Source organism: Bombina bombina, chromosome 5 (assembly GCF_027579735.1).
Source record: "Bombina bombina isolate aBomBom1 chromosome 5, aBomBom1.pri, whole genome shotgun sequence".
Lineage (NCBI taxonomy): Eukaryota > Metazoa > Chordata > Amphibia > Anura > Bombinatoridae > Bombina > Bombina bombina.
Window position 1 is genome coordinate 792,832,250 of NC_069503.1, and position 72,089 is coordinate 792,904,338.

The following is a 72,089-nucleotide window of genomic DNA, read 5'->3' on the forward strand; positions in this document are numbered from 1 at the left end:
TAATGGATGCTGAAAAACTCCTAATTACACAAGATTTCCTCTGAATGCGCAAACAGTTAAAAAACTGTCAGAAGTTGTCAATAAAGGGTTCAACTTTCAACTAGGTGTAAAAGAGGCCTAGTTCCCTAGAGATATTACAGTTTGCAAACAATGCAAGTGTTTCACTTTATACATTTTTGTAATATTTATTGCTGGCTCAGGTATAGGACTAGTTGGAGTTATGTTCCTAATAAAATATCAGTATGTATGTATTCTAAAAAATATATTCAAGCATATAGATCTCTACTTCCAACTAGTCCTATGTCTAGGATAGCAATACAGATTACATATATCAATACATTTAAATTGACTAAAACAAAAAAATGCTTTTCATTAAATAAAACATTTTTTCATATCTTGTATCTTTTTTTCCTTCTCTCTGTACCAGGTTTTCGCAAAGGGGGTGCTAAGATTTTTCTCTCTTAGGCCCTGATATTCAAAGGGACAGTGATGAGAATGGAAGAGGTAATAGGAGTAAATTAGAAATTAGCTTAAAATTGCATGCTCTATCTGAATCATTAACCCCTTAATGACCGAGGACGTGCAGGGTACGTCCTCAGAAAAAAGGCAGTTAATGCCTGAGAACGTACCCTGCACGTCCTCGGTGTGGAAATCAGCTGGAAGCGATCCTGCTCGCTTCCAGCTGCTTTCCGGTTATTGCAGTGATGCCTCGATATGGAGGCATCCTGCAATAACCTTAGATGGCCATCCGATGCAGAGAGAGCCACTCTGTGGCCCTCTCTGCACCGGACATCGATGGCCGGTATCGTTGGTGGGTGGGAGCCGGTGTGGGAGGTGGGTGGCGGCCATTGATGGCCCTTGTCATGTGGAGGGGGGCGGGATCGTGGGCGTGCAAGTCCGGGCGCGCGCGGGGGCGCGCGCACGTGCACGAGGGGGCGCGCGCGGGGGCGCGCCGGGGCAGGGACCGGGTGGGGACCGCTGCACTACAGAAAAAAATGTGTCCCAAAATAAAAGTGGGACAAGTAATTTAAAAAAAAAACACCTTATTCGGTATTTAGGTGGTGGGGGTTGGTCGGGGGGGGGGGGGGGGGGTGGGGGGAAATAACAAAAAATAAAAATTAAATAAATATTTGATTGTGCAAAATGGGTACTGGCAGACAGCTGCCAGTACCCAAGATGGCCCCCAATAAGGCAGAGGGGGAGGCTTAGAGAGCTGTTTTGGGGGGGATCAGGGAGGTTGGGGGCTAAGGGGGATCCTAAACACAGCATATGTAAATATGCTTTTTTTTTTTTTTTTTTTTTTTATAAAAAAAAAAATCTTTTATTTTAGTACTGGCAGACTTTCTGCCAGTACTTAAGATGGCGGGGACAATAGTGGGGTGGGGGAGGGAAGGGAGCTGTTTGGGAGGGATCAGGGGGTGGGATGTGTCAGGTGGGAGGCTGAACTCTACACTAAAGCTAAAATTAACCCTGCAAGCTCCCTACACACTACCTAATTAACCCCTTCACTGCTAGCCATAATACACGTGTGATGCGCAGCAGCATTTAGCGTCTTTCTAATTACCAAAAAGCAACGCCAAAGTCATATATGTCTGCTATTTCTGAACAAAGGGCATCCCAGAGAAGCATTTACAACCATTTGTGCCATAATTGCACAAGCTGTTTGTAAATAATTTCAGTGAGAAACCTAAAATTGTGAAAAAATTAACGTTTTTTTTAATTTGATCGCATTTGGCGGTGAAATGGTGGCATGAAATATACCAAAATGGGCCTATATCAATACTTGGGGTTGTCTACTACACTACACTAAAGCTAAAATTAACCCTAGAAGCTCCCTACATGCTCCCTAATTAACCCCTTCACTGCTGGGCATAATACGCGTATTTTGCGCAGGGGCATTTAGCAGCCTTCTAATTACCAAAAAGCAAAGCCAAAGCCATATATGTCTGCTATTTCTGAACAAAGGGGATCCCAGAGAAGCATTTACAACCATTTATGCTATAATTGCATAAGTTGTTTGTAAATAATTTCAGTGAGAAACCTAAAGTTTGTGAAAATATTTGTGAAAAAGTGAAAAAAAATTTTTATTTGATCGCATTTGGCGGTGAAATGGTGGCATGAAATATACCAAAATGGGCCTAGATCAATACTTTGGGATGTCTTCTAAAAAAAAATATATACATGTCAATGGATATTCAGGGATTCCTGAAAGATATCAGGGTTCCAATGTAACTAGCGCTAATTTTGAAAAAAAGTGGTTTGGAAATAGCAAAGTGCTACTTGTATTTATGGCCCTATAACTTGCAAAAAAAGCAAAGAACATGTAAACATTGGATATTTCTAAACTCAGGACAAAATTTAGAAACTATTTAGCATGGGTGTTTTTTGGTGGTTGTAGATGTGTAACAGATTTTGGGGGTCAAAGTTAGAAAAAATGTGTTTTTTTCCATTTTTTCCTCATATTTTATAATGTTTTTTATAGTAAATTATAAGATATGATGAAAATTATGGTATCTTTTGAAAGTCAATTTAATGGCGAGAAAAACGGTATATAATATGTGTGGGTACAGTAAATGAGTAAGAGGAAAATTACAGCTAAACACAAACACCGCAAAAATGTAAAAATAGCCTTGGTCCCAAACGGACAGAAAATGGAAAAGTGCTGCGGTCATTAAGGGGTTAAAGATAAAAATTCGGTTTAGTGTGCCTCTAATTACTATATCTTGAAAAACTACTGATTGAATCCACATGTTGCAAAGGAACCTAATCTAAATGGAAAAGAGGGAATGGAGAGTATACATTAAAAACTAACTTGAGAAAGTAATCCATTATTATTAATTTAATTTATTTTCAGTTCCATGCATTTGTTTTATCTTTCTCTTGAATGATGTTTTAACAGATAGTTACAGGCATTAAATACCAAACAAGGGAGGACACATTCAGAGTGACATGGCACTGCATGGACATTATAAACATTCTTGGAAAAATATATGTATTGTCCACTGTCATTTAACTGATTGAAAGTGACCGGAGGAAGTTTTTCACAAAAAGCTAATACTGGACTATATTTTGAGTCACTAGAAACATTGTAAATGTGATTATAAAAGTAAGAACCTTAAAAACAAATTAACAAAAAAAAAAAAAAAAAAACAACTCACAAATTGGTTGGAGGGCACTGGACTTCGAGCAAAATCTTGAAAGAAAAACAAGGGCACCACATTTGTTCAAGAACTGGCAGGGGACAGTGATGAGAATTGAAGAGGTAACCAAGTAGGAAATAAAGAGACTTCAGAAATGGCAGAGTACAGTACAGGGTGAAATGATTACATATAAATAAGTTTATATAATAAGTGTGTACTACATTTACGTGTCTGTAAATAATGTGCTTAAATTTGACAGGAAATATGCTTTGTGACATTAAAGTAAGCATGAAAGACTTGACCACTTAAATATATGTCATGGATTAACACATTTATTTAAATCTTCGAACCCTCTAAAATACTGAATAACCAGTAAATAAATGCCTTTTATATAGATATTATGTAGGGGAGCTATTTTACTGTTTTTATATGGTTAAAACTACAAATGGATAATAATTACAGTTTTAACAAATGCATTTAAACAACCAATGTCGAACACATTTTTTTATATCTAAACAAAGGATGAAAGTTTTAACCATTTGATATACATTTTTGCAAATAATTGTTTCCTTTCCTTTACTAAGTGTAAAAGTATTAGAACGTCAGCTTTTAAATACTGTTTCTTACAGACATCAATGGACGTCTATGGTAATTAATATTTTAATGTGATATTCAAAAGTTACATTTGAATATTTAAAAGTTGTATTTGATGTTCAAATATGAACATTCCCCATTCAAAATATAATCCTTTTAAGCATTTGTTTTTTACTAGAAAACATAAAGCAGTGCAGCATCACATCATGAAATAGACTAAAATCAAATAGGATCAAATCCCAAAGCAACAAGATACAGAACAGGATGGTTTATTTATTTATTATGTGTATTCCGAAACAAACAAAAAAAATATGTCCATAATGATGAACCAATAAAGTCATCACAAAAAAAAGTGTGTCCTTTCTCAGATTTAAAGACCTCCTAAACCAATGTAAGGAATTCATTATGGTCTGTTACTCTTTTAACCCTTTTGCTACCGGGAATTTCAGGCAAAAAATATATATTTTTGTAGACAACCCAATGTATTAAAGGGACAGTACACTGTAAAATTGTTTTTCCATAAATGTATTTTAAATGACTTGTTATACCAACTGCAGAGTATAAAATATTTGAGAAATTGCATTTTCAGGTTTATTTGTGTATCTGAAGTAACTGGTTTTGTTCTTTGAAACCACAGCCTATTACAATGGGTTGAGCTTCAGGTAATATCAGATCTCATTATGTTATCACTTTATGTACACAGACTTGCTTCCTTATCTTATATTTGTCTGGAACACCAAAGCTCAATACATAGAGAGAACAATGGCAAATTATCATTTTATTACTTAACTATCCTGCTCCCCACTGAGGGTGTAATCTCTTCTGCTGGCTGTGTTTACTTATGCTTGTTAATAGCATATATACGCCAGTATCAAAACTTTCAGTATAGGTTGGGAAACCACAAGCTAAATCAGCTATTTCAAATGCTGAAATAGGAGTAAAGGAGCTACTTGCAACCAATTTAATACACTCTAGCAGGTAAAAGGGATCATTGGGAATAATTTAAAGGGGAGAACGTTTTTGGGTGAACTGTCCCTTTAATCTATACTCATTATGGTATATTTCATGCCACTTCTTTGCCATCAAATGTTATTATATTAAACAAATCTTTAAAGGGACAGTCTACACTAAAATTGTTATTGCTTAAAAAGATAGATAACACCTTTACTTCCATTCCCCAGCTATGCACAGCCAACATTGTTATATTAATATACTTTCTAACATTTAAATCTCTAACTTTCTGCCTGTTTGTAAGCCACTACATACAGCCTATTATCACATGTTTTTTATTAGCTTTTCATAACAGGAGACTGCTAGTTCATGTGAGCCCTATAGATAACATTGTGTTCACGACCGAGGAGTTATTTAAGATTTAGCACAACACAGCACTAATTGGCTAAAATGCAAGTCAATAGATAATAAATAAAAAGTAATGTGATCAGGGGCTGTCGGAAAATTCTTAGATACAAGGTAATCACAGAGATAAAAAGTATATTAATATTACTGTGTTGGTTATGCAAAACTGGGAAATGGTTAATAAAGGGATTATCTATCTTTTAAAACAATAAACATTATATCGTAGACTGTCCCTTTAAATTTTTTACAAACTTTGGGGTTCTCACTGAAATTATTTACATACGGCTTGTGCTATCATAACACAAATGGTTGTAAAATATTCTCTGGGATCCCCTTTGTTCAGAAATAGTAGAGATTCATCTTTCGTTCAAGTTGCCACTTAAGGCCCAGATTACAAGTGAAGTACAGTTAATACTAGGGTTGCACAGATACCGATACTAGTATCGGTATCGGTACCGATACCAAGTATTTGCATGAGTACTTAAACCGATACGTCCACTACCTACCCATATGCTACCTTGTGGCGTTTTTTCAAACTGCATGTTCCCATTTCATTTTAAACTGGAGTGGAGACTAAACTAAAACTGTTTACTACTGTTCTGCCAATACAAATTGCTGTTATTTGTATTATTGTAGTAGAGATCACTGTACCTCGTTCAGACAAACCCCTGAAGTACTGGGCAGTTAATAAACAGATTTCCAGCTCTGGCTAAAATGGCCCAAAAATATCTTTCTGCCCCATGCAGTATGGTGGAAAGTGAAAGACTGTTCAACTTAGAGTCGAACCTCCATACAAATGTCAGATTGATGTTATATAACAGCCCTACAACCCAATTGCATCACCCCTTTAAATTTAATATTTTATTGTAATATTTTTTATTTATAAACATGTTCAGTAAACTTTTGACAAATAAAACTGTTTTATTATTTCATAATGTCTTTTAAATTACAGTCCTTTATAATCATAAAGAAGGAATCTTAAATAATTAGTCTGTATTGTGCTTGGTAAACTGTCACATGACATTAAAAAAAAAGTATCGGTAATTGGTATCGGCGAGTATTTGAAAACAAGTATCGGTACTTGTACTCAGTCATAAAAAAATGGTATCGGTGCAACCCTAGTTAATACCATGAAAGCACTAACACAGTTGAGAAGCTGTAATAGTTTCACCACATAAAACAATAATACAAGTCATGTGTTAAAAAAATATTGCAAACTTGTTTGCTGTAAATAGCACTCCCTATACTTTCATTTACAGGGTTCTTGATATAAAGGATAGACACCTACATTATATTAAAGGGATAAAAAAAAAAGCCTATAAAGATTAGTACTAGTTAGGTGCAACCTCACTCTGGACTTGCTCTAATGCCTAGTAAGTAAGCAGGGCCACCACTAGAAATGTTGGGGCCACTGACTTAACCATTGATCAGGGCCCTCCCCCCTCCTTTGACATGTGCAATTTTTGACCAAGTGACTAAAACGTATATGCACTTTATTCTTAAGTGTCTATTTAAACTTGGAAATGTTGTAAAGGTAGTAACATACAAACACACAAATTCCTACACTGAAACACACTCATACATAAGGATTCACATATAGACACTCTAGAAGACACGCAAAGAAACACACTCAGACACAGACACTCAAACAGACACTCAGCACTTGTTTACATTGACCTGATGAGGTAAACTACAGTTTTGTAAAAAAAAAGGAGATTTACAAAACAAAATATGGAGTTCTGATGATCTTTTTGTAAAGGAAGATGCCAACTAAATGATGACAACATCATGCAGTGGCTGAAAGGAAGGGCCCTGAACTGCCTAAACAATCATTTAAAGGTTAAATGGTGGATTGGTGACTTCCTGAAAGGTCTCGTTAGTCTCAAAGTCTGTAGAAAGATGTGAATAATCAGTAGTAAGGTCAAAATGTCCTAGAAAGGAACAGACAATGGACACACACACAAACTCAAACTTGCACATACACCCAAGGAAACACTGACAGAGACAGCCTCAGAAAACACAAAGACATACACACACAGAGACACCCACAGAAAACACACAAAGACATACACACACAGAGACACCCACAGAAAACACACAAAGACATACACACACAGAGAGACAGCCACATAAAACACAGAAAGACATACATACACACACCCTCACTGAGACAGCCACAGAAAACACACAAAGACATACACACACCCTCACAGAGACACCCACAAAAAACACACACCCTCACAGAGACATCCACAGAAAACACAGACATACATACATACATACATACACACACACCCTCACAGAGGCATCCAGAGAAAATACACAAAGACAAACATACACACACCTTCACAGAGACACCCATAGAAAAAGCTCAAAGACATATGCACACACCTTCACAGACATCCACAGAAAATGCACAAATACATACACACCCACCCTCACAGAGAGACCCACAGAAGAAAAATACATACACACTCAGAGACACAAACCAAAGCACAAAGACATAAACACAGACACCCACAGAAATACTCACAGGAGGAAACATGTATGCACCTTGCATCCCCTAAATCAACAGTGTGTGACATGCATGATAAAAAATTGCAGAAATTAAGAGATCACTTTTTAAAGAATCATATTTGTAAATGTGCAAACAAAAATAATCTGTGAATTCAAAATTGTACATTAATGATCTGGGTAGATGGCTAGATGAAGAAAAGTACTTTTAAAAGGTTGACATACGTTTGTTTTTTCCCCATTTTCCCTAACCAAGAGCACCACTTCAAATATAGTGTACAAATGATCCCATCTGTCAGCTGTACCTATGGATTTTGAAAATGCTGTACTCTATATCTCTATATGCTCTTGGTGGAACCATAAGCCGTGGTACTCATACCATTAGATCTGATTAAATGCATGATTCAAATTTAAGTCAGCTGTAGTGTAAACTGAACAGTTTTAAGTAAACCTGTCTCATTTCAAACACTGAGCAATCTTAGTCTGAGAGTATAACATGTTATGAAGAGGTAAAAATCTTAAATAAAATGCCTTCTTGCATCTGGAAAGTCCTTGCATAAAGGGGCAGTAAACTGGAATGTAATATATATATATATATATATATATATTTATATATATATATATATACATATAATTAAAAAAATGCATATCTGCCCAAAGGGCTCCTACCATTTGTTTATTGAGGAGGAAACATTTCGGCATGGTTTTAAATATAGAATTTCTACAGCATTGTTAAATAATCATAAATACACTGTTGCTAAAAAAAATGTGTTTTATGGACCCCTGGCCCCACCATACAACTACTACCACACTGAAGTTACAATCTGAAATTGCACAAAGACATTAAAAAACCTTTGCTAAGTAAGTCCTACCTCCTTTGCAAATAAAAGTGATCAGGCGTCTGACTCAGGCACACACTGTACAAAGTGCCAAGTCTGCATAGTGGTTTAGTGCACACTCAGAAATCCTCTCAACTGTTAATAGTAATAACATTTCCCATTTCTGCAATTAGCACTCTGCTGTAGTACCCACTGGTGGCTGCCAAAATTAAGTTCTTGTCTCATTGGGCCCCTGAAAGGAGTCACCCCTGTCACCCCCTGATGGCGGTCCTGTAAGTAAGCAATATGTTTTTCTGCAAGTCTCCGGTCAGCCAAAAGCTCTCTCTGCTCCTTTGCATGCATTTTTGCAAGCTCCAGCGTACATTTCTGCAGACTCAAAACCAGAATGACACCAAAGCCAAGCTCAGATCTACACAATGCCCTCACAACCAAGCCATTTTCCCCTTCTAAGCCTGATCCTTAGTAGGTAGTCAACGGATAAATACTCTTGGGTAAATCGCTCCGCAGGTGTACTTCACTTGTAGGCTATTTTAAGTTTGAAGGATATTATACATTCTTGTACATATTTTGCCCTCAAACTCTTCCTGCAAAGCTTTTACAGTATATATATATATATATATATATATATATATATATATATATATATATATATATACTGTATATATATATATATATATATATATATATATTCCATGTTTGTTGGTGAGAGATCTTCAATCCTTCTCTCTGTACCAGGTTTCGCAAAGGGGGTACTGAGATTTTTCTCTCTTAGGCCCTGATATTCAAAGGATTCTCCAGCTTGGAGAGAAATTAACTTCACAAGGCTGAACTCACCAAAAGCTCAAAAGAAAAAAGGTGGAACTCTCCAACACTGCAAGATCTCTCTCATTTATGTATGTGAAGGAGAGACAAACCCAGTGCAATATTTCACTGCATGATATGAGAGTTTTGGTATACTTACACTTTGTGCTTTGTATTTAAAATTACTATACATTTCAAGTTGGATCTTTTCAGTATTATTGCATTTAAACTTTGTACTTTCTGTTTTATATTTTAATTAATTTAGATTTAGAATTCTGTTTTATTGTGTTACACCCTCTCAAAAATTAACATTTTATTACCTCTCTATCCCCCACGCCCAATGGAAGCTTGATTTCTCATACACTTTCTTGTATAAACAGCTTTTCTATGTAAAAGGCAAAGTCAGATATTTCAAATTATAAAATAAAAGAAAACAATCTATAACTCTCCAATAGAGAGAGAGTGCTTGGGAAAAAACCCCAGTATTGTTTAATCCATATGAGCTTGGGCATTATTGGTGTACATGTGTCTAAGAGGTGTAATTTGTGTGCATTATACAATTTGTCTAATTGCATTTATTTATTTATTTATTTTGGGTGTGTTTTGAATAAAGAAACAATCGCCTAGATTTGGAGTTTTGCGTTAGAAGGGGTGTGTTAGCTACGCATGCTTTTTTTCTGGCCGCACCTTTTAAATACCGCTGGTATTTAGAGTTCACAGAATGGCTGGGTTTTCAGTGCGTTAGGCTCCAAAAAGGGAGCGTAGAGCATAATTTACCGCCACTGCAACTCTCGATACCAGCGGTGCTTACGGACGCGGCCAGCTTCAAAAAGTGCTTGTGCACGATTCCCCCATAGGAAGCAATGGGAGAGTTTGAGCTGAAAAAAAACCTAACACCTGCAAAAAAGCAGAGTTCAGCTCCTAACGCAGCCCCATTGTTTCCTATGGGAAAACACTTCCTAAGTCTGCACCTAACACCCTAACATGTACCCCGAGTCTAAACACCCCTTACCTTACACTTATTAACCCCTAATCTGCCGCTCCCGCTATCGCTGACACCTGCATATTTTTTTTAACCCCTAATCTGCCGCTCCGTACACCGCCGCAACCAACATTATACCTATGTACCCCTAATCTGCTGCCCCTAACACCGCCGACCCCTATATTATATTTATTAACCCCTAATATGCCGCCCCCAATGTCACCTCCACCTACCTACACTAATTAACCCCTAATCTGCCGACCGGAACTCACCGCTACTATAATAAATGTATTAACCCCCAAAGCTAACTCTAACCCGAACCCTAACACCCCCCTAAGTTAAATATAATTTAAATCTAACAAAATAAATTAACTCTTATTAAATAAATTATTCCTATTTAAAGCTAAATACTTACCTGTAAAATAAACCCTAATATAGCTACAATATAAATAATAATTATATTGTAGCTATTTTAGGATTAATATTTATTTTAAAGGTAACTTTGTATTTATTTTAACCAGGTACAATAGCTATTAAATAGTTAATAACTATTTAATAGTTATCTAGTTAAAATAATTTACAAAATTACCTTTAAAATAAATCCTAACCTAAGTTACAATTAAACCTAACACTACACTATTAATAAATTAATTAAATAAAATACCTACAATTAAATACAATTAAACCTAACACTACACTATCAATAAATTAATTAAATACAATACCTACAAATAAATGCAATGAAATAAACTAACTAAAGTACAAAAAATAAAAAAGAACTAAGTTACAAAAAATAAAAAATATTTACAAACATTAGAAAAATATTACAACAATTTTAAACTAATTACACCTACTCTAAGCCCCCTAATAAAATAACAAAGCCCCCCGAAATAAAAAAATGCCCTACCCTATTCTAAATTAAAAAAGTTCAAAGCTCTTTTACCTTACCAGCCCTGAAAAGGGCCATTTGCGGGGCATGCCCCAAAGAATTCAGCTCTTTTGCCTGTAAAAAAACCCCCATACAATACCCCCCCAACATTACAACCCACCACCCACATACCCCTAATCTAACCCAACCCCCCCTTAAATAAACCTAACACTAAGCCCCTGAAGATCTTCCTACCTTATCTTCACCGATCCGTCTACAGAAGTCTTGATCCAAGCCTCCGAAGTCTTGATCCAAGCCCAAGCGGGGGCTGAAGAGTGACGTCCATCCTCCGGCTGAAGTTTTGATCCAAGCGGCAAATGAAGAAGTCCATCTTCGGGAAGAAATCTTCATCCTATCCGGGCAGAAGAGTAGATCCGGACCGGCAAACATCTTCATCCAAGTGTCAGAATACTTTTTGTGGTTAACCTTTGAACTTGGAATTTAGCAGAAAGATAAGGATTATATAAAAATGGTTTGTGACACAAAGTTAGACACTGGATCGCCTAAGTGACTAACTGTGTGTGTTAATGTTGCCCAAGTAACTAGTGTCACATATATATAGATATATTGTATGTGAAGTGAGTTTGGAGGGCGTATGATAGAAGTTGCAGCTCTTATGGTTATAGTTTGTAGCGTGGAGAGCGGTACAGCAAACAGACAAATCAAATATAACATGTAAGAGCAAAGTCTCTTTATATCACAGTAAGCGTTTTAGGCAAGAGGGATTAAACTTGTAACACTTCGGTACCATACAACCTGATCCCTGAGCGTGGTGTGGAGCAGTTACTGCGGTCGGCAACAGCTGATGACGTCAGCCCGACAAGCAGTGTGAAGCGAGAGTCAAGGTAGAAGCTGCGTCGCACTGGAACTGGATGTGACTGGCAGCAGATTCAGCAGCACTTGGATTGTTCCTGGTGAAAGATGAACTCAGGATCCGGTAAATGCTTGCTGAGGTGTTGCCAGATGGCAAGGGTATTACTGAGCTAGTGCAGGTTACACTAGCAGTCAGATAAATTAACCTAGCAATGATGAATGGAAGAGGAGGTGCTTAAATACCACTGAGTAAGAGTGGAAGATGAATCCTTAAAGGGAGAGAGGAGGTTTGAACCCTGACAGAGCCCCCCCCCCCAAGGAATCCACTGCAAGGTTTTATGGCACCGGTCTATCCGGGTTACGACGATGAAACAGCAAGACCAGACGCGGAGCCGTGACATTAGTAGCAGGCTCCCAAGAATCCTCAGAAGTATCATAACCCAGCCAGTGAACCAAATATTCAAGACATCCATTTCTCATACGAGAGTCCACAATACTATGCACCTCATATTCAGTGTCATCAGAAAGGTCATAAGAGGCAAGATCATCAGACGTAGAGCTGGACGAAGAATCACAGGGCTTGATGAGAGACACATGAAAAGTTGGATGGATTCTGTAGGAGTCTGGTAGTTTCAAAGTGACTGTGACAGGATTAGGCAAAGCCAATATCCGAAACGGACCAACAAAAAGTCTAGCAAGTTTCTTTGATGGAAGACGAAGCTTGAGATTCTTTGTAGACAACCAAACCAATTGACCAATGTGATAGGCGGGTTGTTGTCGATGGCGAAGATCATACTGCCTTTTGTGAGATGCCTGGGCATGCTTGATGTTGTCTTTTATGATCGTAAAAGCTTTTGAAATGTCGTTAATAGTGTCATTCACTAAAGGGCATGCAGACTCGACCCTAGGTAGCATATGACTTCTGGGGTGCAGTCCATAATTGATGTAGAATGGACTATACTTGGTGGAAGCATTGGGAGTGTTGTTGTACATGAATTATGCGAGAGGTAGAAAAGTGTACCACATCTCCTGTTGTTGTGAACAATAGCACCTAAGATACTGTTCCAACCACTGGTTGGTTCTCTCCGTTTGCCCATTACATTGAGGGTGATATGAGGTAGTTAATTTTTGGTCAATTCGTAAAGCAGTGCAGAGTTCTTTCCAAAATCTTGACGTAAACTGAGTACCCCTGTCAGAGAGAATACTGGTAGGTATGCCATGTAGCCGGATGATCTCTCTGATGAATAACTGGGCCGTAGTAACTGCAGTGGGTACAACGGGGGTTGGAATGAAATGTGCCATTTTGGAGAACATATCAACAACGACCATGACACATGTATGTGAAGACGAATTGGGGAGATCGACTATGAAATCGAGAGAAACATCAGTCCAAGGGATATTTGGAACTGGATAAGGTTGAAGCAAACCAACGGGTTTCAAATGCGAAGGTTTGGAACTAGAGCAAATGTCACATTTGGAGATGTAGTCTTTCACGTAAGAACCCATGGAGGGCCACCAGTAAGATCGTTTGAGAATTGAAATCGTCTTATGGAAACCAAGATGTCCAGCTAGCGGAGAGTCATGAGCTGTTTCTAGGATAAGTGTCCTGAGGTCTGCAGGGATATATAGTAATTGATTGTGATAATATAATCCATCAGGAGCCAGATGCAGCAATGTGGTTGGTTTAAAAGAATCATTATCTTGTGAAGTTCTGATATCTATGGGTCTTGTTGTGAGAGAAGCCAATACATTCTCCTTTGGGATGATGGTGGATGGTGGGTCAACATTGTCTGGTCTTTGGTACATTCGGGAAAGGGCATCTGCTTTGCCGTTCTTGGAACCCGGCCTGTATGTTATGATGTATTGAAAGCGGGAGAAATAAAGGCTCCACCTGAGTTGCCTTGCAGAAAGGGTCCTGTTGGTTTGGAGATATTGTAAGTTCTTGTGATCTGTCAAGATGACGATGGGATAAACTGAACCCTCAAGGAGATGACGCCAGTGGTCAAAAGAAGCTTTTATAGTGAGCAACTCTTTCTCTCCTACTGGATAATTGAGTTCTGCTGTAGTCAATACCCTTGAGAAAAATGCTACAGGGTGTATGGGTTCTTTGAATGACTTCCTCTGTGAGTGGATTGCCCCCAGGGCAAAATCAGAAGCATCGACCTCCAAAATAAATTGTGAATTAGTATCAGGGAACTGAATAATAGGAGCAGTGGTAAAGCGTTCTTTTAAGGTTTCAAATGCCTGTTGAGTAAGTGGGGACCAATGAAATTTATTTTGTAACTTTGTTAGGTCAGATAAAGGTTTCGACAACGTGGCAAATTTATGGATACATTTGCGGTAAAAATTGGCGAAACCAAGAAATCTTTGTATGTCCCTCTTATTTTTAGGGGTAGGCCAATGCTTAATGCATGAAACTTTGGTTTCTTCCATCTTAATACCGGTGGAGGTAATGTGGTAACCCAAGAATGATACTTGTTTAACATGGAATAAACACTTTTCAAGTTTGGCATACAAACTATGTGTACGTAAGCGGGTGAGGACAGTTGTAACATGTTGTATATGTTCTTCGAGATTTTGTGAGAATATAAGAATGTCGTCTAGGTACACTACAATGTATACGTCCAATATGTCACGGAAAATATCGTTAATGAAATTTTGAAATGTAGCCGGTGCGTTACACAGACCGAATGGCATAACAGTATACTCGAACAACCCGTAACGGGTTCTAAATGCTGTTAGCCATTCGTCGCCGGCACGGATTCTGATGAGGTTATAGGCCCCTCTTAGGTCCAATTTGGTGAAGACCTGGGCTCCACGTAACCTCTCAATTAATTCTGGTATTAAAGGTAGTGGGTACCTATTTTTAATTGTTTTCTTGTTGAGTTCCCTATAGTCTATGATAGGCCTGAGTGAACCATCTTTATTCTTTACAAAGAAAATACCAGCACCTGCTGGCGATGTGGAGGGTCTAATAAATCCCTTCTCCAGATTTTCCTGCAAATAATTCTTTAAATGATCTAACTCTGGTTTTGATAACGGGTATATGTGACCATATGGTACACTAGAGCCTGGGAGTAAATCTATAGGGCAGTCGTATGCTCTGTGTGGAGGTAAAGATAAAGCGTCTTTCTTGATGAACACATCTCTAAAATTATCATAACAAAGAGGGAGTTTAGGATCAGTAAGCACTGCGATGTGTTGTGGTGAAAAACTATTACTAGTGCACTAAGTGGAATTAAGAGAAAGAGAAAAATCTTTCCAATGAAGTGTAGGCTGGTGTGTCTTTAGCCAAGATATACCTAGAATGATAGGAAAAATAGGTGAGGTAATCACGTTAAATGTTATGAATTCAGTATGACCTGTATCAGTAACCATAAGTAGAGGTGTTGTCTGTTGCCTCACAGGACCTGAGGAGAGAGGTGAACCATCAACAACGTTAAATGAAAGTGGAACAGGTTTTGTTTCAACAGGAATTTTATTGGCCCTCACATACTCCAAATCAACAAAATTACCACATGCCCCTGTATCGATTAAGGCTTCAGATTTGACCCTGTGTCGATGCCACTGTAAGGAGAGAGGTAAAAAAAAATAAGTGCTGTTTTTTTCTTTTACATTATGGTTAAATATATTTCTTCTGGACCTACCAGTCTTTTGTTTTAGCAATACTGGGCATGCCTTGACATCATGATCTCTGGCTGCGCAATACATACAAAGACCTAGAAGGCGTCTTCTGTTTTTTTCTTGCTGTGTCAAAGGTCCCTTGATCGCTCCGATCTCCATTGGAACCTCGTGATCCTGTTCTTTATGTGTGACAGTAGGTGGCGGTCTTCGTGAGGAACCAGAGTAACCAGTCCTCTCGTGACGGCGTTCCCTGATTCGTCTATAAATTGTAATGGTTAAGGTGTATAGTTCCTCCAGAGTAGGAGGTATGCCAATCCTGGACAGCTCATCCTTTATGTCATCAGACAACCCAATTCGAAAATGGTTCTTGAGGGATGGCTCATTCCATTGGGAATCCCTAGCATGTATTTTGAACTGAGCGATATAGTCCTCTACAGGTTGCCTATTTTGTTTTAAAGCTCTAATTGATGCTTCAGCTGAGCTTTGCTTGAAAGGATCATCATATAGGGATGACATTTCCTTCAGAAAGTCATCTAAAGAGTTAAGAATAGGATCTTGTGTTTCATAATATGTGTCAGCCCATGCACGGGGCTCAGCCCTGAGAAAGGATATGATAGTCAAAACCTTTAATCTATCAGTTCTGTAAGTGGCTGGTTTAAGTTCAAAGAGCAATAGACATGAATTTTTGAACTCTCTGAACTGGGTTCTGTTTCCTGAGAATTTGTCAGGGAGGCTGATTTGTGGTTCAGGCAGCTGTGTAGTGGGATTAGGCTTAGTGTTGTATAGATCTCTGAGATATGTTTTTACTGTCTCATTATCACTCTGCAAGTCTCTGATGTTTTGAGTGAGACTGTCAATGCGCTGTGATATATTAGTGAACTGATCTGCTATTTCCTCAGAGGACATCTTTTCAGGCTAGATTAATATGTCAGAATATTTTTTGTGGTTAACCTCTGAACTTGGAATTTAGCAGAAAGATAAGGATTATATAAAAATGGTTTGTGACACAAAGTTAGACACTGGATCGCCTAAGTGACTAACTGTGTGTGTTAATGTTGCCCAAGTAACTAGTGTCACATATATATAGATATATTGTATGTGAAGTGAGTTTGGAGGGCGTATGATAGAAGTTACAGCTCTTATGGTTATAGTTTGTAGCGTGGAGAGCGGTACAGCAAACAGACAAATCAAATATAACATGTAAGAGCAAAGTCTCTTTATATCACAGTAAGCGTTTTAGGCAAGAGGGATTAAACTTGTAACACTTCGGTACCATACAACCTGATCCTTGAGCGTGGCGTGGAGCGGTTACTGCGGTCGGCAACAGCTGATGACGTCAGCCCGACAAGCAGTGTGAAGCGAGAGTCAAGGTAGAAGCTGCGTCGCACTGGAACTGGATGTGACTGGCAGCAGATTCAGCAGCACTTGGATTGTTCCTGGTGAAAGATGAACTCAGGATCCGGTAAATGCTTGCTGAGGTGTTGCCAGATGGCAAGGGTATTACTGAGCTAGTGCAGGTTACACTAGCAGTCAGATAAATTAACCTAGCAATGATGAATGGAAGAGGAGGTGCTTAAATACCACTAAGAGTGGAAGATGAATCCTTAAAGGGACAGAGGAGGTTTGAACCCTGACACCAAGCCGCATCTTCTATGTTGTTCCATCCGATGACGAGCGGCTGATCTTGAAGACCTCTGGCGCGGATCCATCCTCTTCGTTCGATGTCCAACTGAAGAATGAAGGTTCCTTTAAGGGACGTCATCCAAGATGGCGTCCCTCGAATTCCGATTAGCTGATAGGATTCTATCAGCCAATCGGAATTAAGGTAGGAAAATTCTGATTGGCTGATGGAATCAGCCAATCAGATTCAAGTTCAATCCGATTGGCTGATCCAATCAGCCAATCAGATTGAGCTCGCATTCTATTGGCTGTTTCGATCAGCCAATAGAATGCGAGCTCAATCTGATTGGCTGATCCAATCAGCCAATCGGATTGAACTTGAATCTGATTGGCTGATTCTATCAGCCAATCAGAATTTTCCTACCTTAATTCCGATTGGCTGATAGAATCCTATCAGCCAATCGGAATTCAAGGACGCCATCTTGGATGACGTCCTTTAAAGGAACCTTCATTCTTCAGTTGGACGTCGAACGAAGAGGATGGATCCGTGCCGGAGGTCTTCAAGATCAGCCGCTCGTCATCGGATGGAACAACATAGAAGATGCAGCTTGGATGAAGATGTTTGCCGGTCCGGATCTACTCTTCTGCCCGGATAGGATGAAGATTTCTTCCCGAAGATGGACTTCTTCATTTGCCGCTTGGATCAAGACTTCAGCCGGAGGATGGATGTCACTCTTCAGCCCCCGCTTGGGCTTGGATCAAGACTTAGGAGGCTTGGATCAAGACTTCTGTGGACGGATCGGTGAAGATAAGGTAGGAAGATCTTCAGGGGCTTAGTGTTAGGTTTATTTAAGGGGGGTTTGGGTTAGATTAGGGGTATGTGGGTGGTGGGTTGTAATGTTGGGGGGGTATCGTATGGGTTTTTTTTACAGGGAAAAGAGCTGAATTCTTTGGGGAATCCCCGCAAATGGCCCTTTTCAGGGCTGGTAAGGTAAAAGAGCTTTGAACTTTTTTAATTTAGAATAGGGTAGGGCATTTTTTTATTTTGGGGGGGGGGCTTTGTTATTTTATTAGGGGGCTTAGAGTAGGTGTAATTAGTTTAAAATTGTTGTAATATTTTTCTAATGTTTGTAAATATTTTTTTATTTTTTGTAACTTAGTTCTTTTTTATTTTTTGTACTTTAGTTAGTTTATTTCATTATATTTATTTGTAGGTATTGTATTTAATTAATTTATTGATAGTGTAATGTTAGGTTTAATTGTAGATAATTGTAGGTATTTTATGTAATTAATTTATTGATAGTGTAGTGTTAGGTTTAATTGTAACTTAGGTTAGGATTTATTTTACAGGTAATTTTGTAATTATTTTAAATAGGTAGCTATTAAATAGTTATTAACTATTTAATAGCTATTGTACCTGGTTAAAATAATTACAAAGTTGCCTGTAAAATAAATATTAATCCTAAAATAGATACAATATAATTATTCGTTATATTGTAGCTATATTAGGGTTTATTTTACAGGTAAGTATTTATCTTTAAATAGGAATAATTTATTTAATAAGAGTTAATTTTTTTCGTTAGATTTAAATTATATTTAACATAGGGGGGTGTTAGTGTTAGGGTTAGACTTAGCTTTAGGGGTTAGCGGTGAGGTCCGGTCGGCAGATTAGGGGTTAATAATTGAAGTTAGGCGTCTGCGATGTTAGGGAGGGCAGATTAGGGGTTAATACTATTATTATAGGGTTATTGAGGCGGGAGTGAGGCGGATTAGGGGTTAATAACTTTATTATAGTAGCGGTGAGGTCTGGTCGGCAGATTAGGGGTAAATTATTGTAGGTAGCTGGCGGCGACGTTGTGGGGGGCAGATTAGGGATTAATAAATATAATATAGGGGTCAGCGGTGTTAGGGGCAGCAGATTAGGGGTACATAAGTATAATGTAGGTGGCGGCGGTGTGCGGTCGGCAGATTAGGGGTTAAAAAAATTTAATAGAGTGGCGGCGATGTGGGGGGACCTCGGTTTAGGGGTACATAGGTAGTTTATAGGTGTTAGTGTACTTTAGATCACAGTAGTTAAGAGCTTTATGAACCAGCGTTAGTCCAGAAAGCTCTTAACTACTGACTTTTTTCTGCGGCTGGAGTCTTGTCATTAGATTTCTAACGCTCACTTCAGCCAAGACTCTAAATACCGGCGTTAGAAAGATCCCATTGAAAAGATAGGATACGCAAATGGCGTAGGGGGATCTGCGGTATGGAAAAGTCGCGGCTGCAAAGTGAGCGTTAGACCCTTTCCTGACTGACTACAAATACCAGCGGGCGGTAAAAACCAGCGTTAGGAGCCTCTAACGCTGGTTTTGACGGCTACAGCCAAACTCTAAATCTAGGCGCAAGTTAACAGTATGGGATTACAGTATGTGCATAAACACAGTCGGTATAGTGTAATACAGTTTACACAAATGCAGTAGGTACAATGAAAAACAAGCGGCTCATTAGTTTAAATAGTAGAAATGGCACATTTTTACACAGTTTACAGTGTGATAAATGTTAAAATTGACTATTGTGAAAAGAAAAATCTGCTCACCTTTGTTTATGAGAGATATTAAAATCCTGTGCTGTTAATTTTGCTTCTAAACCAAAAACACACAAAATAAAAAACACATTTTTCACAATAAACAGATTTAGAAAAAATGTATAATAAACATTATTCCAATATAATGCATACAATTTACACCTCATTACTGCATGTAATGTATACCCATAATCCACCAGTGCAAATGTATGACTAATTAATTTACAAGTTGTGCTATTTTTTTTTTTAAGTGAAAATGTTCATTTCCCACATGTACATTTATTTTGTCCTTTCACTCTGTACAACTGTATCGATGTAAACACTTGTATTGTAAGGGATATTTATTCTGAATGGCCATTGTATTAGTGATTTGTAATTGTGGTAGGTTTCTGGTAAATTCACAATTGGAATCACAGTTTAATTTCAGTTCTGGTAAGTTACGGTCAAATGCTACTAAGACTCAATCGGAAAAACTTTACTTAACTTAATACAATAAATTTATGCTAGAAATTTTGCACAAAATACCCATCCACTTGTGATCTAGACCTAAATGGGTTTTAATGAATCCTTGTCATAGAATCATATCGTGAAACTATTGACTCCTATCCGACATAGCCAATGCAAGAATATTTTTTTTTCACTACATTCATATTTTAACATATTTAAAAGCTGTTTTAAACATTCCTGAAGAAACATGATTTCTAAGTTGATTATAACTGTTTTTTAAAGTGACAGTAAACATTAAAATTTTAACATAAAAGCCTCCATGTATTATTGTGCGGACAGACAGGTTGCCAATTAGGGAATCTGTCCACCAGTGATCTCACTGCCCACTGCCGCCTCCTGTTCTCATGTGGCCAATTGCATGAGAGCAGGGGTCAGACTAGTCCACTGTAATTTTAAACTGCCAGCTCAGAGCTGGTGCAGAGGTTAAGAAACAGCAATTTCATGAAGGTGCTCCAAAGTTGTAGTAGCTTGATAAATGAAACCCAAGTGTTTAATAATGAACAGTAACAAACTTTGATTTATGCTTTGCTTCTTTATTTTGCCACCTTTTATGTAAGTTAGCTCTGAAAATTGTGGCTATTCTAATTCTAATTAAAATGAAAACGCACATTGCAGACTTTTCAATGCTAACCCTGCTACATATATTTCCCTAACTGGCTTTAACAGATAACAATTGCAAAACAATGAACATTCTGACAAGGCTAGATTTATCAGTTGCAGAATCAAGCCCAGATTGGCTATACCAAATAAGGCAAGAAGTGATTGAAGTTTGTCATCTGAAACGGCAACTGCACCAAGCATGTGGTTAATTTGTATTAAAAATGTTCAGACTTGGCTGATATATTATTCTATAGCAAGACAACAGAAGTGTCTTGTAATAACAAAGGGCACCATTTATCAAGCTGCATATGCAGCTTTTGAGGCCCTTCACTGCAGGCAAGTATGAGCAAGCCTGCAGCCAATAGTTAAGAAGCTTTACGCCAGCTCCTAGCTGGTGGATTAAAATCACCCTGGACATGTTTGCTCCAGGGTGATTGACAGCCCTTACTCGCATGTCATTGGGCTAGAGTGAGCAGGAAGCAGCATTGCACAGAAGTGAACCCTGTCCATCTGGGCTTTGTTAAATTGGCCCTAAAGTGTTTACCGACCCATTAATATGTCTCTTCTATAACCACAGCCAGTGTTCTTGAACATACATGTTTCATAGTCACGTTGATTGGAGTAGCCATGTAAGTCCAGAGATTTAGATACTGTATTACTGAAGTATTGCTTTAGACTTGATAAAGGAAGGAACTCTTCCCGAAAGCTTGTCAACTTATAAATGTATAGTTAGTTCACTAAAAAAGTATCATTGCTCAATGCAATACTCTTGTTATTTTGAACATATATGCAAACGGCTGCTATAGTTTTATGGATAAGTGTCCAAAAATCACTTGTGAAAAAAAACCGAATAAAGATTTTTCAGTTGATGAATAAACAATTCATTTACATTTTAACCTTCCTCAGCTAAGTAATAATTACATATTGTACTGCTGGATACAACACTACACATGCATTCATTGACATAATGATTAGCATACTGCTTATTAAAAAAAAGAAAACTGCTTGCATTCATTGTTTTAGTTTTTGATTGCTTCTCCAATAATTTACTTCTGCTATATTCAGTTATAATTGGAAAACAACATATCCTGCAGTTTTGTGTCAAGAATAACTTTACCCCATATCAGCAGTCATAGACTTGAATATGGAAAACACATTTTTTACTGTAATGGAATTAGTGTCTATCGATCCCATTGTACAGTGTGTTAGCACCATATAATTGTAATCTATATTTTATTTTTGCAGAAAATAGTAATAATAATGTCATGTTAACTCAGTGCTATATATAAGAACTACACAATCACAGGAATACTAAATGGCAAAAAACTGCTACGTTTAATTTCAGTATAAAAAGCATTCTTGGTTTCAAAAATTCCTTAATGTAAATTTAAAATATAAACTCTGTGCTTTCTCTTTATGTTGCTTACAAAGGCAACTAAAATAACTGATCCACCATAGAGAGAAGCTTTTCATTTGGCAACAAAACGAGTACATCATTTATATTTTTACATTTTTATTAAGGAATTTCCTTGAATTTGCACATTTGAGTTACAACAATTTTTCAATTACCATTTAAGCTACACTAAAAATGTCCTTAATCCTGAATTGTCTAGGAGTGAAATTTACTCAAACTCATAGGGGATGAATTATCAAGCTCAGAATGGAGTTTGATGCCCCTGTTTTCCGCGCGAGCCTTCAAGCTCGCTGGAAACAGAAGTTATGAAGCAGCGGCTCCATAACTGGTCCGCCTGCTCTGAGGCTGCGTACATCAATCCACCTGATCCTATACAATCGGGCTGATTTGAATCTGCAGGGGGCCGCATTGCACAAGCAGTTCACAAGAACTGCTTGTGCAATGATAAATGCCGACAGCATACGATTTATCGATGTGCAGTCTTAAAATTATTCAACCTCCGGAATAGAATCGCTCACAACAGCACAAATAGGCAAAATAGGTGTTGTCTCAAGCACACCTGATGCAACGAATCAAGGGCTTCATTAGTTGCACCAGGTGTGCTTGAGCTAGAACACATAAAATACCTGATCTGGCTAGGGGTTTGTTGAGTGTGACAGTTGACTGTATGTTAGAAATATGGCTAAGTAAAAAGAATGGTCCAAAAAGTTAAGAGAAAAGATAATTGCCCTTCACAAACAAGGAACAGGATACAAAAAGGTAGAGCAGGAACTGAATGTTCCTAGAGACACTGTGGGAAACATAGATTCATAGTTCAAAGTTAAAGGAACAGTGGTTATGCTATCTGGACAGGGCAGAAAAAGGAATCTATCAACTGTTGCAACCAAATTTCTGAGAAGGCAGGTTGAGAAAAAACACTCAAGTGACTGCAAAACGCCTGCAGCAAGACTTGGTGGCAACAGGCACTGAAGTTTCTGTTTGCACAGTAAGGCGCGTACTAAACGCAGAAAGTTTCCATGCCAGAACTCCAAGACGTACACCAATACTGACCCAAATGCACAAGAAAAGTCGGCTCCAATATGCACAAAATCATATAAAAAAAGCCACAGAAGTTTTGGGATTCTGTTCTGTAGAACGATGAAACAAAACTGGAACTTTTCACATGATGGATCAGCGGTATGTCTGGAGGAAGAAGCATACGCTGAAAAGAACACTCTGCCTACAGTTAAACAGATACTGAACCCAATTTTTTTTCTTTCAAGATTCAGACAGAGCATGCAATTTTAAGCAACTTTCTAATTTACTCCTATTATACAATTTTTCTTCGTTCTCTTGATATCTTTATTTCAAAAATCAGGAATGTAAGCTTACAAAATATGAATATTCCCATTCTAATGTTCTACTCATAGCAGAATATGTTCTATATATCCATAAATACAAAACATATTCTGCTATATGCAGAACATTGTAATGTGAAATATTTACAGTAAATACACAGTATAACACTTTATTAAATGTGAATATTGCATACATATGCTTTTTCTTGATTTCATCTACTTGACAGCAAATGGCTCCAATTCACTTATATATACACCCACTTTATTAGGTACACCTTGCTAGTATTGGGTTGGAACCCTTTTGCCTTAAAGGGACAGTCAAGTCCAAAAAAAAACCTTTAATGATTTACATAGGGAATGCAATTTTAAACAACTTTCCAAATTACTTTTATCACTAATTTTGCTTTGTTCTCTTGGTTTTCTTAGTTGAAAGCTAATTCTAGGAGGTTCATATGCTAATTTCTTAGACCTTGAAGACTGCCTCTGATCTGAATGCATTTTGACCACTAGAGTGCATTAGTTCATGTGTTTCATATAGATAGCATTGAGCTCATGCACGTGAAGTTACCCTGGAGTGAGAACTGATTGGCTAAATTGCAAGTCTGTCAAAAGAACTGAAATAAGGGGGCCATTTGCAGAGGCTTAGATACAAGGTAATCACAGAGGTAAAACATGTATTTCTATAACAGTGTTGGTTATGCAAAACTGGGGAATGAGTAATAAAGGGATTATCGTTCTTTTTAAACAACAAAAATTCTGGTGTTGACTGTCTATTTAAAAACTGCCTTAATTCTTCATGGCATAAATTCAACAAGGTGTTGGAAACATTCCTCAGAGATTTTGGTCTATATTGACATGATAGCATCGCACAGTTGCTGCAGATTTGTCAGCTGCACATCCATGATGTGATTCACCTGTTCCACCACATCCCAAAGGTGCCCTATTGGATTGAGATCTGGTGACTGTGGAGGCCATTGGAGTACAGTGAACTCATTGTCATGTTCAAGAAACCAGTTTGAAATTATTTGAGCTTTGTGACATGGTGCATTATCCTCCTGGAAGTAGCCATTAGAAGATGTGTACACTGATGTCATAAAGGAATGGACATGGTCAGCAACAATACTCAGGTAGGCCATGGCATTTAAACGATGCTCAATTGGTACTAAAGGGCCCAAAGTGTGCCAAGAAAAATTTTAATCATATATTTTAAGGATATGCAATACAATTATATTTATTCAGATCTGAACTGGTCAGCAGAAAGGACTCATTTCTGTCAGACAAACTGACTTCAGACAGGTTTGGTTCTCCCCCACTTTTTCAATTGCACAGGAGACTCATAGAGATTACTTTGAAGGAGACATTCCTAGCTAAAGTGTGAACATGAAGCCCATACCAATTTGCTATAATCAACTTACAGTTTGAGACAGGATGAGTCATAAAAGGCAAATTAAGAGGATAGATTGTCAGATAGGTGACACCACACAATGTATGGAGACGATATGTCTGAAATACCCTCATGAAACTGGTCAAAATCATAGGGAAACAGCTTTTATGCACATAGGTGTTAGTTATCCCTAAACATCAAATACACGTCTGCACTGCTAGCTAAACAGAAAATATGTTGTATTGAGACTTTTACAACTACTCGTGGATTGACCCCATGCTATGTGGGTGGGGTAATGAAGACCTTAGGAAACACAGACAAATGCTAAGGTGTGACTCTGAAAACTTTCTGAACATACAGCAAATAATCATTTTTTTCTGTTTGAATGCATGCCTCAGATTGTATTAAATATAGAAATTTGGGAAATTGTCTAATTCTCTATTATTACATGGGTATTTGCTAAGCTTGGGAGGTAACTGTTTTAGTCAGTCAAAAATGTTTAATAACCTCAGTATTGTTTATATTTTTCAGACATATAATTTCAGATCTGCATGAAGAAGGTTCATACTTCCTGGGCTTATTAGAAACATAAAATATGATATATTCATATTAGAACACAATGCAGGCAGAACTATTGGAAATATAAAAATAGGCTGTTATTTCTATAGAAATGCCAGGATACTGATACAATTGTAATGCATTTTAAGGTAATAATTAGCAATATTAAATTGCCTTAATATAATAAAATGTTAATAATATAACATATTTGGTATCAGAATAATCAGAAAAAATAATCTAATATTAACCATCTATAATTGGGGTTATATATGATTAATGCAAAGAGTGTGATCTGATTAAATAACCATGTTATGAGAATAATTAACTTGTCAAAAAAAAAATGTTTTAGAAATGTAAAGGTGAATTTGTTTTGTTTGTATGTCTGCTGCCACCTAGTGTTATGATGCAAAATTGCAGCCATGAGATGATTGGTTGTTGCAAGGATGCATTTTCCTTGACAACACACTTACCAAATAAACCAATCCATGTTCAGTTGCAAAGAACCAATCCGAGACAAGGTTTCCGTGGGCGTTTCCAATACTCACCAATGACTGATAATAATCAAAAACGGGGAGGGGTGAAATCAGATGATTTAAACCCCAGCATAGAGACTGAGAGAGAAGGTTGTTGGCTAATCCATAGGGAATAACTACTGTGGTTATTATTAAAGCACACACCTACTATTGGACTCCATATGCGTTATCCCCAATTTTGAATTTCTGAGGTGAAATTGGATCTGTTGAGAAACATTGGAAACTGGATTGCTGTTTATTTGGTAAAGTATAAGAAAAGGGCTGCTAATTACATGTGATATTTTAAAGTCACTGCAGTTTAAATTACAGTTGATAGATTAAGAGAATAGTCTGTATTTTTGCGTATATTCATAGCCCTGTGTAGGATAAAATTTATCTTTTGCATGCAAAACAATTTAAAACAAACATTTACTATTGCTGTATGTAGCAGAGTTAAAGAAATAGTTTGGATTTCAAGTTAGCATTTCATAGCCTATGTATTGTTAAACTAATCCCAATCTTAAATTGTTTATCTATGCAAATATATAATAATAATTCAGAAGTGTATATTCTATTTTAAATTGGTAGTCACAGCCTATATATATTGTTTAAATCCGTATCTGATTGGCTAAGTAACTCATCTGTGCAAGTTCTGATATTGTAAATTAATATTGTATTAGGATAAATTGCAGTTAAATAGTAGAATATATATATTATCCTATTGATTATAAACACTGTTGCTTGGATGTTAAAAGATTTGTAAATAAGGCTGGTTTTAAAGATAAGCGTGTATAAACTTTGCATAGCATATATAAATAGTTTTCAAGCGCATATAATATTGTGTCATATTCTGGTATTGCAAATATATTTCAAAAATGTTCATGGATATTAACTAAATAAAAGAATTCAGATATTTATATTAATTGTATGGTTTCTAGTAGATGCATGTTGATTAAGGGTTTCTATTTTTAAGGATAATTAATATTTGTATTGTGTTATAACCCTGCCATAAGCTGATATATTATTTGGAGAGCACTACTAAGATTTTCATAAATATACTGACAATATATATATATATATATATATATATATATATACACACACACACACACACACATTTGTTAATTTTTTTCTAACACCTGAGACCTTACATTTTTGAGCCCTTGAGCAATTTTTTATATATAATTTTTATTAGATACTGTTATTATGAGTTTAACTGTACTTTTCAATGTAGAACCAGAGTTCTGAGGACGAGCTATCCCGACGTGTGTTAACTTCAATTGCGCTCCAGAAATCAAATTTACTTTTAACTTGTAATACAAGTGCTACATCTGACGCACACAAACAGCCACGATAAACCCCTTTTGCCTGCACGTAACTGTTAGTGCATCACTCATAATTTGGTCCTTTGTTGGGTTTAGAATTTTCAGTTTAATGTCCCTTTAAGTGAATACAAAGGTGCTGCTACTCTGAAAATGTATTGTAACCCTTAATAATAAATATACTATTAAGGGAGTTTTTCATGTTACATATACAAATTGTATTTCAAATTGATTGCATGTATTTATTTATTTATTTGGTAATGTTTATGTTCTAATGTTTCAGTGGATGTTTTCCTATCAGGCAGTAACCACTGGATACCTACATACTCAAGATCAATTCCATTCTAGCTCATTTTGCTTTGAAATAGCATTAACTTAATTACTAACTTTGTTCAAAATGCTGCAAAATACATAAACCAGCAGTTTGATTTACAGCATTTGCAGGTTACAGAACTTGCTTTTTAAACTCTAGTTAGTGTGGAACAAAGTCCATTTTTTTATACATAATATTTTTTATATAAATATATCATTTCAAATATGGCTAGATTCTATTGACATTTTTCTATTTTTTCACCATATGAGGAATCTTCTGCAAATGATCTATCAAGAAATGAAATCCATTCTAGCAGACATTGAAACTCTGAAATGTATTCTGCTACATAAACACATACTATATGCAGATCTTTAATGATTCTGCTATTGATTACCATACTTACATATAGATACATTCACAAGACCATGACAAATGCAGCAAATAAAGTATATTCATAAGAAATGCTTGAGGCACAGAAAGATTATAAGAAAATACTGTTGTTTTTAAAAAGCTGATACCAGACATCTACCTGTATGTTAAATGATTAAAAAGTAACAAGAGACAGGATGGTAGTGAAAAATATATTTTCAGTGTTAAAAAACCCAGGAACTAGCACTTCCATCCAGAAGTCAATTTTTAAAATAAAAAAATAAAGACAGTTTGGTGTGTTCTCTATCTCAACAAAAATGATTGCTGTTCTCAAAAGTGCTCTCAGTTTTAGTCAAGTGTTTATTAAAAAGAATGGAACATGTGGTTTGAACAAAAGCTTTAAGCCATGTGTTGCAATGTACAAGTAAAGAAAAATGAGATGCTTTGTTCAGTCACCAAAAGTGTGCAAGTAGATGTTCTTAGAGTTTGTAATGAAGAATAAAATACATTAAATCTTGCTATACTTGCAACACAATGTGATTCTCACTTACTGCAATAAATAAGTAAAAGTTTCCTATTTCAATGCTCAGTTTTTTTTAACTCTTTTTATGGGGGATTATTGGTAAATAGATCCATTGGGTTTGAGGATCTTTGACGTGGATTTTGGCATATTCCACATTCTGATGATTAATTTATACCCTCTTATTGTTGATAAAAAGTATATGGACTATGCTTCCATTATAGACCCATAATAAGTATACCAATTTGAATTTCTATGGTTAGTTAGTCACATTTACATCATTTTAGCATCAGTGATACAGAATTCTAATATCAACTTGCTGAAAACAAATAAGGTGCAAAAATAGCACCCTAGCTGATAAAATCTAAAAAAAGAGGAAAAGGGTTATCATTAATGGACACTCAAGTCAAAATTAAACTTGCATGATTCAGACAGAGCATGCAATTACAAACAATGTGTCAAATTTACTTCCATTAACAAAATGTGCACAGTATTTTTATATTTACGTTTTTTGAGCCGCAGGCTCCTAGTGAGTGAGTGCAAGAATTCACAGAATAAGCGTGTATGCATTTGTGATTGGCTGATGGTTGTCATAATACAGGAGGAGTAGAAATAAACTTTTAAATTTGTAAGAAAAAAAAATCTACTACTCATTTGAAGTTCAGACTAAGTTCTGTTGCATTAGCTTTTTATTATGAATTGGTTGATTATGCAAATCTACTGTTTTTACTTGTCCTTTAAGGATAACATTTGTCGTCCAAAATGTGAATTAAAGTTGCTATGAATATTCAAAATACTCTAAAACTAAAGCATGGCAATTTCTACGGCCTTTGAGCATACCTCTAAATGTGTTTATAAAATATATGAAATTTAGGAACCCATGCTGTTTTTAGGAGTTAGGGAATTACTTTGTATAGTGCTTGTTGTCAGAACTAGAATTTCAGGACTGGTGGCTTATTGTGCTCAGCGGTTTATTTAATTATAAATAAAAAAGTTGAACAAAAGTGTAGGAAGGCATCGTGCCCTAGAACTTCAAATCTGCTGCCCCCCAATTAATGATGTCCTAGGCATAGGCCTAGTTGGTAAAGGCCAAAAGTCACCTCTGACTGTGCTGCAATCTCAGACTCAGTAGTCAATGGATAATCAATGCATACTACAATTAACAATTAAACAAACATAATTCATTTTTAAAATATGTTTGTTAACTGATGATCTTCTTTTATTTTTACGATAGCATTTATAAATAAAGGATTGCTAGCTTCTCCAAAGTGCTTTACAGTAAAAATCTAGTTTTGTTGATTGTAAAATGCGTGTACATAGATTTTTTTTAATCATTTTGTTAATGGAAGTAAAAGTAATAATTGATTAATTTTCCTAATAATACAGCAATGTCCTATTCTGTAAACTAGATTATTTCATTAGACACATTGAAATCTAAATGAAGTGAGTAAGTGAATTGCATTTAAGTAAAATAAGACAATACATATTGCTTTGTAACATTTGTGGGTTAATGGCTTGTTACCTTAAAGGGACAGTAAACCTACGAAATAATGTTAGATAATTCTGCACATAGTGCAGAATTATATAACATTAACTTAGAGCCAAATTTATAAATCAAACTAATGCAGAGATATTATATAAAAAAAATGCAATTATCCTGACCGCCGCTCCTGGCTCTACTGAGCGGGTCTTAATTTGCATAAGCGCATCGTGGGCATGCTGTCTAGTCACAGCAGGCCCGATCACACCATTAAACTGAATGTAGCTCGCTCCCACTCTGGTAGCAGGAGCAAGCTACATTCAGTTTAATGGCGTGATCGGCCGGCTATGACTAGACAGCCTGTCCGAGATGTACTTATGCAAATTAAGACCCACTCAGTAGAGCCAGGAGTGGCGGTCAGAATAATTGCATTTTTTAATATAATATCTCTGCAATAGTTTTATTTCAAAACTGGGCGCTAAGCTAATGTTATATAATTCTGCACTATGTGCAGAATTATATAACATTATTTCATAGGTTTACTGTTCCTTTAACCTCATTTCATGTTAAAGATGTATAAACGCATTTTATTTGTTAAACAATTCTCATCTACTAATTTATTATGGTCTGTGGTTGGCTTAATAATTTTTATTGAGGTTACAACCTTTTTCCAGGCTATTGAACATCTAGATGTTGTTAGATGCATAATCACAGTGGTAAGACTATCCATATCAAACCAATTATGTTCAAGAGTATCAGATATTTATATTAAAACTGTAAACAGTATCAGTAACATCCTATTTACTAAACTTTGGACGGGCAAGATTCCCGAATACTGCACAAGCATTTTCTAGTGCAGCTCCATCCTGACCTATTAATCACCCTGAATAAATGAACAACCGCTGCTTATTACATTGCTTTAAGCAGGCGTTGCATGAGTGAGCCTGCCCCACAAGGGCTCCAAAGCAGCGCTCACAGCATATTACATGGAGTCCAGAGAGTAAGATGTGATTTTTAAAATTTTAAAGCATTGTTAATCTTTATGCCATTAGAATGGCAGGTCATGTGATTTTATCACAACCTTACATATAAATTTAATTAAAATCACAAGGCCAAAAATCACAATATTTCAAGCACTAGTTCACCTTTACATCATTAGAATTACAGGTCATGTGACTTTATTCTGCTATGTCATTATCATAGAATGGAACTTTTAATATCACAGATCAGGTAGATTATTTTTCTGATTGGGTTGCTACCCTACAAGATATAACATATATTGTGTTATTTTTATCATTTGAGGGGAACTTTTATGTATTTTATACACATCTGTTCCTAATCTCAGGATTAAAAATACATTTTTAGTCTTTTATGCTTTGTGTTGACAGGACATATGTAAACAATTTTTGTTGCTATGGTAATAGATTGAAACTCTTTGACATATAAAATGAGCATCAATCGATGTCAATATCATACCTGATGAAACGGTCTTCAAGCTGAGAAACGCGTTGTACATATTGTTGCATCCTATAGCAACTTTTGCTTTTAAATAATATTAATTTGTTTTTAAGTGAATTTTGGAATCCTGTCATTTACTTGATTTTAATCAGATCATCTGGAGTGCAACTGCCAAACCATGACAATAGTCCGCTGGATACTGAGAATACCAGCTTCCCTATAACTCACTAATTCACACTTAGGGCTAGATTTATCAAAGCTGAGGCGTACAGGGGCACGTATGTGAGCCCCTGTACACTTCAGCTCACCTGTGGCAGGGCAAAATTACCCGCAGGTAATCAACATTGCACACAAGCGCAATTTTGCGCTCGCATGCAATCCCGCCCCCTGCCCGCACACAGCCAATCACACGTGGGCAGGAGCAATCAATCTCCTCAGTCAGACTCGACCATGGAGATTGAATTTCGCCACCATAGAGGGGGCGAAGAGGTTAAGGAAGTGGCGGTCTGATGACCGCTGCTTGATAAATTATGGCGCGCAAGTTCTTATGAGAACTTGCAGCCATAGGGCTTTGGTAAATCAAGCCCAGAGTGCCAACTTTCTTGTGAGTAACCTATGCATGTTTGCCTTTACATTTTATTCATTTGAAACAGTATCATACTATGTGGCACTCCTTTTACTATCTACAGATGTGAAAGTTTTTCTGGTTTTCATGACCTTTGAGGGGGAAGCAGCATACTAAGCGATACATCAACATTTCATCATTTTATATTCAAGAGACTTTTAAAAGAACATTTTTTCATTTTTTTTTTTTTTTTTCATTTGTCAATTATTATTAATTTTAGAATTTAATTAGGTTTGAATCAAGATGTTACAGCATATATATGAACAGTTGAGCAACCTCTTTGGTCAGATTAGCTGATGGTCAAGTTTAAAATAATTCAAGACTGTCATTTTGTTAACACAACGTACAAGGTTTTGTGTAATGAATTAGTAGTGAAGTTTAATTAATTAGTAATAAAGATACGCTTTAACTTACTTTTTAATGTAGCTCTGAAATTAAAATACCCCTTTGAATTTCAGCTCTACATTAAAATGTAAGCGTATCTTTATTAAAACCGATTAATTTAACTTCATCTAAAATATTGCTAACATTCTGGATGTGTTTATACAAAGGGTAAAGTTTAAGCAATGCTAAAATATTTTTTTTCTGAAAAATTACATTTAAAGCTAAATTTTAAATTGATATTAATGCAGTATTATCCATTGTCTACTCATGCATATTGGCTGATAAGGAAAACTTACACAACTCTGTTGGTGGTGAGGGACGTCTCTTACAACAAAACAATAACTTATTCAGCAATGAGGAACATACATTTAAAAACAAAACAAACAAAAAGAAACTGTAAAACATTTTTAAATTATTATTTTTTTAAATAAACAGAGATTGAATAAAATTTTGCTATAAAGGGCCAGATTACGAGTGGACCACTATCTTAATGTGCGCCCATAAAGGAGCAAATTTGCCTGTTTACAGGCGCATGTTAAATAACCAGCCATTATAAGTTAGAAATCATTAATCAGAAATCAGATCATTGGTTAATGAAAAAAAGTCGCTCCAATTACCCTCATAAAAAATAAAACAGTAGAGTATCATTATATAAACATATGAGCATCTTTATCTTTAATAAATGTAATGAATTAGTAGTGAAGTTTAATTAATTAGTAATAAAGATACGCTTTAACTTACTTTTTAATGTAGCTCTGAAATTAAAATACCCCTTTGAATTTCAGCTCTACATTAAAATGTAAGCGTATCTTTATTAAAACCGATTAATTTAACTTCATCTAAAATATTGCTAACATTCTGGATGTGTTTATACAAAGGGTAAAGTTTAAGCAATGCTAAAATATTTTTTTTCTGAAAAATTACATTTAAAGCTAAATTTTAAATTGATATTAATGCAGTATTATCCATTGTCTACTCATGCATATTGGCTGATAAGGAAAACTTACACAACTCTGTTGGTGGTGAGGGACGTCTCTTACAACAAAACAATAACTTATTCAGCAATGAGGAACATACATTTAAAAACAAAACAAACAAAAAGAAACTGTAAAACATTTTTAAATTATTATTTTTTAAATAAACAGAGATTGAATAAAATTTTGCTATAAAGGGCCAGATTACGAGTGGACCACTATCTTAATGTGCGCCCATAAAGGAGCAAATTTGCCTGTTTACAGGCGCATGTTAAATAACCAGCCATTATAAGTTAGAAATCATTAATCAGAAATCAGATCATTGGTTAATGAAAAAAAGTCGCTCCAATTACCCTCATAAAAAATAAAACAGTAGAGTATCATTATATAAACATATGAGCATCTTTATCTTTAAAAAAAACAAAAACCTGAAAGAAGATATAAGTGGTTAAAGTGAGGAGATGTGGGGTGTGTCTGAAAGTGCCTTTACGTGGAGGTCATTGGTGGATTGTGGTTTCACTATAAATATATATGTATATATTAATATACAAATATATTTATTCATTGCTGACCAACACTACACGATTTGCCCCCTGCGCTGCGATAGGTGGGTTGTCGTGCCTATCAGTATCAGAACGAGGCTCCTATTGAAGCATATGGAAGCAAGCTCTCGTGAGCGCATGACTTCTGGCCAATGTGAACGCAAGCTCATGTTTGCATTGCACCACACTTATAATACTAGCAGACATTTATGTGCGCTGGTATTACTGAGTGGAGCACAAATATTGCGCTTGAGTAAGCGCAATATTGCGCTCCACTCATAATCTAGTCCTAAATGTTTTCTGTTTTTATCCTGTTGTCATGTTGAATAAGAAAATGATGACAGTATGGAGATTTATTAAATTTACTACCAAAACAGAACATATAACAATAACCATTAAAGGTACATTAAACTCAAAATGTAATTAGGGCTAGATTACAAATGGAGAAAAGTGCGCTTATATTGTTCAAGTTAAATCAAGCTAAAAAAGTATGACAGCTATGACTCTAGTGAGAAGCCAATGGTACGCTAAACCTACACTCAAGTAGTGGAGTTGTTCAATTAGACATGATCTACAGTGTTGAATTTAAATGTAAGTTTAAAGCACTATGCATGTACATATACTTATATACATATATCAATGCACGCGCAAATACACATCCTACCTAGCGCTAAAAAAAATTCAAACAAACATATTGCCCATAACACGTACATTTATTGAAGCTCGACCCTCCATTGGCCCAATCAATAAATGACGGACTTAAAGAGGTGTTTGCTAGGACACTAGAATTTTTATATATAATTAAAGTTAATTGCTGAGCTTTCCCTAAAGCAAGCCACTCTGTGTTAACTATCTCCTTCCTAGATAGTTATACTTTGTTAAACTTACAATTACGGTTTTAGAGGGCGCTTAAAGCGTTTAGGTTCACACTCTGTATGAAAAAAGAAATGTTGCTATCCTTTATTTCGTTACAGGAAATAAGTAACTTTAGAGATATTCTTAAACTAACATATAGAAAATAAAAGGGACAGGTGTATATCCCATGGATAATTAGAAGATGTGAATGGAATTAATCCTTTTATACCTTAACTCACATAGCAGAAATATAAGAGGAAAATACATATACATTTAGAATAAATTTATTGGCATACCGAGTCCCTAAACAATATCTTCTAGACAAAAATATTTAAGCTAAAAACAAATGATTTGTACATCCATAAAATTGGTTATTTTGTATATTTCAATACAATTACTATGTATTACTATGTATGCTACATATGTTGACATATCTAAAAAAAAACAATAAAAAAAGTTAACTTTCCCTTTTATTTTCTATATGTTAGTTTAAGAATATCTCTAATGTTACTTATTTCCTGTAACGAAATAGAGGATAGCGATATTTCTTTTTTCATACAGAGTGTGAACCTAAACGCTTTAAGTGCCCTCTAAAACCGTAATTGTAAGGACACTAGAATTGCAATGTCCAAAGATCGATATCAGGGCTTTGTGAATCCCTCTTTACTTGTGAATTCCCCTTTACTTGGCTACAGGGAAAACACCAACCTCCCAGTGTTCTGGCTGTGTTACTAGTAACAGCTTCCTATACTTGATACGTGCATCAATGTTTCTTATGAACGAGTCAATGTTCCAATGTCTTAACAATTAGTCTCCATCAGCTACAGGGATACCTAAGCTTAACTTTAGGCATTAAACATCAACTGATCAAGGTCAATTCATTTCAATATGCACAGTCTTATGGAAGTGTACTCACTCAGAACAAAACAGTGTGTCTCTGGGATGCAGCCTGTCTTTTCATTCAAACTGTACCTTGGGTTGCTGCTTCTAGTTATTCATTCAGCTTACTCACTTTTGGCACAGATGATGTATCAAATCCTTGTTCTCTGGCATATCTCACCTCGCTTCACCATGATGAATAAATGATAATCCAGTAATGATTAACTGGTAAATTGACGGTATGTTTCTGTTATCGTTTTAGGGTGAAATAGTCCATGTTATTATTTTGCTCATAATACCAGATTGTGCACTACACTTAGTGTGGGTCCAAGCGCTAGATAACACACCCTGGGTTATTGATTGATCACAATTTGCAATATAGCCAAAATATTTGAAGGGAAAGTAAAGTCAAAATTAAACTTAAATGGATCAGATATAGCATAAAATTGTAACAACTTTTCAATTTACTTCTATTATAAATTTTGCTTTGTTAGATACAGAGTAACTTGGACCACTATATATGTAGTTTATATGTTGCATTGTGTTTCTGGCCTGTTTTACATTGGGAAGACAGTGGGTGACTTTAGAACTAGAATGTCCAATCACTGTGCTGCCATGAGAGCTGCTATAAATAAGGGAACCTTGGACCAGCCGGTGGCAAGACACTTTGTCTTAGCTAAGCATAATGTGTCTGATTTAAAATACATCATAATTGATCATGTTCCCCCAGCATGGGGGGGGCAGAGCCAAAATTCTGTTACCGTTTGAGGCTAAGTGGATATATACCCTAGGTACTATGGCACCTCAAGGGTTAAATGTCTACCTAGATTGGCACTGATTCCTATAGAATAGGGATAGACCACTGTTTCCTGTAAAGATTGAGTAAATGATGAGTGAGAATGAGTTACAGCGTTTGATACTTTTAAAAAGAGAAAATGCTAGACTCTCTCTTGGAAAGGGCAGATTTCTTATATTTGCCTAGGACATTGATGATTTGAAACCAAAGCAATTATTAAGGTGCATGTTAGTATTGATGCTGTTAACAATGTCCTTATTACTGTTTATCTTGAATACATAGTCCAATAAGTATTGTTTTTACTTTTTTTTTTATTTATTTTATTTTATTCGGCAACAAGTACATCAGGTTATAATCCAACTAACAAAAGTACGATAATTCAGTTACACATTTGTATGATTACAGAAAACTTATACAGTTGGTTAAGTGTCCGCAAGTTATGTCCCGCACCTGGGACAAGTCATAGTCGTCATACCTGTTAAGCCATTTTCTAAATTATTATACAAAACGTTTGAAAAAGAATTTACCCTAGGCTAAACATAAATCCTAGGATAGAACTCTTTTCTATTTGCTGCATGATAATGGAATCAAACAAAACATCAAACCAAACTTTGTCATATGTCACAGAGTAAACATCATATTCAGCTTACCAAACATCTCCACTCTCCCCCCCTACTCTCTCTCCTCCTACAAAACATTCCATTCGCCTCTAAGGTTCGCTTCAAGCATGTATATAGTATTTTTGAATGGGTATAGTATCTGTTTTTGGGTTGTAGGGTCTAGAGACTTTATGAATAGTCTCCATTTCATAATAAAGCGAGCTACTCTTACTCTAACATCATATAAGGTGTCATATTGTTCAAATAACAATGTCTTTAGTAGCAGTTGTTTCAAAAAACTAACAGACGGAGCTTCCTTATGAAACCATTTACGGAAAATAAATTTCCTTGCTAGCAATATAACATTTATCTTGCTTTGGGGCTGGTAACTGATTTAAAAATAAGATCTGCATAGGTAATAGGGACAGTTGTGATTTTGGAGAGCCAGAACGAAACTTGATTCCAAAATTTGCGAACCTTAGGGCAATACCACATATAATGCAGAAAGTCAGGGTTTGGATAGGAGCACTTACCACATACATTTGAGAAGTGTGCTCTCCATTTACTCAACCTCCTGGGTGTGATATAGTCTTCATAGATAATCCGGATCTGTGATTCCCTAAGGTCAGCTGCTAAGGTTGCAGTCCAGGTGAGGGTTAGGCTGTCAAGTATATGTTTCCCTGAGGGTAGGTTAGGTAGCGTCCTATGCCAAGTATTGAGAAGGTGTGTCAGCATAATAGAGGCCTTGACATTTATCAATTCCTGATAGATTGGTGAAATTGCAAAGTTATGTGCCTGGAACTGTGCCACGGTGCGAGTCAGAGGTAGTGGTGTCCAAAATGTCTTACAGTTTTGTAGTATGTGGTTTATGTAGTGTCGTGCTTGGAAATAGGCAAATCTGTTAGTATAGGGGATAAAAAATTTCCTGCATAGGGCATCATAAGGAAGAACAGATTTAGTCATGTGGTCTAGTAATTTATCAACGTTGTCTATGCCCTTATCTCTCCAAGCCTGAAAGACAGGATATATCATGCCAGGTTGGAATCTCAGGTTCCCTATGATGGGAAGGTACTTTGTATGAGTAGAATCCCAGGTCAATGCTTTAGTCATAGCCTTCCACCCCAGGAGCACATCTCAAAACATAGGATGATGTTGTACCATCAGTAGTAACTCAGATAGGCTAGCGTGCGGCAAAAAGGCAGGAGAGATCCGAGGCAATGAGGCCTCTTCTAACTGAGCACTAGAGAAGTGCTGCATGTTTAGTTTCCAATCCAGTGATAGTTTTGCTAAGGAGGCCCAATTATAGTATAAGAAATTTGGTAAGCCCAGTCCACCTTTTGAATAGGGGAGATATAATTTATGTATCCCTATATGCGACTTTCCGCCTTTCCATAGAAAATTCCAGACTATAGTATTAAGATAGGCCAAATCTTTCCATTTAAGTAGTAAGGGGAGCATTTGTAAAGGATATAGAAGTTTAGGGAGAGTCATCATCTTTATGACGTGGACTCTACCCATCAATGATAGCAGCAAATTTTGCCAGGCGGTAAGCTCTTGCTTGATTTGTTCAATTAAGGGGGAGAAGTTATGAGAGTACCATTGCTGTGGGTTTGCTGAGATGTGGATACCCAGATAAGTTAAGTGTGAGTCTACCGAGTGAAAGGGATATAGATCTGCATGAGCATTGGATTTACGGTGTAGCCATAAGATTTCTGACTTTGAAATATTAATTTTATAATCTGAGAACTGTCCAAATAGTCCAATTGTGTCTAAAATGACTGGGACATGAGTTTGGGGATCTGATACAAAGAGCAGCATGTTGTCTGCATATAAAGCTATCTGGAGTCTGTGGGAGTTAATACAGATGCCCGGGAAAGTATCTCTAAGACGGGCCACTAGTGGCTCCAATGCCAAATTAAAAAGGAGTGGAGAGAGAGGGCAGCCTTGACGGGTCCCCCTATGCAGAGGGATCGGGAGAATAAATGTTGTTTATCACTAAGTACGCCACAGCGCTAGAGTAGATACTTTTAAGGAAGGCAGTGAAGTGGCCTGAGATGCCAAAGGTTTCCATGGAGCGGAAAAGATGGGTCCACTCCACTCTATCGAAGGCCTTCTCTGCATCCAAGGATAGCAGAAAGGCCTCCAAAAGAGATGAAAGGGTTCCCTCTCATTTAGCTAACCAGTAATGTGACACCGCATGGAGGACTTTCCAAATGTTCCCGACAGAGGAGTGCTGGGGGGTAAAACCTGTCTGGTCTGGATGTAGGATATGAGGGAGTATATTTTTTAAACGATTGGCTAAGAGCTTGGTTAGTAGCTTGTAATCAACGTTTAAAATGGAAATCGGCCTGTATGACGCTGGGTTAGTGGGGTCTTTACCTGTCTTATAAATCACTGTAATATTTGCAGCCGAAAAATTAGTCGAAGGGGCATCTTGGCCGGTGAAGTAATGGGTAAAGAGGTCAGTAAGCACCGGGACCGTTTGATCCGAGAGCATCCTGTAGAATTCAGTTGGAAGCCCATCAGGGCCAGGTGTTTTCCCTAGAGCAAGAGATTTAATAGTGTGAGCTATTTCCTCTGGAGTTATTGGGGCATTAAAAATATCTAACTGCTGCTCTGTTATTCTAGGAAGAGCAAGACCCTCCCAAAACTTGTGTTGTGCCTCCTCCTGGGGTGGTTGTGACTGATATAGGTTGGTATAATATTTTGTGAATTCTGAGACTGTAGCATTCCTATCACTAGTTAGGTGACCTTGGCTTTCGATCACTGGTACTCCTTTGTTTGTCTGTTTAATCTTAATCAGAGAGGCCAAGAATCTACCATACCTGTTTCCATGTCTCAAAAATAACCCCTGGTTCTTGTTATCTTTACGGATGGTTTTCTGTAACAGAAAAGTATCTCTCTCCCTCTTTGCTGCAAAGTAGGACGATCTGCTCTGCACAGTAGGGGCTTGGCAGTAATTGGTATATGCGTTAGTTAGTTGGGTGTTGTAATGTTCGTCCTTGCTAGTCTGAAGTTTCTTCTGTTTAGTTAAGTAAGCAATTATGTCCCCTCTGAGTACAGCCTTAGCCGTTTCCCAGAAAAGAGTTGGGGTCTGTAAGTGCACTCTGTTGTCTGTAGTCGTCCCATTGTCTTGTTAGGTACATTATGAAGTCAGGAGATTTTATAAGGTGGGTTGGGAACCTAAATACTCTCTTGTTCGTGGGGTGCGGGGTTGGTGTGAAGGACAGATAAATAGGGGCATGATCTGAAATAGTGATATTGGCAATTTTGGTTTCTGTAATCAGGAACTCTAATGAGTTGGAGGTGAGGAAGACATCTATTCGAGAGAGAGAATTGTGCGCACGGGAGGCACAGTTGTAGTCTCTGCCTGTCGGGTTATGTCGTCTCTATATATCTTGTACCCCTAATGAACTATACAAAGAGTTAAATATTTTGGCTGGGTATACCGTCATCTCTCTTTATTTCTGGGGCATTCGGGAGCTGCTCGGGTCTCGGAATCTGTCTAGTATTGGGTTTGGTGTTAGGTTAAAGACCCCTGCTATAATAATTTTGGTGTCTAGATGTTGAGCCAGCAAGGAAGTCAGTGATCTCCAGAACGTTGGTGCTCTGTGGTTAGGGCCGTATATATTACATAAGGTGTACCAGTCATCCTGCCATTTTATTTTAGCAATAAGAAACCTACCCTCAGGGTCTGCTATCACATCTCCTAATTGGTAACTTAGGCCTTGTCGTATTAAAAGAGCTACTCCTCTACTAGAGCTATTGTAGGGGGCACTAAGGACTTCTGAAACCCATTAAGGACTTTTGAAACCCACAGTTTGAGTTTATCATGCTCCAGGGCAGTCAGGTGGGTCTATTGCAGGAGCATTATATGTGCTTGTGACTTTTTAAGGTGGGATAATACCGTTTTTCTCTTGATAGGGGAGTTAATCCCCCCTACATTCCATGAGATTATTTTCATGGTCATTTACACATTAACAAGATTCGATGTTGAGAACCTCCCAAGGGGGTTTGATGCATGAGTGGTTTAGGTCGCCTCTATGAAGGTTGCTATAACAGAGAGGGGGGGGGGGGGGGAGATGTAGCCAAAACCTTTCTATATCTTTGTTAAATATGAAACATGGGACACATAACATCAATATGTTCATCAACATATAACATATTTACAAATAACAATCAGGACATCAACATTCCTGAACACTGCAATACGATACCTATCCATCAAGATATCTTCTTGAGTCTGTCTAATAAATTCTAAGGTATGGGATCAATACTCGACTGTATAGTCTGCAGGGGAGCTGCAGAGTTACTGGTTAAGTCAGCCAGGAGAGTCCCTTCGCACTGGGGAAGGGCAAGCAGGTGTGTCTCTTTCTTGGTCCAAAAAATCTTGAGCCTCTCTGGGTGAGTCAAAGAATTTGAAGCCTTGTGGGGTACGTAGTGTTAAGCATGCTGGGAAAATAAGGATGGCTTGATGCTTTTCTTTATGTAGGGAGCTGCATATCGGAGCAAAGTCCTGCCTCTTCTTTGCAACTTCTGAGGAATAATCTTGAAAAATGTAGATTCTCTTTTCATCGTATAATAGCATTTCAACTTTCTTGTATGCCTTGAGGAGCTGAATCTTGGACTGGAAGTTAAGATATTTAATCATCACTCCCCGAGGGGGAGAATTTTTCCTATCCATAGATGGTTTGTCGCCTCCAATGCGGTGAGCTCTTTCTACCTTCATCGGTATATACTCCACAGGAATACCTAGCAGATTGTCGAGATAGTGCTCAGCAAAATACAGTAGCTTTGATGGTCGGACAGACTCCGGCAGTCCCACCAAGCGGACATTGTTCCTGCGTGAGCGGTTCTCCAAGTCATTCAGTTTTTGGTGTAAGTACTTATTTTGTTGGAGCAGTGCTTTAACTTGAATGGAGGAAGTGTGGTGACTATCCTCCAGATTGGAGATTCTCTGTTCCGTTCCCACCAACCTGGAGTTGAATTATTTGATTTCTGACGTTAAGTTATCCATACCCTTTTGTAGGATATCCAGCTTGGACAGTAGCAGAGATTTAAGTTGTTGTTCTCCTGAGTTGGAACCCTCTGTTTCCTGGGCAGAGGCTGACTTTGTAGGAAAGGCCTGTTGCTGTGTATCTGGGGGCTGTCTGTGTTTTTTCTCTTGTTGGGACTTGTTTATGCTCGACATTTTAGGAGCGGCCAGAAATTTGTCCATAGAGATGGATGAGGTAGTCTAAGAGGGGCTAGTACGTTTGTAAGTAGCAATGCATCTCTCCTCAGGGAGTGTGCCACCACTGGGAGCTGACGGGAAAAGGAAAGAGGTTATGACCCGCTCCAAACTGTAGAGCGGGAAAGGAGGAGGAGAGATACTATTCCTGAGCCGTATGAGCTCCTTTTTCCTTGTGTCACAGTTCTTAAAATGCTTTAGGCCCTTCGGCCAGTTTATAGCCTGTGTAAAGGTGTGGCCTAGGTGCTATATAGTTGCCAGGCTAGTTGCACAGAGTTAAAGCTAAATTCACCACAGGGGTAGATAGCAGAGACATAGTATGTAAGCCCTGTGAGGGGTTAAACTGTGTGCGATTGCACCAAGGGGCACTGAGTCAAGACAGGGGATGCCTAAGTGAAGTTATAGTGGTCACAATAGCAGCGTGTCAGCGTTCACATATCTGCGTTGTTATGTGATCCTCAGAGTGTGTGCTATACTCAGTTAGAATTGTATGTCAGAGCACAACAGTCCCCTGTGGTTACAGTTCAGTTAGTATAACTTGATCTCTCTATTATTAATTGGCTATGTCAGGTACAAAGAGATCAAAAACAGCAAGAAATAGGAGAATTGAGGCTTCCAAGATAATAGAGTCTCTCGCAGCAGCAGAAGCAATTATGCCCACCTTACAAAAAAAAGTTATTATATGATCAGATCCATCTTAAGTACAGCTGAAGGCCATATGCTTGACGTTATCAACCTGTAGGTAGTTATGAGCAAGTTGCTTAAAATATTCAAATATTAACAAACTGCATACTTTATGTGCTGTCGCTCTTTACTTTTACCTTCCATGCGTGTTAGGGGTCATCCATTACCGCAGATGAAGCTATGTCCTCAGTGCACAGGTTGCCATCATATAGTCTGGATCTCCTGAGCTGTGTTGTGCAATGTTCTGCCGGGGTCAGCCCCGGAGCGGAGTCCCGACACTCCAGGGCCCTCTCAGATATCCGGTAGCCTCTGGTTGCATAGTAAGATAGTTTGTCCTCTAGAGATGACCCCAGCTTCAGCAGGTAGCATGTCGTGCTATTATTGATAGTGGTGTGAGGCCTGATAAGGGCAAGGGTGGTCAGGATACAAGAGAGAAACAGTCATAAGCACCACGAGGGCGGGCAAGATGGCGATCGGTATCCGCAGTGTTTCCAGTGGTGAGGTTGTTGCGTCTCTCAAACCGCAGCATCTATAATGATCGATGCCTCCAGGCTAGTCCTTACTATAGCCAAGGAAAAGTTTGGGAGCCAGTGTGGAGTTCAAAATATAAGTTTTATGCAGGATTAGTCAAGGAGCTCGTTGCCGACACATCCACACTTTAACTCCACCCACCAGAATTCCTTTTTCTTTTTTTTTAATATTCACTCAGGTGCCTGCTGAGCAGTGTCCAGTTGCTGCTAGCAAACAAATGATGTGAACGGTGAATCACGTGACTATGGCGACTTTCGGAACGCCACAAGCAGTGCCATGGGATGAGGTTCAGGCTTGTTATAAATGTTGGTGAGTAAATCATATCATGTTATGTTTATCTGAGGACTGGGCAACCCCGAACGTTAAAATTAATAAAGTATATTAAAAAGTTAAGACCAGGTGAGTGCCTTCTTGCTGCCTATATACATTATATATATATATATATATATATATATATATATTTGCATACAAAGAGAGAAGCGCTCTACCAGGAACGAACAACAGCTCAGTGGCTTGTTCTATGGCGATTTACCACCCGGAAGCAGCCTCTTTTAGACCAGTGTGCTTTTCACAGAAGAAAACTTTCCTGAAGTATATCAGTCTGATCCCGCCAAGTAAGGTCAGTCCAGCCCCGAAATACCAGGCAATTCTCCTCTGAACAAGGAACATGACAACCCCAGACGATCGTTTCGGCCTCCTATGGGCCTCGTCAATGAGGTGCAGCCACATTCCTCTAAGCACACTGGGCAAGGAGTCCACGTCTGGTTTCCCCCATCACCCATAGGGAGACTTCCCCAGGGTCATAATAATTTGCATACAAAGAGAGAAGCGCTCTACCAGGAACGAACAACAGCTCAGTGGCTTGTTCTATGGCGATTTACCACCCGGAAGCAGCCTCTTTTAGACCAGTGTGCTTTTCACAGAAGAAAACTTTCCTGAAGTATATCAGTCTGATCCCGCCAAGTAAGGTCAGTCCAGCCCCGAAATACCAGGCAATTCTCCTCTGAACAAGGAACATGACAACCCCAGATGATCGTTTCGGCTTCCTATGGGCCTCGTCAGTGAGGTGCAGCCACATTCCTCTAAGCACACTGGGCAAGGAGTCCACGTCTGGTTTCCCCCATCACCCATAGGGAGACTTCCCCAGAGTCATAATAATTTGCATACAAAGAGAGAAGCGCTCTACCAGGAACGAACAACAGCTCAGTGGCTTGTTCTATGGTGATTTACCACCCGGAAGCAGCCTCTTTTAGACCAGTGTGCTTTTCACAGAAGAAAACTTTCCTGAAGTATATCAGTCTGATCCCGCCAAGTAAGGTCAGTCCAGCCCCGAAATACCAGGCAATTCTCCTCTGAACAAGGAACATGACAACCCCAGACGATCGTTTCGGCCTCCTATGGGCCTCGTCAGTGAGGTGCAGCCACATTCCTCTAAGCACACTGGGCAAGAAGTCCACGTCTGGTTTCCCCCATCACCCATAGGGAGACTTCCCCAGGGTCATAATAATTTGCATACAAAGAGAGAAGCGCTCTACCAGGAACGAACAACAGCTCAGTGGCTTGTTCTATGGCGATTTACCACCCGGAAGCAGCCTCTTTTAGACCAGTGTGCTTTTCACAGAAGAAAACTTTCCTGAAGTATATCAGTCTGATCCCGCCAAGTAAGGTCAGTCCAGCCCCGAAATACCAGGCAATTCTCCTCTGAACAAGGAACATGACAACCCCAGACGATCGTTTCGTCCTCCTATGGGCCTCGTCAGTGAGGTGCAGCCACATTCCTCTAAGCACACTGGGCAAGGAGTCCATGTCTGGTTTCCCCCATCACCCATAGGGAGACTTCCCCAGGGTCATAATAATTTGCATACAAAGAGAGAAGCGCTCTACCAGGAACGAACAACAGCTCAGTGGCTTGTTCTATGGCGATTTACCACCCGGAAGCAGCCTCTTTTAGACCAGTGTGATTTTCACAGAAGAAAACTTTCCTGAAGTATATCAGTCTGATCCCGCCAAGTAAGGTCAGTCCAGCCCCGAAATACCAGGCAATTCTCCTCTGAACAAGGAACATGACAACCCCAGACGATCGTTTCGTCCTCCTATGGGCCTCGTCAGTGAGGTGCAGCCACATTCCTCTAAGCACACTGGGCAAGGAGTAGCCACATTCCTCTAAGCACACTGGGCAAGGAGTGGCCACATTCCTCTAAGCACACTGGGCAAGGAGTATATATATATATATATATATATATATATATATATATAAAACAATAAACGATGGCTTGCACTCACTGGTCTTTTGCAAAAAACGTGCCTTCATTGTAATGTTCCTGGGACCGTGTCCCTTTCCTCAGACAGTCCCCGAAACGTTATATTAAAGAAACGTTTTTTGCAAAAGACCAGTGAGTACAAGCCATCGTTTATTGTTATTTGTTTCCTGTTTGCTCCCTGGCAAGTTGGCTTGAAGTGAGAGTGTTCTCCATTTGCTAAATTATATATATATATATAGTTTCAGCAAGAAAAAATAATTAACCATATTAAATATTCAACTTTCTTGTCTTTGCATGTGTGACGGAGGATGAGTGGGAAGAGCAATGGCACATCAGGGATCTGAGTCTAACTCACATACTGTTTTTGTATTTTATTGTACCAATTCAATGTTTTGTGCACCCAGGACATATTTGAAAACGAGAGAAATCTCAATGTATCCTTCCTGGTAAAATATTTTTATAAAAAAAAAAGATATGCATGTGTCTCTGAGCTAGGGACATGAAACCCAAACATTTTCTTTCATGACTCAGAGCATACAATTTTAAACAACTTTACAATTTACTTTGTTCTTTTGGTATCTTTTTTAAAAAGCATACCAAGGTAGGCTAAGGAGTTGGGTGCTAACTATAAACTGGTGGCTGCACATATACACTAAGTACTATATTCAAGAAATTTTACACCAACTCTCTGATGGAGGGGTATATGAAGTATTAGATCACAATCCTCTTGTTGAAATACAAAAAGAATTAAAAACAATTCTGGATAGGGCAGTTCAATGCAATACTATAACTAAACAGGTATTTGATTTTTTATATAAGAAACATCCTATAACACCAGTTTTTTATACCTTGCCCAAGGTTCACAAGAATATGTCATCCCCCCCAGGGCGGCCCATTGTCGCATGCACAGAGTCCATTTTCTCAAATGTGTCAATTTTTCTGGATAGAATTCTTTTTCCAATGGTTAAAGAACAGAAGTCTTTTATAAAAGACACCAATGATTTCCTGATAAAACTAGAAAAAGTAAAAATGGAAGAAAGTTGGTTTATCTTTTCTCTAGATGTGGTTAATTTGTATACCTCTATCCCTCATGAGGCAGGCCTTGATACTGTGAGAAGTTTTTTGAATAATTGTAAATTTTATGACTTAAAACAGATAGATCTTATTGATGATTTGCTAAGACTTGTTTTATACTGCAACTATTTTTTGTTTCAGGACACCTATTATATGCAGAAGAGGGGTACGGCCATGGGCTCCAATGTAGCCCCCTCATATGCCAATCTGTTCATGAGTGGCTTTGAAAATAAATTTGTTTACATCAATAAGCCATTCAATTCTTGTTGTAAGCTATGGCTAAGGTATATAGACGATATTTTTGGCATATGGGGGGGCTCATTGGAGTCTTTGACACAGTTTGTGGATGAAATTAATGCCTCAATGACAAACATCAAGTTTACACTTACATATTCATCACATGAGATTAATTTTTTGGACACCACTGTTTATATACAAGATGATAAATTGAACACTGATCTCTTTACTAAACCTACAGACAGAAACACTCTTTTGAGGTATGAAAGTTTCCATCCGGAGACAGTGTTCAATTCTATCCCAAGAAGCCAGTTACTACGCACTAAAAGGATAGTGAGTGATCAGGACAGATTGCCCTCTAGGCTACAATCTATGGGTAAGAAGTTTATTAAAAGAGGTTATCCTCAGGAGATTATAAATAAAAGCATCATGGATCTTGATAAAAGTAAAGCCAAACCTAAAACCAGAAATGATGAAAATAGATTGGTGCTCACTATGGAATATAGTCAGCGAAGCCAACATATTTTTAAAGCAGTAAGAAAACACTGGCATCTATTAACAAAATTTAATCCTGAAGTTGAGTCTTTTAAATTACCACCAATGCCATCCTATAGACGGGTAAGAAATCTAAGGGATAATCTAGTCAGAGCAGATGTGGGGACAACTAAACAATCTGAAATTAACTATTTGACTACTCCCAATAAAGGATGTTATCCTTGTCTGCACTGTGCACAATGTAATTCAGTTATTAGAGGTAAATATTTGGCCCAAAATGACAAACATAAACAGTATACCATCAATGGTCTATATACTTGTCAAACCAATTATGTAATCTATCTACTCAAATGTCCATGTGGCCTCTGTTATATCGGAGAGACCACCCAAGCCGCCAGGGATAGGTTTGTCAGCATAAGGCATCAATTAAATCTAAAGATATGTCTCTGCCAGTATCTGCACATTTCACCCAAATGGGACACACTGTTAGTCAGCTGCGCTTCCAAGTAATCAATCATATCCCCACACACAGAAGAGGGGGTAACAGAGAACTTAAACTAAAACAAAAAGAAGTTTGGTGGATCAAGAAATTAAATACATTATACCCTTATGGTCTGAATAGGGACTATGATTTGTATTTGTTTTTATAAATTTTTAGGGTGTTATTCTATATGGTACCACTAGAGGCCACCAATAGAAAAAGTAATATGTATATTATCTTGCCTGGATAGGCATGGGTTAATTCAATTAAGAATGTGAGCTGAAATCTGATTGGTCAAACCACCCTTTTTAAATGTATGTTTTACTGTGTTTTAACTATGCATGATTAAGGACCATGTAGGTCCGAAACGTCGCTGTTTTATTGTTGTGATATCTCCAATAAAGAAATAATTCAACTTTAAGAAAATTGATGCAGTGGTGCTGTTACTTTCTACATATGGACTGTATCTGTTTGGGTTTTTGCTGATAGCCCATTGTAACGAGCACACAGCCAGGTTAAAGCAATTCAATAAGTGCTGGACTCTATCTGTTTATTTTGTGTATATATATATATATATATATATATATATAAAATTTGTGGGCACACAATAAATAACCAGCTATTACAATTTACAAATTTCTGACTTTGCTGCACTACTTTCCACCTTCACTGCACGTGGTCTCATGCCGTGTCTCACGGCATGAGAACAAGGCTCCCATTTGAGCCTATGAAAGCGTACTCTTGTGAGCGCAGTGCTACTGAGCAATGCAAACCTGAGCTCGTGTTTGCATTGCTTTTAACTTGTAATACCAGAAAGCGATATTTAGCGCTCCACTTGTAATCTGGCCCTAAATATGCTACAGTTGTTTACAATGGTCACCTTCAAATTCTATAGCTCTAGGTACATGAGTCGTTTATGCAATTAAACTAATTCATGATAGAATGAATAAGATACTTAAAAGTGCATGAAAAACAAACATTTTCTTTCATGATTTAGATAGACTAGTATTTAAAAAAAATCCAATTTACTTTTAGTTTTAAATTTACTTTGTTCTCATGGTATTCTTTTTTGAAGAGCATAACTAGGTATGTAATGGCCATGTGTCTGGAGTACCGTATGGCAGCAGCAATTTTGCAAAAATGTTTTAACAATTTTCTATATAATATATGAGCACTAGATGGCAGTAGTATTTGCCCAATGTACAACACTGTTAAAATGAATTGTTTCAAAACTGCTGCAATAAACGTTTGGAGAAACATGTATGCTACTTACCTAGATATTTTATTCAGCAAAGAATACCAAGATAAAAAAGAAAATGTTATAATAAACATAAAAGCAAAATGGGGAATTCTATTACAATTGTACACTCTCTAGGGTCAATTTATTATAGTGCGAGCGGACATGATACGATGTAGCGTATCATCTCCACTGCACATCAATAAATGCCGACAGCATACGCTTTGTATCATTGCACCAGCAGTTCTTGTGAACTGCTGGTGCAATACCGCCCGCCTGCAGATTTGCGACTAGCAGGGGGTGTCACTAAACCCGATCATATTCAATCGGATTGATTTCTGTCCGCTGCCTCAGAGCAGGTGGACAGGTTATGGAGCAGTAGTCTTTAGAAGGCTTGAAGGCTCGCCGGAAACACAGGGAATCAAGATCCATATGGAGCTTGATAAATTGACCCCTCTGTCTGAATCATGAAAGAATAATAAAATAAATGTTTAGGTTTCATGTCCCTTAAAACAGCCTAAACAAGACAAAAGGTAAAGTTCCAAAAAATGTTTAATCTATAAGTAAAGATAAATATATGGGTGAGCCCGTGGTATGGATCTATAAGTAAAGATAAATATATGGGTGAGCCCGTGGTATGGATCTATAAGTAAAGATAAATATATGGGTGAGCCCGTGGTATGGATCTATAAGTAAAGATAAATATATGGGTGAGCCCGTGGTATGGATCTATAAGTAAAGATAAATATATGGGTGAGCCAGTGGTATGGATCTATAAGTAAAGATAAATATATGGGTGAGCCCGTGGTATGGATCTATAAGTAAAGATAAATATATGGGTGAGCCCGTGGTATGGATCTATAAGTAAAGATAAATATATGGGTGAGCCCGTGGTATGGATCTATAAGTAAAGATAAATATATGGGTGAGCCAGTGGTATGGATCTATAAGTAAAGATAAATATATGGGTGAGCCCGTGGTATGGATCTATAAGTAAAGATAAATATATGGGTGAGCCCGTGGTATGGATCTATAAGTAAAGATAAATATATGGGTGAGCCCGTGGTATGGATCTATAAGTAAAGATAAATATATGGGTGAGCCCGAGGTATGGATCTATAAGTAAAGATAAATATATGGGTGAGCCCGTGGTATGGATCTATAAGTAAAGATAAATATATGGGTGAGCCCGTGGTATGGATCTATAAGTAAAGATAAATATATGGGTGAGCCCGTGGTATGGATCTATAAGTAAAGATAAATACATGGGTGAGCCTGTGGTATGGATTGTAGTTGCAGCAAACAAACCTTGATCAATTAGATCAGTGTTTTTCAACCAGTGTGCCGTGGCACACTAGTGTGCCGTGAGAGATCCTCAGGTGTGCCACGGCAGACTGACAACAGTGTGACATATTTTTTAAACTTTGCTTGTTTTTTACTCCCAGTGCAGGGGTAGTTTGTAGGAGGCATGGCATAACAGTACAATACATACAGTATGTGTGTGTTTGTGTGTATATGTATATATATATATGCTGTATTAGGCTACAAAGTGTGATTTTTTTTTAATTTTGGGATGGTGGTGTGCCACAGGATTTTTTTATGTAAAAAAGTGTGCCACGGCAAAAAAAAGGTTAAAAATCACTGAATTAGATCATGTGTTTGTTTGCATATTGTCTACTCAGTATACATCTCATAGAATTAAACTCTGTTTCAGAAATTATAAAAAAAAAACAAATAAAAAGAAAAGATATATTTGGCAACTGGTGAGACCAAATCTTTATATTTGTTTCTCAAGGATGGCCTTACGCATATTCTTTTTGTTCTTGAATTCCCCTAGAATATTTTTCCCCACAATCTCAGTTAAAATGAATACATATATGATTCAAGCTCTCTTGCTGTAAAGAAATGCTTCAGCAAATACCTCCTGAACATGCCACCCTCTAACGCAAGATCATGACCCCTTGTTCTGGCAGTGCTCTTTTTTTGTGAAAAATACTTTCATACACAGCTTTATTTAATCCTTTTATAAAACTAAAGTGCATCTGGCCTTTGATCAAGACTGTGAAAAAGCCAGAAGGGAAGAGGAACATAACATATTGCTCCCAAATACTATTTATACGGCAGGAGCAACTGTAACTATGGGGGTTTGGATTGCTTTTTTGACCTTTATTATGAACTCTTCAGATGTGCACTAGATAGTTCTCTTACATTAAATAACAGAGACATATTTGAATCTGCACTATCCATGTCATCCACTGAGCCTTAGTTATTCCTTTCAAGCTGTAAACACAATTTGTTTGATTTCCTATCTTTTCATATTTTGTACCTGTACTTTATTTGTATTTGGTCTAAGATTTTGCTTTCACTAGAATACCCTGCAGTGTTGAATATATAGTTTTAATCTGAATGTGTTCCTTTTATTCAATTCGTCAGCATAGCTGCTTCACATATTGTTTTTTTCAATTCATATCATGATACAAATGTATCACATTATCAATCTTGCTGTTTCTAGTAAGAATACTTTTCAATGTGTGGGTTAAAATAAGCCCACTGTTTTGATACGCTTTTGTGGTGCTCGCAGACTTTTTTTGTTCAGTTGTTCACATACGCACAGAGTGATATTCAAGAACAGGAGATCCTTCCCTTTGGACTTTGCTCTACTTTTTATGATTCTGAAGCTTTTGATAATTCAGAATTCTGTTCATTCAGTTCTTCTTTGTATTTATTTATAAGGATCACATTATTTGCTCTTCAAGCCAAAACCTTTCCAGGTTATTGATTACTATATAAGGGACCTTAAAGGGATATAAAAGGTTAATAGTATATTGGGTTTGTACAGCTGCAACATACTGTTGTATAGTAACTGCTACTAAGGAGCTTTGAAAAAAAGCTTTTCTTTTTCCAGTGCTGAGCTGGTCACTAACATTGGCATTTGCCTAGTATTATACCACATAAGGTTATCTGGGTAATGTGCTTGACATCATAATATGCACTTGCCTGTTCTTAGTGTTCAGCAAAAGCTAAAGTAGCAATTTAGCCTCATATTTCAAACTGAAAGCAGACAATGCGCCCAGCCAGGGAACCTGCCCACCTTCTTTTGGTGCTTATTGCCCACATTAAATATAGCAGAAACAATTGTTCATGCAACTATGCCTTCTGTGGGTTGCATATCTCCCATTTACACCAGATCTTGTGTGATTGCTGCTTTATTTCCAAAGCTTCCCAGGGACTGCCCAGCACTGTCCACAAAACCTCATTGTCCCACCCACCCCGACCCACCAACAGCACACCAGTGGCATCAGCCCTCCTGTTGTGGCTATGTCCACCAAAAACGTGCCCACAAGTCCCACTCACCTCGGTGTGTCGGAAGGCTTATAGGTAATGTTGATTATTATTTTTTTCAGGGGGAAAGGAAGATGTGATATGAGCTCTGCTTCCTTACTTGCATAAGCAAGCCTACACATCTGCAATCACAACTTGATAAATGCAGCCCTTTGTGTCATCAAACTTTAAAACATATTATACTTTTGAATGATCTCTTCCTTTAAACTAATTGTGTTCTTTGTTTGATCCAAAAAAGAGCAATTTAAAATATATAACAGTTCAATGATCTTTCTTATGCATTACAGTGGGGCAAAAAAGTATTTAGTCAGCAATCAATTGTGCACGTTCTCCCACTTAAGAAGATGAGAGAGGCCTGTAATTTTCATCACAGGTATACCTCAACTATGAGAAACAAAATGTGGAAACAAATCCAGACAATCACATTGTCTGATTTGGAAAGAATTTATTTGCAAATTACGGTGGAAAATAAGTATTTAGTCAATATCAAAAGTTCATCTCAATACTTTGTTATATTTCCTTTGTTGGCAATGACAGAGGTCAAACATTTTCTGTAAGTCTTCACAAGGTTGTCACACACTGTTGCTGGTATGTTGGCCCATTCCTGCATGCAGAACTCCTCTAAAGCAGTGATGTTTGGGGTTGTCGCTGGGCAACACGGACTTTCAACTCCCTCCAAAGGTTTTCTATGGGGTTGAGATCTGGAGACTGGCTAGGCCACTCCAGGACCTTGAAATGCTTCTTACAAAGCCACTCCTTCTTTGCCCGGGTGGTGTGTTTGGGATCATTGTCATGCTGAAAGACTCAGCCATGTTTCATCTTCAATGCCCTTGCTGATGGAAGGAGGTTTGCACTCAAAATCTCACGATACATGGCCCCATTTATTCTTTCATGTACATGGATCAGTCATCCTGTTCCCTTTGCAGAGAAACAGCCCCAAAAGCATGATGTTGCCACCCCCATGCTTCACAGTAGGTATGGTGTTCTTTGGTTGCAACTCAGTATTCTCCCTCCTCCAAACACGACAAGTTGTGTTTCCACCAAACAGTTCTACTTTGGTTTCATCTGACCATATGACATTCTCCCAATCCGCTTCTGGATCATCCAAATGCTCTCTAGCATACTTCAGACGGGCCCAGACATGTACTGGCTTAAGCAGGGGGACACATCTGGCACTGCAGGATCTGAGTCCCTGGTGGCATAGTGTGTTACTGATGGTATCCTTTGTTATGTTGGTCCCAGCTATCTGCAGGTCATTCACTAGGTCCCCCCGTGTGGTTCTGGGATGTTTGCTCACCGTTCTTGTGATCACGGGGTGAGATCTTGTGTGGAACCCCAGATCGAGGGAGATTATCAGTGGTCTTGTATGTCTTCCGTTCTTGTGATCACGGGGTGAGATCTTGTTTGGAACCCCAGATCGAGGGAGATTATCAGTGGTCTTGTACGTCTTCCATTTTCTAATTATTGCTCTCACAGTTGATTTATTCACACCAAGCTGCTTACCTATTGCAGATTCAGTTTTCCCAGCCTGGTGCAGGTCTACAATTTTGTTTCTCGTGTCCTTTGACAGCTCTTTGGTCTTCACCATAGTGGGGTTTGGAGTGTGACTGTTTGAGGTTGTGGACAGGTGTCTTTTATACTGGTAACAAGTTCAAACAGGTGCCATTAATACAGGTAATGAGTGGAGGACAGAGGAGTCTCTTACAGAAGAAGATACAGGTCTGTGAGAGCCAGAAATCTTGCTTTTTTGTAGGTGACCAAATACTTATTTTTCACCATAGTATGCAAATAAATTCTTTCCAAATCAGAAAATGTGATTGTCTGGATTTGTTTCCACATTTTGTCTTTCATAGTTGGGGTATACCTATGATGACAATTACAGGCCTCTCTCATCCTCTTAAGTGAGAGAACTTGCACAATTGGTGGCTGACTAAATACTTTTTTGCCCCACTGTATATACATATTTGGAGCATTTATGCATATAAATAAATAAATATAGAAACTTGTCCGGGACTCAAAAAGCATTTTTTTTAAAGCAACTCCATTTTAGTGACTTGATCAAACACAAATCCAAGAGCTTTTTTTTTTTTTTAGTGACAATACCTTGTATATGGATCACATTGAGTGTCTCCTTTACAGCTGATTTCCTTGAAATGCCTTGAAATTGGTACCAATAATACACAGGTGTAATATCCCATTACCCTGACCAAAAGATATGGCCTGCCATGAAATGAACACCTATGATCCCCCTCAACAACTGTTAAAGCGAATTACTCATCTTGCAACAAGATTCCCCAACTAAAACAAAACCCTCTTAAACCTAACGCCATCCACTGCATTATGCCTCATCTTTAATTTAAAATCCTTCTGCTTAAATCTGTTAAACATGCACAGTACCCTTTTCAAGCCAACCCAAAATTGTTAACTATTTTCCCAATTTAAAAAAGTACTACAGATTATTATTATTATTATTAATAATAATAATAATAATAATAATAATAATAATAATAATTATTATTATTATTATTATTATTATTATTATTATTATTATTATTATTATTAACTGTAGTATTTATTTATTTGCAAAAGGGGTTAATAATGATGATGATGATTATTATTATTATTACAATATTGATAATAATAATAATTAAACAAAAAAACACTTATTTTTAAGGTCCATCAAAGACCCTTCCCTTCTTCTTCCCTTTGAGCAAATGATTCCCTTGCATTAATAGAGGATCCCTCCTGTCTGTCTATCAACACTAAACTCAACCATACTTATGTTAATTGTACTAATAAATCCAAAGAGTTGATGGGCATTACCATTAATAAAGTATAGTGTAAGACAAGTATACATATGTAAATATGTGATTCTTATCACATACTGTATTTTATAAATTCTATTTTTTGCTGAAAGAGAGTACAAAATAGCAACCCACACGGAAAGCAAAACAAACCTTGCATTATAAAAGTGCAATTTAAGTGAAAAAGAGATATACATTTGCATATTAGCTTAATCATATATTGTCAAATTGACAATTCCCTAATATATGCAACCAGCAGGTAAAAAGAATTATTGTAAGATGACTAAAGTTGCATTTATGTAAAAGAATGGATGGTATGAATAAGCAATTTACAACTTTTGCATGGCATTTCAAAAATATAGAACTGTTAAATAAGGAGTCATCACATAACGGCCTTCATTTATCAAATGCCGGATGGACAAGGTTTGCTGCTGGGAACCTATCTGCCTGGCATTGCAGCGAGTAAGCAGCACCCACTGCTTGCATGTATTATGATTGCATGAACAAATGATTGTGCAGTTGTGTCCCCTACTCTTGATCAACCAATTACACAAGAGCAGGGCCTGTCAATCATCCTGGTCACATTTAATCGTGATGATTTCCCTCAGTGATGGTGGAGATGTTAAGAAGTAGTGTGTAAAATGCATGTTCTAAAGCTGCAATTGCAGCTTTCTAAATAGAACCCCAATGTATTTAATGATTGTACATATTATGAATGTTTTTGGAAGGCCTAAGCTAAAAAATAAATTTTTCACACAGCAAAATTACTAAATAGTTTAATAAATAAGTCTGTGTTGAAGAACAGGCAAACCCTGCACCTACATTATTGAGCAAACTATGCTTTATGCCAAATGTTTGCTTCTGAGAAATGGCCATTAAAAAGGGTTGCATTTTAGTTAAATGTGTATTTGCCTCGTAAATGTAGCTACTTTCATTTTAATGCATGTAGAGATTTGTTCCTGGCCCCCCAAACTGTTGGGGGTTGTCAATATTAGCATGTGAAATGCATGCATTTTCCATTTGTTTCCATATAATGCTAAAAAAAAATATTAACCACCCTTTTTCAAGCAAAACATTTTTTAGCACTTGCTGCACTTTAATTTGAATAACAGAAATATTTTAAATTTGATGTTCCTTTAAGTACGGGTGTATTACATCTGATGTAGATTTGTTTAATTTTAAAACGACTGTATGGTTTTTTAAATATTATTTTACAAGGAGGTTGAGTTGCAGCATTTTAACAAATGGTTGACGGAGTAGGATTCTAGATTATGGTTAAAATAAATTATATCAAAGACTGCATTGTTTTTCTGTGTGTGTATATCTGTACAGTATATATATATATATATATATATATATATATACACACAAAGAGATAGGTTATTGTGTCTGGGATCAATAGGATAATAAATCAAGGTTTATGAGCCCGTAATGCTCCAACAGCTATTGCCCATAGACCTCTGTGTGTAAAATTCAAAATATGCAATATATGCATTCCTTAAAGAAAAGAGGCAATCTCCTGGCGTAATGCCAGACAACCAGACTGCAGGAAAAGTCTGCAAACTATATTGTCCACAAAATGAACAGTCAAATGCAACAGTCAGATGCAGAGAAAGCTTCAGGCACTACTGGTCAGGATCAATAACACTTTAAGCAATATACATATACAAGTGAAACTGCTATGCAGCTGTTTCACTCACCGATCCTGGTGCCCCTTCAGTAATTTACCGCTGACTGTGTCAGCTACAACTTCAGCATGTTTGCGAGCGTGTCCTGCTCACTGCAAGTTGGCCGAGCCCTGTCATTTCCCTGTAGTGTAGAAAACCACATGTCCTGCTTGTCCAATCTGGAGCAAAATCGGGACTCTCAGCTGTAGCTTGTGTGAGACGATATCTTCCGTAGTACACTGGTTCTAAGCTGCAAAGTGCTGTGATACTGAGATGGGGGCAGGAGAGCGATATTCAAAAATGAAAGTGTTCCCTCTGCAGGTCCTGGTAATGATACAGTTCATTGAAAAAATGGGTTGCAGATATAGACTTTCAATTAAAATCATCCAAAATGTATTAAGGTATTAAAAGAATATAAAAATCCAACATGCAAAAGGTACCATATAGTGGAAAAATTAGCAGTGTAACAGCAACTACAACGATAACATGTTTTGGCTGAGAGCCGTATTCATAACTAGTGGGTACACCTGTAGCCTGACTTTAATTACCCCCTGTTGATTCCTCATTGGTTTAAAAGCAAACAATGCTGATCACATTTGTTTTAGCAGAGAGGGCTATATGCCTTTAAAATTGTGTTTATTAGCAGTGCATGTTGGATTTTTATATCCTTTCAATACCTTAATCAATTTTGGATGATTTTATTTGAAAGACTACCTCTGAAACCCGTTTTTCCTAGGAACTGTATATATATATATATATATATATATATATATATATATATATATATATATTTTTTATTTATTTATTTATTTTTTTTTTAAAGAACAAGTCATTTTAAGATAATGACTTGTAGCTATATTATGCTATGTAAGAAGTTTTGTTTGGCCATCAGACATATGGCACTGTGCTTAGCAACATAAGCTACCTTGTTAGCTTCCAGGAAAATCACTAGTCTGCCAGCAAATAAACCCCATGAGGATAGACTGCCCATGTCAAACTCATCCATGAGGCCAAGAGTAGACATAATGAAAACACAATGTTTTATAATTACGCAGAAAAATGTCACACTCTTCCTTACTGAGGCCAGATATTTTACTGCAGAATCCTACTTACTGCATCCAATTTTCGTGTCACTTTTATGTATTCAAAACAGGTTTACAGAATAAATAAGTAGCAACAACAACTGGAAACTCTTTAAAAAAGTCAACTTAGAGATTTTAAAAAAGGAGATATAAAACTTACCAAAAATATATCTAATTATTACACAGCTACTTAAAACTGACATCTAATGAGTATGCACACTACAAATGTCATTAGAACACATCAGAAATTAATATTTTTAGAGTGTTCAAATTTTATGTTGTTGTCCTTTTACAATGAAAATGCATATTTAGGAAGTGATTGCCTATTTAGATTTAGGGGGTTGCAATATACAATGCTTTAGATATTGTAAATTGCAATTATTTTAAACACAATTTTAGGACTTAAAAAAATAAATAAAAAAATAAAAATAAAAAAAAACTGTGCCAAAGATCTAAATCACAAAAATTCACGTATGAAATAATAAAAAAAAAACGGGATTGCTAAATAACGTTCATAGATGTTGCTGTCTTTATTTCTGTGTTATTGTGTTTCTTACAGATCTTGTTAGCAGTTATTTATACACTACTGTGCAAAAGTTATAGACAGGTGTGAAAAATGCAGCAAAATTAAGAATACTTTACAAAATAGAAATGTTATTAGTTTATTTTTTATCAATTTACTGAATGCAAAGTGAGTGAACAGAAGAGAAATCTAAATCAAATCAATATTTGGTGTGATCGCCCTATGGGGCCGATTTATTAAGCTCCGTATGCCCCGTATTCACCTTCTTCCGAGCAAGCCTTCAGGCTCGCCAGAAACACCTCTGAGGTGGCGGACAGCAATCCGCCTGATTGGGTTGATTGACCTCCCCTGCTAACAGCCAATTGGCCGCGAATGTGCAGGGGGCGGCATTGCACAAGCATTTCTAGTGAAATTCTTGTGCAATGATATATACCGACAGAGTATACTGTCTGCATTTATCGATGTGCGGCAGACATGATCCGCTACAGTGGATCATGTCCTTCCGCACATTGATAATTCGGCCCCATGTCTTCAAGGGTGTCTACCTTAACATTTCTGCCTTTGAGAGAATTTGCTGATCCAGTATAACTACCAGGGGCTCCATGTACTAAGCGGCGGGCGGACAGCTTCTCAACTAGCAAAGCTGTCCACCCACCTTCGCTACACACGGGCAGCGGATCTATTGATCCGCTTGCCCGTATGTATCATTACACACTCATCGGAGTGTGTAATGCCCGCTCCTTTATTCGTGCGACCAATCACGCGACTGAAGGGGCTGTCAATCACCAAGATCGAGTGAGCTCTCTGTGATTTTCCCTCACCACCTCAGAGGTGGCGTAGGGTGTAAGAAGCGGCGGTCTAATGATCGCTGCTTCTTACATTGTGGGTAGCAGGCTCACATATGCGAACCTGTCCCCTGCTTCGTACATGGAGGTACTGGTATCCCTGTGCTCAGTTTTACCATGGTGTATGACTTTAGTATAACTGTTTTAATCATGCACCTGACTAGACGCTTACAAAACAGAGAGAAATATATCTAACAGCACTGCAAAAAGTGTCCTATAGCTCCTAAAGAAAATGGGTCCCTAGCTACCCACAAAAAAGCTTCAAATATAAAGAATTATTCAAAAGGAGCACCCCTATAGAGGCAAGGACAGGTGATCAGGTATCTAAGTCTACCAATATCATTGAGAATGTAATCTGTGTGTGTATACAGAAAAAGGGCTGCTGAAAAGGTTAAAACTTCAAAAATATGATACTAAAATACTTACTTAATAAAATATTTAATATCACATAGAATATCATAAACATATGCATGGATCCATGACTTAAAATTATAAACAAAATATAAACAAATTAGTTATAAAACCAATTAAAAATATAAAAACAATATTAGAAACGATAGGTGCGTATTTGACAATATCATAAATATGCAGTGTCTCAATATGTAAAAGATAGTATGTATCAATGTATCCTCCAGATACAATGGGATGTGGATCAACAAAATTAGTTCAGTGAAATATAGTTCATCAAATAAAATGAATACAGTTCATCAAATTGGTGATTACTCCAAAGTGCTGGTGTAGAAAAAATTCTTAAATCGTGTTCATGTACACAAAAAAGAAAAAAAGAAGAAAAGCATTTAAAAAACCAAAATCAAAATTCAAAAAATGGCCATTGTGGAAAAATATAGTGGATCAAATAAAATACAAATTAGAAATAAATATGTGATAAAATGTACAGTGGAATCCTTTGTGAGATAAAAACTTCTTAATGAAGATCGTTATCCCAAAAAATCCTAATGCGTGTCTTCAATACCTGTGGATAATAACAATAACAACATAGCACAGTATTGTTTGAAATAAGTTTAAAATAATTGAAACAGAGCTCACCATATGTTGTCAACGCGTTTCGGCCCAATGTGGTGCCTTTATCAAGACTAGAATATGGTCTGGTGAATCTGCTCTTAAATATCCTTTAATGACCAATCACAATATTTGCGTTTTGGAGCCAAAAATAAAGTTTTCTTGAAACCGGAAATTGTATACCGGATGTTATGAACTTGAATACCGGAAGTTGTATACCGGAAATGTATGTTATTTGTTTAAAATTTATGTTATCTATCAATCAAGGTATGGAATTTATCTTATGGGTTAACTCGCAATATCATTATGTCATGATCTTGGCCCCCTAAATATTTATTGTCCTTAGATTCACTCCTAGAGGTAATCATCCTATTACCTCATGTATTAGCCAAACTGGAAGTGGATATGGTGTGTACTTCCGGTACCGCAACGGAACCGGACATGACTTTATTATTTACGTCTTCCATAATAAAGGATGAGGGCAATATTAAGCTATAATCTATGTATTCGATTGCCATGAACCAATTAAGTCTGATTGTGTAAAAACAAGGATGATTATGTTGATAATTAGTGAATACCAACACACCTATCGTTTCTAATATTGTTTTTATATTTTTAATTGGTTTTATAACTAATTTGTTTATATTTTGTTTATAATTTTAAGTCATGGATCCATGCATATGTTTATGATATTCTATGTGATATTAAATATTTTATTAAGTAAGTATTTTAGTATCATATTTTTGAAGTTTTAACCTTTTCAGCAGCCCTTTTTCTGTATACACACACACATTACATTCTCATCGATATTGGTAGACTTAGATACTTGATCACCTGTCCTTGCCTCTATAGGGGAACTCCTTTTGAATAATTCTTTATATTAGACGTTTACAAAAGCCATGACTTTGTGTAAAGAATTGATGCTGTTTTAAGGGCAAATGGTGGTGACACCAAATATTGATTTGATTTAGATTTCTCTTCTATTCACTCACTTTGCATTTTGTTAATTAATAAAAATAAACTATTAACATTTCTAGCATTCTTACTTTGCAGCATTTTCACACCTGCTTATAACTTCTGCACAGTAGTATAAAAACATGTTGTAAAGACCTATTTTCAAGAGGGATTTTGTAAAGTGACATTCTTACAATTTTACACAATTTATTTGCAACTATGTAAACTCGGCCATTGTTGTGAACATTGCTGCCATGTAGTGCTCATCACATTTTATAATTGGTGAGCTTACCTAGATACATTCTGGCTTGTAAAAGATAATGTTTCAATAAAGTGTACCAAGAAAAAAGAAGTCAATTTGATAAAATTGCATGCTCTATCTAAATCATGAAAAATTAATTTAGACTTTTTTTTTTTATTACATAATAAAATGAAAGAATATATATAGTTTTTGTGAAATCCTGAACCTTAATGATAAATAGTACATGATCAACTAGTGGTTCAGATTAATTTGCTAGGCAAATTCCCAGAAATGTTGAATATTAAAGACATTGTTCAATATTAATTCAGACAAAGGGCTCAAAGTACTAATTAGTGGATGTGAGCCTGCTTAACTCAATGTAAGAAGCAGTGATCATACAACTGCTCCTTCTCAACATCTCCACCACCTCAGAGGTGGCAAAGATAAATCACCCCATACAAGTTAATTCAGGGGGATTGACAAGCCCTTCTGTTGTGTGATTGGTCACTCAAAAAGCAGGGAGTGGCTTTGCACATTCACTGTAAAGACAGGCAGATAGGTTCCCAAGTTGAGAAGCTTGTCTACCTCTTGAATAGTACTTGGGTTTTAAAATTTTAAAAAATCTAGTAATAATACATCCGTATAAGAAACTCATTTTTACCTTTCAATTTGTGTTTTTCTACACAGCTGTCCTTAAAATTACAGTTAACACTTTTAGATTATAACATAAAATATTTATAAATATTAAATAAACTTTTTAAGCAATATATTTTACTCCCTTTTCATGGAAGTCTTAAAAAAGAAGAATTTGCCAATTCTGAGAATTCTGAGAAATAATAGTGCACATGAAAGGTTTCACAAGACTAGCCCTGCCACACATCGGTCCCTAATTGGCTGCAGCAGGGATAATTAAATAAGAACTGCAACAAAATGAGCAGTTTGCTAATACACTCACTTGTTCACTCCAATAATAATTTGGACGGGTGGAATCTGCCTATTGTTATAGCGAACAAGATGACATTACATTTTATGCACACTTTCTGGGGACAACCTCCTACTGAGCATGTGCACAAGCTCACTGGGTATACATATACTAGTCTGTGATTAGCTAATGTTTCTCACATAATAAATGGGCCAGAAAATGGGAAAAAAATAAATAAATAAAAATTAAAATATACTGCTTATTTGAAATTCCGAGTAGGTGTTATTGCATTGTCTTTTTGTTATGCACTTGTTAATTATGCAATCCTACTGTGTGTTTTTTTAATTTTTTATCTAAAACAGAAAAGTTTTAAATGCATAACAGTTATGGCTGCCAGCTGCCCTCCACAAAAAATACTAGATGATCAGGCTCGGTAAACCAGTGAGTAGTAGGTTTTACAATGATCAAAACTCATGGCTGTACAGCCCAGTCAGTTATGCCCACATCATACCTTAAATCAAACATATGGGTCGATCACAATACTTCAGAAAAGTTTATATATAATGATGTTTCTCCAATTTCACCTTTTCACCAAGTCTATAATGATTTTTGTAGATAAATCATTTGATTATAAATGTGATGTACCAATGAATCAAATACAATACTGCACTCTCTAGTTTAATACAAGACAAAATGAAATCCTATTTTTTAATAGATTTTCCAAAATAGCTACTCTTTTTTAAAGGGATATTAAACCCATTTTTTTTCTTTCATGATTCAGATAGAGCATGCAATTTTAAGCAACTTTCTATTTTATTTATATTATCAATTTGTTCTCTTGCTATCTTTAATTGAAAAAGCAGGAATCTAAGTATAGGAGCCAGCCCATTTTTGGTTCAGCACCTGGGTAGCGCTTGCTGATTGGTAGCAAAATGTAGCCACCAATCAGCAAGCACTACCCAGGTGCTGAACCAAAAATGTTTTGGCTCCTAAACTTCAATTCCTGCTTTTCAAATAAAGATTCCAAGAGAACGAAGAAACATTGATAAAAGGAATAAATTAGAAAGTTGCTTAAAATTGCATGCTCTATTTAAATCGTGCAAGAAAAAAAATTGGGTTTCATATCCCTTTAAGTTTATGGAGCTGTGTCTCTATCTACGAGTACAGCTGTAAGACTTTTCCTTATCAGTCTTAGAGCAAATGAAGCCTGAATCTTTATTGTGCACTTACATACATGATCTGCTATATTTAATATTAATTTAAACAACTTTTATCTACATTTCTTTAATGCACAAAAGTGCTGCTTTTTCACGTGTGGCAGAATATATATACAGTTAAATATTTCTTTAAAAAGTTGTAATTTCTCAAACAAAAATATATTAAAAAAATATAATATAATATTTACAAAAAAACATTGACATTATGTTAATAAAATAATAATGTTTTCATGGCCTGAAGAATTAACCCAGTTAAAATACAATACTTCTACACCAGCTTTTGTTCTGTCTATTTTTTATATCAAGATAAAACATTGGCTAGTAGTGTAGGGAAATTGCTGGCAAGAAACATTTTAGATTGTAATTTTTTATTTAATTAAAAATTATAAAGAAATTACAAAATCCCTTAATCATGCTCTAAAAAAGATTGTTTTCCTGTAACGTACTTTCATTTTGAAGAATGTCCTTTCCCTAGTTATGTCATTGATTGGAAAGCTGTTTTTTTCCCTACAAGAGATACTATTGGAAACTGAAAGAATGATTAATTACTTAGGAAATGAAAAAGTTATCTACCTTTGTCCTAGTCTTGTATACCAACAAACACAGAGGATTTACATACCCACATATGTTTCCATTCAGTATAATACCCCAAGTGAAATTATAGATCTACAAAATTCTGCTCAATTCCATTAAGTACCTATAAGGTAAGTCAGTCCAACATACTTACTGATTTGAGACAGCAAATTTAGAGGTTGATCACAATCTATCGTTAAATAATTATCAGCATGATAACAGCTATAAATAAAACATTTGGTAGTTCATCCTGATTACAGTTAGCCATTTTCATTGCTTATTGGCAGCACTTTTTTGCCTTTTTTTGGTTGGTGAAAATGGCCCTATATTTAAAATATGCCAGTCCTGTTTGGCTTGTCACAATCAAAATTCTTGATACTTAATGAAAGAGCCTTTTTTACTTATCAAATTCAACAGTGAAAAGGATTTTCAAATTATTAATAAGTTCCACAAAAAGATTTAAAATGGAACATTGGATTTGTGCATGTAGAACAAACACAGGCATTACCCCCACCAAGGGCTAGATTACAAGTGCCATGTTAAATCATTTTTTCCATTGAGCGCAAATACCACTCAAAGTTTTAACATGCGCGCATGATGAAAGTAAACTGTTTGGGCGCAAGCGAAACATGATGAACTCTAACTTCAGGACTTCTGAAACCGCGACTGCGTTAACTTCTCCCCATAGATTTGAGTGGAGCACACTTTAAAAAAAGTAACACTTATCGCTTGCATGCTAACCTGATACCGTATTGGACCTACAGTGATAAGGCAGTTATGATTTTTTTCTATTCCAATGTTCTTCACATAGAAGAAAATCTTTTTATTTTTAAATATATATTTCTATATATATCTGATTAATTGAACAGAATGTGGTAAAACTAAATAAATACTGTTTATAGCTGCTCTCAAAGACCTTGTTTAATATAATTAGAATGTAGTGGGTCAACAGTAGAGAGATGTGAATAATTTGTACCTATTATAGCAATAGGTGGTTCAAAGAATGCAAATTAGCATAAACATATGTTTTATAATATCGATAGGTGAGTGAAAAGGAAATAATTTAAAATGTAACTTTTATTATGTACATACAGTATGTTAACGTAGAGACAGCAGAAATGTTATCAAAGTATTTGCCGCCCTGCTGATTATTAAAAACACATCACTATTTGCAACCTGTACCAATTTGCCATGTATATATTAAATTTGCAAACGTTTACTGTGGAGAATTTTCCCCCTGTCGTAAAGGCATTGTTTTTTGTGCTATAAGCATAGCTTCGCTTATCTTGAATTAAATTATTTGTTGCACTATAGATATAGCTGTTGCTTGAGTGCCAATTAGATTTCGATAATTTGCTTAGGGATTTTCTCCTTGTCCCATAGGTTTGGTGTCAGGAGGGTTTTAGCGTAACAGGTTAGTTAGATGTACCGGAAAGTTGGCCCATTCGGTCTGCCTGCTAGAAAGGCTGGGGACACTTATTAAGTATAGAGATAGCCCCCCCTCCTTTCCCTTGCCTTGATTAATTATACACAAATAGTGAGGATATTAAAAATATAAATAAAAAGAGAGCCCAGTTTTACTTTGTATGTGCTCTCTATTGGCGTATAAAAATTCATCTACAGTATAATTTAATTAAAAAAAAAAGATATTGTTAATACTAAAAGTTAATTCTAGTGTTTTAGGAGACTTTTTCTTACAATGTATTATTGTCATAACCAGGGAAAGGGAAAGTGAAGGGGGTACTACCCATATACTCAATAAGCATCCACAGAATCGCCAGTAGACAGGCCAAATGGGCCAACTTTCCAGTACGGCTGGGTAAATATGAGTTTATATGTGTATATATGTATGCATATACAGTATCCCACAAAAGTGAGTACACCCCTCACATTTTTGTAAATATTTTATTATATCTTTACATGTGACAACACTGAAGTAATTACATTTTGCTACAATATAAAGTAGTAAGTGTACAGCCTGTATAACAGTGTAAATTTGCTGTCCCTTCAAAATAACTCAACACACAGCCATTAATGTCTAAACCGTTGGCAACAAAAGTAAGTACACCCCATAAGTGGAAATGTCCAAATTGGGCCCAAAGTGTCAATATTTTGTGTGGTCACCATTGTTTTTCAGGACTGCCTTAACCCTATTGGGCATATAAATCACCATAGCTTCACAGGTTGCCACTGGAGTCCTCTTCCACTCCTCCATGACGAGATCACGGAGCTGGTGGATGTTAGAGACCTGGTGCTCCCTCACCTTCCATTTAAGGATGCCCCAAAGATGCTCAATAGGGTTTAGGTCTGGAGACACGCTTGGCCAGTCCGTCACCTTTGCCCTCAGCTTCTTTAGCAACGCAGTAGTCATCTTGGAGGTGTGTTTGGGGTTGTTATCATGTTGGAATACTGCCCTGCGGCCCAGTCTCCGAAGGGAGGGGATCATGCTCTGCTTTAGTATGTCACAGTTCATGTTGGCATTCATGGTTCCCTCAATAAACTATAGCTCCCCAGTGCCAGCAGCCCCAGACCATGACACTCCTACCACCATGCTTGACTGTAAGCAAGACACACTTGTCTTTGTACTCCTCATCTGGTTGCCGCCACACATGCTTGACACCATCTGAGCCAAATAAGTTTATCTTGGTCTCATCGGACCAGAGAACATGGTAATCCATGTCCTTAGTCTGCTTGTCTTCAGTAAACTGTTTGCAGGTTTTTTTGTGCATCATTTTTAAAAGAGGCTTCCATCTGGAAAGACAGCCATGCAGACCAATTTGATGCAGTGTGCGGCTTATGGTCTGAGCACTGACAGGCTGACCACCCACCCCTTCAACCTCTGCAGCAATGCTGGCAGCACTCATACGTCTATTTTCCAAAGGCAACCTCTGGATATGACGCTGAGCACATGCACTCAACTTCTTTGGTCGATCATGGCATGGCCTGTTCTGAATGTAACTTATTCTGTGAAACTGCTGTATGGTCTTGCCCACCGTTCTGCAGCTCAGTTTCAGGGTCTTGGTAATCTTCTTATAGCCTAGGCCATCTTTATGTAGAGCAACAATTATTTTTTTTCAGATCCTCAGAGGGCTCTTTGCCATGAGGTGCCATGTTGAACTTCCAGTGACCAGTATGAGAGAGTGTGAGAGTGATAACACCAAATTTAACACACCTGCTCCCCAGTCACACCTGAGACCTTGTAACACTAATGAGTCACATGACACTGGGGAGGGAAAATGGCTAATTGGGCCCAATTTGGACATGTCCACTTAGGGGTGTACTCACTTTTGTTGCAAATGATTTAGACATGAATGGTTGTGTGTTGAGTTATTTTGAGGGGACAGCAAATTTACACTGTTATACAGGCTGTACACTACTTTACATTGTAGCAAAGTGTAATTTCTTCAGTGTTGTCACATGAAAAGATACAATAAAATATTTACAAAAATGTTAGGGGCGACTCATTTTTGTGGGACACTGTACATATCTACATATATAAATACATAAATACATATCTATATAAAAAAATATATATATATATATATATATATATATATATATATATACAACCATACACATATTTACGCTAGGTCTTCACTCGCACAAACCTAATTTGCACTAAATTAGTGTACACTCAAGAAAATTACATTCAACTTGTAACATGCATGCAAGTTAGTGCAGTCATGCTATTGGTTATTGCGACTCGTGCTAACAATAGCTCGCCACTTGTAATCTAGCCCCATATTGGATGAAGATGAAAAGCAAGTAAAGATAATAAGCACTTTTATACTAATAAGAACTAACTAAATCCATAAACCAACAAAAACGCATACTACACTATACAGAAAATGTCCTTATCCAATGCCTTAAAAACACACATACTGTATATTCATGCTTTTGAAAAACAACAGATTAATTCAACACATCACCTATTAGCATTACTTCACAGATTAGATTTTTTTAATGCAAAGTTAGAAGATTAACAATGCAGTTAATGATTTTCTGTTGTTTTCAAGAGGTAACAATTCCGAGCTTGAACAGTATTAATAGCAGAACATTTTTTGCATTGTAATCACTTGAAAACACACTGACATTCAGTACACAAGCCCATGACTGTTATCAAACCCTTACTTTTGGAAGTTAGAACAATTTGACAATAGCAAACATTTTTTTTTTCATTTTAGCCTTTAGAGAATATATGACAATTTTGTTATTGATAATTGTGTTATTCTTTTATTATTATTATTATTATTATTATTATTATTATTATTATTATTACTATTATTATTATTATTGCCAGGTTTTAGTGCTCAAAACTTCCTGTTTACCCAACAGTTCACCCTCTGTCAGCAACATGTTCTTTTTTTCAAATACTTTTCTCTTTTTTTTCTCTTAACATACAGTTTCTTTGAGATTGTAGCCAAAAAACCCAATGTTTACCTCATTAGGACACAGCACTTCCAGATAGCAGACATCCCAACCTGCAAAAACTCATTTCAGGGAGGTGGCTTCACACGCTACTGCGCCCCCCCCCCCAAAGTTATATATTGGACAACTTGAAACCCTAAATAAGGTAGGGACTTATCATTAAAGTAGCTTCCCGCTAAAGTCACATTAAAAAAAAGTATCTTTTTTTGCACAACCACATACAACAAACCTATTTTCCAGTGATCGTACGCTTGTTGAATGCTTAAATATTTTAGAATATACGTGCAGTAAATAAGGTAGCATTTGTGTTTTATTTTATTAAAATCAGTGGGGGCTTTTTGGTTATTGGTGCATGCTTTGAGGGTTATAAAACGTCCCAGCAACTAAAGGCATTCCTTAAAGAAACACTTTTCCGGATTTGGGCCACATTGGATCATGGTACTTGGAGTTTCAGGGAGATTGCATTCAGTTTGCTGGCATCAGGGAGCCGCTATTACAATCAGGGAGACCCCCTGAACTTCAGGGAGAGTTGGGATGTCTGAGTCTCAAAACTCCTCTGGCTTATCTATGTGCTGTGTTACATACTTCATATGTTAAGTTGTGTGATGAGATTGCAGATATGATTCCTTTCTGTTGACCCTTCCATGCAAATCATGTTTGTGCAATCATTGCTGTACAGTGGACTAGTACACCACTACTAGAGTCAGATAAATATTCCTGTATGTCCTTTGCAGTTTTATGGGGATTTTTTTTCTTGACAGCACCTCTAAAGTGACTGTAATTAGAAAATAAAACATTCTGCAGTCTTCCAATAGATTAACATATCAGTAGAGTCTTAATCTTATTAGAAAATAATATCACCTTGACTGCTGCAATTGTTTTGCAATGGCCAAATTCCATTCACCACTTTCTTTATTTTAAGAGTCAATCTGGACTTGAGTCTTCAGAAGATGGAGCTTGTCACTGTCATTGTGTTAACAAAATCTCCATTGTTTGGCTTCAGTAAAAAATGATAAGATATTATACTGCAAATGAGATACAGATATATGGCAAGGTTAGGTCTGTGAAGCCTGCTCTTTTAGTTTTTAGCAATGGAAAATCCACAATATTCAGATTTAAATTAAAGTAAAAGAAACCAAAATAAATAAAAGTATATTGCAAAGCTGTTTCACTGTGAATAATAACATATTTTATATTCCAATCTCAAAGGCCTAGATTTGGAGTTTTGCATTAGAAGGGGTGCGTTAGCTACGCATGCTTTTTTTTGGCCGCACCTTTTAAATACCGCTGGTATTTAGAGTTCACAGAATGGCTGCGTTTTCAGTGCGTTAGGCTCCAAAAAGGGAGCGTAGAACATAATTTACCGCCACTGCAACTCTTGATACCAGCGGTGCTTATGGACGCGGCCAGCTTCAAAAACGTGCTCGTGCACAATTACCCCATAGGAAACAATGGGACAGTTTGAGCTGAAAAAAAACCTAACACCTGCAAAAAAGCAGCGTTCATCTCCTAACGCAGCCCCATTGTTTACTATGGGGAAACACTTCCTATGTCTGCACCTAACACCCTAACATGTAGCCCGAGTCTAAACACCTCTAGCCTTACACTTATTAACCCCTAATCTGCCGCCCCCGCTATCGCTGACCCCTGCATATTATTTTTAACCCCTAATCTGCCACTCCATACACCGCCGCAACCTACATTATAGTTATGTACCCCTAATCTGCTGCCCCTAACACCGCTGACCCCTATACTATATTTATTAACCCCTAATCTGCCCCCCACAACATCGTCGCCAGCTACCTACAATTATTAACCCCTAATCTGCCGACCGCACCTCGCCGCTACTCTAATAAATGTGTTAACCCCTAAAGCTAAGTCTAACCATAACCCTAACACCCCCCTAAGTTAAATATAATTTTATTCTAACTAAATAAATTAACTCTTATTAAATAAATTATTCCTATTTAAAGCTAAATACTTACCTGTAAAATAAATCCTAATATAGCTACAATATAAATTATAATTATATTGTAGCTATTTTAGGATTTATATTTATTTTACAGGCAACTTTGTATTTATTTTAACCAGGTACAATAGCTATTAAATAGTTAATAACTATTTAATAGCTACCTAGTTAAAATAATTACAAAATTACCTGTAAAATAAATCCTAACCTAAGTTACAATTAAACCTAACACTACACTATCAATAAATTAATTAAATAAAATACCTACAATTAAATACAATTAAACCTAACACTACACTATCAATAAATTAATAAAATACAATACCTACAAATAAATACAATTAAATAAACTAACTAAAGTACAAAAAATAAAAAAGAACTGTTACAAAAAATAAAAAAATATTTACAAACATTAGAAAAATATTACAACAATTTTAAACTAATTACACCTACTCTAAACCCCCTAATAAAATAACAAAGCCCCCTAAAATAAAAAAAATGCCCTACCCTATTCTAAAATTAAAATAGAAAAGCTCTTTTACCTTACCAGCCCTTAAAAGGGCCCTTTGCGGGGCATGCCCCAAAGAATTCAGCTCTTTTGCCTGTAAAAAAAAAATACAATACCCCCCCCAACATTACAACCCACCACCCACATACCCCTAATCTAACCCAAACCCCCTTTAAATAAACCTAACACTAAGCCCCTGAAGATCTTCCTACCTTATCTTCACCACACCGGGTATGACCGATCCATCCAGGCTCCGAAATCTTCATCCAAGCCCAAGCGGGGGCTGAAGAGTGACGTCCATCCTCTGGCTGAAGTCTGGATCCAAGCGGCGGCAAAAGAATTCCATCTTCGGGCAGAAGTCTTCATCCTATCCGGGCAGAAGAGTCGATCCGGACCGGCAAACATCTTCATCCAAGCCGCATCTTCTATGTTCTTCCATCCAATGACGACTGGCTCCATCTTGAAGACCTCCGGCGCGGATCCATCCTCTTCTTCCGACCACTAGGCGACGAATGAAGGTTCCTTTAAGGGACGTCATCCAAGATGGCGTCCCTCG